This window comes from Paramisgurnus dabryanus, chromosome 6 (assembly GCF_030506205.2).
Source record: "Paramisgurnus dabryanus chromosome 6, PD_genome_1.1, whole genome shotgun sequence".
Classification (NCBI taxonomy): domain Eukaryota; kingdom Metazoa; phylum Chordata; class Actinopteri; order Cypriniformes; family Cobitidae; genus Paramisgurnus; species Paramisgurnus dabryanus.
This window is the reverse complement of record NC_133342.1, coordinates 31,085,978-31,139,162: the sequence shown is the minus strand read 5'-3', so window position 1 is coordinate 31,139,162 and position 53,185 is coordinate 31,085,978. Positions and strand designations below refer to the sequence as shown.

At 35.9% G+C, this 53,185-nt stretch overlaps 1 protein-coding gene across 4 annotated transcripts; it reads right to left on the bottom strand.

Moving 5' to 3' along the window:
• Nucleotides 1–20,248: 20,248 nt before the first annotated feature.
• On the bottom strand, nt 20,249–36,205 carry kif2c (kinesin family member 2C). 4 transcript variants are annotated; one of them, XM_065276592.2, is made up of 23 exons: nt 35,822–36,205; nt 35,297–35,391; nt 35,070–35,192; nt 34,580–34,637; nt 34,446–34,475; nt 32,013–32,141; nt 31,817–31,921; nt 30,990–31,046; nt 29,901–29,992; nt 29,565–29,660; nt 29,427–29,481; nt 29,187–29,349; nt 29,020–29,110; nt 28,883–28,946; nt 28,700–28,791; nt 28,392–28,534; nt 27,928–28,132; nt 26,155–26,265; nt 24,917–24,984; nt 24,629–24,722; nt 24,399–24,473; nt 23,302–23,395; nt 20,249–20,496 (listed from the first exon to the last, which is right to left on the bottom strand). In XM_065276592.2, the coding sequence occupies exons 1-23, from the start codon at nt 35,880–35,882 to the stop codon at nt 20,432–20,434; spliced, it is 2,166 nt and encodes a 721-aa protein (XP_065132664.1). In that variant the 5' UTR covers nt 35,883–36,205; the 3' UTR covers nt 20,249–20,431. The 4 variants fall into 4 exon arrangements, with proteins under 4 accessions (XP_065132664.1, XP_065132666.1, XP_065132665.1 ...); XM_065276594.2 differs by lacking the exon at nt 30,990–31,046 and having other exon boundaries at nt 20,250–20,496; nt 35,822–36,203; XM_065276593.2 differs by lacking the exon at nt 34,446–34,475 and having other exon boundaries at nt 20,250–20,496; nt 35,822–36,203.
• Between the last annotated feature and the right edge of the window lie 16,980 nt (nt 36,206–53,185).

Sequence of the window (53,185 nt, the reverse complement as noted above, 5' to 3'; positions counted from 1 at the left end):
GCCCGCTCCCAGCCAACTCTCTCTGTTAGATACTGACAATGCCACTGACACACTTTGTTCCACTCTTACATCCTGCTTAGACACATTATGCCCTCTGACATCTGGACCGGCCCGGGTCACACCTTCTGCTCCTTGGCTAACTGAGGTTCTCCGTGAGCATCGCTCCACACTCAGGGCTACAGAGAGGAAGTGGCGCAGATCGAATGATCCTTCTGATCTCTGCCTCTATCAGTCTCTTCTTGCCTCCTTTTCCAAGGATGTCTCCTCTGCAAAGACCCTATACTACCATTCAAAGATTAACAACTCACCTGACTCTCACACTCTCTTCAAGACCTTCTCTACCCTTCTTTGTCCCCCTGCCCCTCCACCTTCATCCGACCTAACGGCTGATGATTTTGCTTCCTTCTTTGTGAAGAAAACGAAAACTATTAGCAGTCAGTTCTCCGAGCCGCCGCTTCTTGCGCATTCTCAAATCCCTGAGACATGCTCCCTTCCCTCCTTCTCTCTCCTATCCGAAGCAGATGTTTCCAAGGTCTTGGCTTCTAATCATCCGACTACCTGCCCGCTAGATCCCATACCCACCCATCTCCTCCAGGCCATCTCTCCGTCTGTTATCCCTGCTCTCACTCACATTATCAATTCATCCCTTTCCACTGGCACCTTCCCTGTAGCATTTAAAGAGGCCCGGATAACCCCGTTGCTGAAGAAACCCACTCTCAATCCTGCTATGCTAGAGAACTACAGACCCGTTTCTCTTCTTCCCTTCATTTCCAAGACTCTTGAACGCATTGTGTTCAACCAGCTCTCCACTTTCTTCACACAAAATAACCTCCTGGATAGCAATCAGTCTGGATTCAAAAGTGGTCACTCCACTGAGACTGCGCTGCTATCAGTCATTGAGGCCCTAAGGCAGGCAAGGGCAGCCTCCAAATCATCTGTGCTGATCTTACTGGATCTATCTGCAGCTTTTGACACCGTCAATCACCGCATCCTCCTGTCGACTCTCATGTCTATGGGTGTCACTGACACAGCGCTTTTATGGTTCAAGTCGTACCTCTCAGCTAGGTCATTTCGGGTATCCTGGAGAGGTGACGTCTCCGAACCCCAACGTCTAGATACCGGGGTCCCTCAAGGCTCTGTGCTTGGACCGCTGCTCTTTTCGATATACATGACATCCCTGGGCTCTGTCATTCGGAAACATGGCCTTTCCTACCACTGCTATGCAGACGACACTCAACTCCACTTGTCGTTCCACCCTGATGATCCTACGGTTTCTGCCCGCATCTCGGCATGCCTGAGGGACATCTCACTCTGGATGAAGGATCACCATCTCCAGCTTAACCTTGCGAAGACAGAACTGCTTGTCATATCATCCGAACCAAAGATTCAGCACAACTTTTCCATTCAGCTAGGTTCCTCGACCATCACGCCTTCCAAGACGGCCAAAAACCTGGGAGTGGTCATTGATGATCGGCTTAGCTTCACGGAGCATGTTGCCAGCACCGCTCGCTCTTGTAGATTCATCCTCTACAATATTAGGAAAATTAGACCTTTCCTAGATGAGCATGCTACGCAGGTCCTGGTCCAAGCTCTTGTCCTGTCCAGGCTGGACTACTGCAATGCGCTACTGGCAGGACTTCCAGCCTGCACGACCAAACCCTTACAGATGATTCAGAACGCAGCGGCAAGAGTGGTCTTCAATGAGCCAAAGAGGGCGCACGTCACTCCTCTCTTTGTCAAGTTACACTGGCTTCCTATAGCAGCCCGCATCAAATTTAAGGCTCTGCTCCTGGCCTTTAAAACCACCACTGGGTCAGCACCCCCTTACCTTCGCTTGCTTATAGAGCCTTATGTACCCTCTCGATCACTGCGCTCTGCCACCGAGCGACGACTTGTGGTACCATCTCAAAAAGCGAAGAAAACACTAACGCGTACCTTCTCAGGAACTGTCCCACAACTGTGGAATGATCTGCCGGTCGTGACACGATCAGCTGACACTGTAGCTGTCTTTAAGACTCGGCTAAAAACCCATCTCTTCCACCATTACCTAACTTCCTAATTACAGATTTACTATCTTTATTTAGTTACCCTTCTCTTTATCTCTTTCTCTACTCTATCTACCTTCCTCTTTATCTAAAAAAAAAAAAAAAAACTACTAACATACCCTTGGCTATGTATATTGTGTTGGACTTGATGAGACTATTTCCAGTGCACTTATGTATTGCTGTCCTATGTTGCCATAATTGCTTCTATTGTTTACCTCACTTGTAAGTCGCTTTGGACAAAAGCGTCTGCTAAATGACTAAATGTAAATGTAAATTTATACCAAATGTATACATATATGTACCCAAAAGTGTACTTTTTTAACTATTTTTTTCATATGGCGGTCATAATAATTATTTATGTTAAAACATCTTCAAAGATGATTACTTTATCCCAATAACAAGTAACATACAGTTTAATTTTTGTAAAAAAAAATACTCAAAAAAAAGAAAGATTAATTATATGTAAAGAAACATTTTTACTTTTTTTATGATTCATACATTTTATTTCCTTAAATATGCAAACAACATACTCAATTTGCAAATAATAAAATGTTTTGTAAACTCTTTCCCCTAACCCACGCAAACAACATGTAAGGTACAGATATTTGTAGATTACTATTATTGATCTAACAAAACCACCTAAATACAAACAAAAAGAAAGCACACAATACAACAAAATAAGTCATTTACATTCTTACAAAGTGGCTCAGGACTTTAGAGATCCTCAAGAAATGCCAAATATCTGCCAAACCTTAACAACCTTAACAAATTGTATGAAATTTTTTCGCATCCTGCCACCATTCCCAATTCTGCAACCCATTTTTGAAATGATGGTGAACCTGCTAACCCCCATCCCCTCATAATAATTTGTCTCCCTAACATAATGCTTATTTGAATCCAATCGGTCATCTCAATATCAGCACTTAATAAAAGAGGGTCACCTAAGATGTAAGAAAATGAAAAGCAGCATCCTGATATCTTAATAAAGTGACACTCCACTTTTGGAGGGAATTTGCTGCCGTAACATGGCTGCAGGAGGCGCAATGATATTATGCAGCAGCCGAAAATAGTCCCTTAGTATCTTTCAATGGCAGGGGACTGTTTTCGGGCAGTGCGTAATATCATTGCACCTCCTGCAGTCATGTTACAGCAGCAAAGTCATTTGATTATTACGCCAGAATGAGAGTATAGTTCCTACGCATATCTGCCTAGAAAATCGCAACTTTTAATTTTCCGTCAGTCTTAGTACACGGTGTAACTACAGAAGAGGAAATTTTAAATAGGAAAAATATCTAAACTTTATCTTTTTTTAGACGCGATGCTAATGGACTAATTAGATTCTATGGATTGTGCTAAGCTATGCTAAAAGTGTTAGCGCCAGACCCGGAGAACAGCTGAATGGATTCAAAAACGGTAAAACTCTAAGGGAGCTGCAAAATGAGAATATTTTCAAAAAAAAGTGGATTGTCCCTTTAAACAGATATAAATGTTTGAGGTGGAAATACAATTAATCACATCATTTTTAATAAACATTGAGTTTATTAAAGGGATAGTTCACCTTGAAATGAAAATTCTGTCATCATTTACTCATCCTTATGTTGTTCTAAACACAAAAGAAGATATTTTGAAAAATTATGGTAAACACACAGCATATATAGTGTCCATTGACTTCCATAGTACGAATAAATAATATGATGGAATTTAATGGGTACCGTCAACTGTGTGCTTACCATCATTTATTAAAATATTTCCTTCATCTTTTATCACAATACTTCCAAAATATTTTTTTCCCTACTATGGAAGTCAATGGTCACTATCTGCTGTGTGTTTACCATCATTTTTCAAAATATCTTCTTTTGTGTCAGGAAAAAGAAATTCATACAGGTTTTAGAACAACATGAGGATGAGTAAACAATTACAGAGTTTTCATTTTAAGGTGAACTATCATTTTAAGTGGGTCCCATAGACCTGAACAATACACAAGGGTTAAATTTAATGTTCCTGTAGCACAATTTGCACAAAGGTTGTTGGTTTGATTCCAAGGGGGAAAGATCAAATGTATAGCTTAAATTCACTTTGGATAAAAGCATCTCCTAAATGCATAAAAGTAAATCTGGCACATAACAAGTTATAATACAAAAAAACGAAAAATGAACCGAGGGTGCAAAGTGTCTATGACCACAAAAACTACTACAAACATCTCTGCCTCACTGGAGGTCCAGAATTTTCAACAGTTTCTAATGGGAAGCAATAAGATTAGAACAGCTGATGTAGTTCAGCTTGGTCTTCCTAAACAGCTCTGTGACGTACTAAACATGTTCAGCGGGAGGAAACAGGACACAGCGAGGGAAGAGAGCGAGCTGATCGCAGAAGTGATAAGACTGTCTCTCATTCATGTCTGGCTTTGGCTGCGTTTCATGAGCCGCAGGAGCCAAACGGCACTGGCACTGTGCGATACAAAATGTGGGGTCTGACTTTTTCCCTCCTACCCAATTCTATAAACTTTATCAGAGCTGATCGAAACTGAGATTTAAAGGGACAGGAACTCAACTGTCGGAGCAGTTCGGAGAGAGATCCCCCCCCCAAATAGTCTTTATAAAATATAGGGGCGAGATAACAGCTGACACGTTCAACGAGAGATAGCTGCGTTTGGATGGCAACAATCCGAGCAAGCAGTGTCTATATAGGGCAAGCAAAGAGGGGGAGGGAAAATTTTGGGTGAGAACAAAAGTAGGAACACATGATCTGCTGTGCTGCTTGGGTGGCCGGAGGATGAGCGCCCATTGTTGCTTGAATTGAATAGGGCTGATTAATTAGAAGTGTGTGTGCTTTACATTTATGGCGACTGGCAATGGTCTCTCCTTCACAGCATGACTGAAAATGGGTCAAAAGATTACATTTCTATTCGCTGTTTATCTCTTTTACCCCGTTGATGTGGCTGGAAAAGGGTGGTAAATAAGATGACGACATTATTATTATGTCCAAATATTTCTATTATTAAAACCATCGCAGGCTTTTTCAACACAAAACCTGATCTCTCCCTATAGGTCTTGTTTATCCTCATTATTTCACTGACCTCATTATACAGAGTGCAGATCAATATTTACAGAAACGGCTTCGAACTAACAAATGTGTTTGCAATTTCTAGGTCCCGATCCAGTGCAGGAACAATATGAATATTCGGGCAGGCCCCTGGAGTGTAAACATGTTTTAAATAAACAGGAACTAACGTAATGCTCTTTTAATTGATTCATTCTGGCCAATGATGTTTACAGAAGGGCCTAAATATGAACTTGTAATGCAAACCCAGTGTTTAGAAGTGGTTTGTTTGGTTAAAACATAAACAGTTTGAATGCCAGCCATGTCGGAGTTGTATTGTGTGCGTCAAGGGGCTCCGTTTAGGGATGTATATCTTTCTATGCTGCACTGTGTAGGGCCTTTTATATTATTACATTTCGCAGGGCAGAGCCGTCTGGGTTGGAAATAGCAGAAGCAATATTCATAAAGTTGGTGTGTGTGTGTGTGCCACATGCATGGCACTCTGGGTAAGAGACTGTCAGATTATAATTAAACGCACATGAGAGGTAGTAAAACATAATGAACGTAGTGAGGAGACTGGCAGAGCCATTTTATGTGGCCGGCACAACATGTGTAGCGCTAAAAACCGCACCATATGTGTCCTCGGATGCTCTGGGTTTAAATGTCTGTCCATACATGGTGTCCGTATACGAACTGTACATCGCTGACATATTAGTGGCTTTGTGGGTAGTGAAGAAGATGATCCCAAGAATCGAGTGTGCCAGTTTTTGTTGCATGTTTCAGTTGTGGTGTCTCTGCGGGCTGCCTTTCATTTCCATTCATTGTAGGTTATGTTTGCTATATTGCAGGGAGTTTGCAAAGTTGAAAAACATTACAGATGTACAAGGGTCTGGAGCTCGTGCTTGCTATCCCCGAGCAAGACGGACAGTTTTGATGAAACACTTGTGCGCTGACACAGCTGCTCTTTGTAGCTGCATACAGCCTGAGTCAAGACCAAGGGATTTAGTGAAATCAGAAAATAAACAACTTGATTCAAAAACAGGTTTTACCCCAAGCAGGAAACAGAATGAGTAACAGACTGACTATCAGTATTAAACCATTTCTCATTATTGTAGTGTGGTATTGCAGAATATTATACCTATTTGGTAAGATACAAAGTGCATACATTTGCACATGCTTTAAATTACAAATCTTCAGCTAGAAAGGTCTTTTATCACTAGATGGTGCTGTTGAGAGTCGTATCAATCTCAGCTTTTCTTGAAGTTTAGTTGTATGTGTATGTGATAAATACTTGACCCGTCTGTGAAATTCAGGCTAAAGTTTTATGAGATTAAGAACATCAAAGCATTGTTTTTACATTAATTTCAATCCTTGTCAATATTAAAGTATTAGTCTATTTCTTAAAAAAAATCCAGATAATTTACCCACCACCATGACATCCAAAATGTTGAGGTCTTTCTTTGTTGAGTCGAGAAGAAATTATGTTTTATGAGGAAAACATCCGAGGATTTTTTTCATTTTAATGGACTTTAATGGACCCCAACACTTAACAGTTTTAATGCAGTTTAAAATTACAGTTTCAAAGGACTCTAAACGATCTCAAACAAGGCATAAGGGTCTTATCTCTTACTCTATCGTGAAACGATTGTCATTTTTGGCAAGAAAAATATGCACTTTTAAACCACAACTTCTCGTCTTCCTCCGGTCCTGTGACATCGAAAGGTCACGTGTTACATATACGAAACGCACATTTGCGGACCATTTTAAACAATAAACTTAGAGAAAGACATTAATTAGTATCATTCAACATAAAACAACGTTGGAACGGTCCTCTTTCTCCACACTTGTAAACACTGGGGCGTAGTTTCGCATGCGTCATCCGTGACCTCTTGACGTGATGACGTGAGGTCGCGCTGGCACGTCACAGGACCAGAGGAAGATGAGAAGTTGTGGTTTAAAAGTGCATATTTTTTATTTTTCTTGCAAAAAATGACAATCGTTTCACTAGATAAGACCCTTATGCCTCGTTTGGGATCGTTTAGAGCAGTGGTTCTCAAACTGGGGTCCGGGGCCCCCAGGGGGGCCGTGAGATGGTGCCAGGGGGGCCCCAGTTTGATGACATTTTATAAATTAAATTAATTTATCATGATTTCTGTGTAATTAAACCTAAAAAAAATAAGCCAACTAACCAACAGCACTAGGTATAATTGAATGTTTTGTTTAATTAAAATGTTGCATTTTAGAACAGTTTTTGTTCTAAATTTTTATTTCGGGGGGCCACGAAGGTATGCACCTTACACAAGGGGAGCCGCACGCTGAAAAAGTTTGAGAACCACTGGTTTAGAGTCCTTTGAAACTGCAATTTTAAACTGCATTAAAACTGTTAAGTGTTGGGGTCCATTAAAATGAGAAAAATCCTGGAATGTTTTCCTCAAAAAACATAATTTTTCTCGACTGAACAAAGAAAGACATCAACATTTTGAATGACATGGTGGTAAGGAAATTATCTGGATTTTTTAAGAAAATGAATTAATCCTTTAAGGTTATATTTTCACTGAATGTTCTTTATCTTATGTACTACTTTCGTGGGGTCACAAATACCACGTGGTTTCATATCATCATAATCATCAACATCTTGTAAAAAAATTACAGCATAAATCCATATGTATTTTGTTATATAATTATGCTTGTTTTCAGTAGCGGCTGGTGACTTCTTTTTTCGAGGGCGCTCGATGCAAAGTTTGTCACAACATGTATGTAGCCCGTCATGTGTGTGGTTCCTTTTTCAAAATATGTGCCCTGCGCATCGAGTGATCCTATGTGTATCATGTGTTTTGTCAAAATAAGTGCCTGCTGCAGACGCGTCTAAAGGGTTTATGTTAAAAGAGACGCTCGCGTTTGCCAAATACTCGCATAATCTCATGCGTAATCAGAGTTTAATGTTAAGGTAGTGTCTTGCGTGTATTTTGTGAACGTGAGCATTTCTTTTATCATAAACGGTTTTGACGCGTGTGCAGCAGGCACTTATTTTGGTAAAACACGTGATGCACATGGTTCACATGATGCAACAAACACATATTTTGAAAACGCAAGCAACACATATGACACTCCGAACACTTATTTTGAATTAGCGCCCCCTCAGATGAGCAGTCACGAGCCGCCACTGCTTGTTTTTAAAGTGCAAGTTTGAATCTTATTGTGCCCCTTAGGTTGTATATTGATACACATTGAAGTAAAAAAAAATGAATGTCTGCATGAGTTTTAATAATACACCCTCTTTGTTAGTCACTGTGGTTTGCACACCTGTGTTGACGGGCACCTTGTCCTCTAACCACATGGAAATGGAAGCATAAACAAGCAAAGGCAGCTGGGGAAACCCAGACTCACCGCAGGCCTGCAGACACCGTCTGTATCTTTTCATTCAGAACACCACACAGACACGTTTCATCATTCCAACTCTGAAAAAGAATAGCAAAATGAGCTCAAAAGATGTCGGAAAGATTTTCAAGGAGAGCGTCGATGGGAAATGACCACGTAGGCTAAACTATTCACAACAATCCCAAGATACACAGTGAGGCATTCATGTACAAAATCAAACATTAAAACACCTCTGTGAATACATTAATCTCAGGCATCCAGTGTTGGTGCCAATGATCATGCCAAGTGATGCCAAACTGCACGAAAAGCAAGCAAGAACCAATGTGCCTGATTCAAACTTTTCGGATAGAGCCAGATGTTATGCCGGGAACTTCCTAGAGTGTAACGTTTTGATTTTTAAACTAGTAAACATACTAAAGCAAACGAAAAATATGCTGATGAGTTCCCCAGGGCTTTTTTAACTCCAGGTGATTTAAATTTTAATGCATTATACACATCACACATAGATTATTAAAAGCGGCCTTTTTGCACAGTTAGACTGCCCTCTATTGGTGCCAACATTTCAATGGCAACAGAAAATCTGCCTCTTGGATAGGTCAAGTAGTATTGACATACTACACATAAGCTGCTCTTTTAATGTAGAGAGGAAATATAATATAACAATAACAAAAATACATTTGCTGTTTATCATCCCGATTAAAGACCTGAATACAGATTATAGTGTGTCTTTATTTAAAACATTGCATGACTGACTGGTCTTTACAGAACACCAGATTTTATCATTTGAATGTTTTCTCCCTTTCAACTGGGATACTATGTACTGAGCAAGCAGTCATATGCTTTTATCCGACTGTAGCTTGCTTTATTTCATTAAACAGTGTTTCATTAAATAAAATGTGCTTCTTGTTCCCGGCATCTTGCCACATTCTCTAAGTTGTATTGCTTGGTTGACACAATGTAGTGCATAAAGTCAGCATTGCATATCTTTACTAGGCGATACCCTAACCTAATTTGATATATATGTTTAATACCATCGGACATTTGATGGCTTATTTTCCGGTGACGTGCTTAAAGACGTCACCACTGATATTTATAAGCAACACGCAGAAACGACATCTCTCTGAATGGTATTTTTTAAACTGGTTAAATAACAATATAAAAACACCTTAAATATTCTGCATCATGTACAGACAAGAACAAAGTCTAATAAAAAGACTAGTACAGTGTTCAAATTAAACAGAAAATCTATTTAGTATATTAATATATAGGTAATGGAATTTATTCAATGCATTATTTGATTTGTATTGTACTGTGTTTTTTTGCTTACCTAAAAGCAAGGGTGAAAGAGTAAGGGAGGAGATGGATGACAGAATTTTGAATAAAATGCTATTTAGATTTTATAATAAATAATAATGAAATGTTTAATAAATGTTTATAAATAAAGATGACATAGTGACATAGTTAATCATGTTATTTTCATTCTTTTTTTGGCTAGTAGAAGTTTTGAAGATACATTTAAAAACTTTTATGCACCAAATCTCAAAATTAGATTATGAGACTAGCCTGAATTTCACATTTATACTACACCAGTGGTCATCAGGTTGCCCGCACAGAGTCTGTGAGTAGCCCGCCAAAGCACATTCTATTTATAGCCTTAATATTAATATTTATTTATTACACTTTTTTATATTTGTTTGGCTTCTTTTATGTATGGTTACATTTTACACAATGATAAAACATATCTACAAGTAAAATACATTAAAATCAAGTAAAACAATGCAAGTTTTGAGTAGACTATATAAAGTAGTAGCCCTTCATATGGTTTTATCCATTGCCCTTGATCCCGAAAAGGTTGGAGACCCCTGACCTATACCATAATATGCAAATTGTTGAGGGCTGCTATGCTTCTCTGACTGGTTGCCAGTGTCACAATAGTATAGCCTGTTTGTAGTTTATGTTTAAATTACACTGATTATCTTTTACTTGCACTTTTGTGCTTAAAATTGGTATTGTGTCCTCTACTGCTATAGGGAGATGCTTCTGATCACTTAAGGTGCTTAGTTAATGACAGCAAAGGTCTTGTGAGTTTCTTTTTTTTCATAAATAAATAGCTTTTATGAAACCGTATGAAAGTATATTGTTTTTAAAGGTTTTATTTTCATTTTATGATCATAATTTTTAAGTATGTTACAGCACTGATGGTGGTTGTGCAAGTTAATCTAAAAAAATTAAAACCTGACATCCCCTCTAAAATGTTGATCTTCTCTTATGACGTCACTTTTACAGTTTGAGCAGAATATCTGTAAGCTTTCAATCTTCTGACAGCTCCATTTCTGAACGAAACAACTACTTTTCATCTCTAATCAAATATGTGGAAAAAATACTAGCCACATCTCACATCTATTTTTCTCATTCAATCCATAAATCCACTATATGATTCGCTGCATTCTTGCATGGGTAATGCTCAGGTGAGGAATACCAAGTTCAGCCTTTTCAATGGTAAAATGAACATATCCTACTGTGTGTACATTTTAATGCAATAGGACACTCCCACATTAGTTGATAGCGCGTCAATATTACGGTTTCAGCGACAACAACATAAACATAAACAAAACGGCTTTTGTGGATCAAACTTAACTTCGGTAGACCCGCATAGATTCAATAACAACAGAGTCCCTCATTAGATTATTAACAAGTAAAAAAATATAACAAGTAAATCAAATCATAGCTAAAGCATAACAATTAAAGTTAACGTTAAAGTGTAAAAATAATGTAGGCTATAAACTATAAAGATCCTTAAATTCTTGCCTGGCTGCCAAATCCACACAGCGGTGATCCAAGTGTTTAACCTCGTCTTTAAACTGAAACGTTTTTATTTTCCCCAAGGAATTTGATCCAGAAATCAGTTTAGTCACTGTCCAGACAAACAAGCACAGACCGGAAGTTAACTTCTTGTCAGGCGCGTAACGTAACCACGGCAACGCGTGTGCGTCAAATTAACAAATCTTTCACTGCGTCCGAAACCGCATACTTCCATACTATATAGTAGGCGAAAAGCACGTACTCTTTGCCTACTATATAGTATGGAAGTAGGCGGTTTGGGACCCAGCGTTTTTCTCACACAAAAGCTGATTAGTTCACCGGTGCTGCAAGTGATTAATCGAAAAGTTTCAGGTTTCATGATTTGTGAAATGATTTTTTTTTTGTGGACAAAACTGAATTTTTTTCATGGAGCCATCAAAAATGCTGTGGTTCACTTGTCAAATAAGTATGCAATGTCTAACATGTCTGAAAAAGATAATGCTCTTAAAACCATAGGATAAATCTTTATTTGAAAACCAGGCCCACCTTAGATGATAAGAAATGAATTTACCAAAAGAAATAAAACAATTAATTTGTTTTTTTAAATATTTGTAACATATTAGGCCTATACCTATGAATATTTTACATTTGATAACTATAGAAATGTCATATTACAGTAGCAACATAAGATGAAATTATTCCAGTTTTTAATGTTAAATAACTAGTAAATGGTGGGTAAATAACAAACAATATAATTTCAAGATAAAAATAACAACCTAAAAATGCAGTTTCAAGGGAAGGTTCTTGGTATGTGATGTTGGTTTGTTATATTTCTGAAATCTTTTATTCCTTAATAAACAATTTTATTTTATTTTAGCACCTGAATAACCAGTTACAGTATTCACGCAGGGAGCGTGTCAGCTTAGATATGTGCTGGCATAAAGAAAATTCACTTCATGAATGTATATGCAGCCAGAAGTAATCCATAATCCATAAAAGTATGTGTGATACCATATATCACGTCTTTATTATGTTGATGTTATAATTAAATAAGTAAACAAACCATTTGTGGCATGTGTTTAGGAAAAAAATCTCCTCCAAGCACCAAAACATATTAACGCTGGGTTAAAGCGATGCTGGCATTGATGGACACTGTCCCATCCAGATCCATTCACAGATGATGCAAAGCCAGAGAATGATAGAGTAAAGCCAATGAAAGGGCTTAGGAGGGACAAAAAAGCAGAGGTCGTTCTGCTCCTCTGATGGCCTTGCTGGGTGGTTTGTCTGTTTATTTAGTCTGTGGAGGTGATGGGAACTGAGCGACGGACACTGCCAATTTTCTCCACACTGAGAAAATATTCATGTGGACAGCTGGAATCCAAAGAGGACAGTCAAACAGACTCAAGGCCAACAGATACAAGACTCCGTAACACATTTGCAAATCAAAATTCCCTGCAAATGTTCCTTAAAATGGTGAATTGAAAGGTAAAGGTCTGTAACAGATCCACAATAACTGTTCTAAGCTAAATATTCATGACAGAGATTATGTTGGCTAGATATTTAACACAACAATAATAAAATCACAATACAAAGACTATAATCAGTTATATTGACTCTCAAGATCTCAGGAAGTTAATCTTTTCCTGTGGTAAATTTCCAAGTCCCTAATAACATTTTCAAACGTGCCGGGTTAGAAAAGATTTACTTAACAAGAGACACAACTTAATTTAATCACCACAGCATGAATATGGGCTGTTAATGCATCATACATTTTCTATAAAACCTATTTAACAACACATGCACATAACAAAATAGAAAAATTAATCAATTAAAAATGGTATCAAGCTGTCACTGGCGTAGTACCCTTTATATTATAATGTCTTAATATATACCATTAAGGTACAGATATGTATACATTTGGTACCAATATGTACCTATGAGGAACTAATATGACCTCTTTAGGTACAAAGGAGTACTCTAAAAAAGGGTACCACCGCAGTGACCGCTGCGGACCATTTCAGGACTATATGTGACCTAGCCTGACTACGTCAGACTTCGTACCTCTAAATTTCATTACGCGACTGTCTATGAAGCGAAGCAAAATAGCAGAGGATGGTATTACCAGGCTATATGTGACCCTGCCTGTCATTTTTGTGATTTACTGTTTTCTACATAAAATCATCCTACATAATGTAAAAAACATTTAGTGAAAATATAACCTTGGTATCTTTAAAATCATGTCAAAGATTAAAATGAATGAGTAAAAATCAACAAACTTTGCTCCTAATCTCAAAATTGCATTGTAAGACTTCAACCTGGATTTTACAGACCGGGTCACACATGCAGACTTATTTTAGACTTTTAGTAATAAACAACTGATAAAAACAAAGTTTGTAAAAGGGCCCTAAAAGTAGCTAATTTTTTCTTCATAATACACAGTTTAAGTTATATGGCAGCAGCTTGATGAGTTCATTTACCACTGCTATGTGCATTTTGGGTGGGGGAAGAGGAGGGTGTAAATGCCACCCAAAGAGCTTAGAGGAAGCAGTTGAGCTGCTAGGCCTCACATGAAGATGTGGGACCACCCACTCACAGGCCGAGTTCGTTTATTTTCATCCTTTGGGGTAAACTGTTCAGTGTGAGCTGTTTATTAGACCTTTGATTTGTCATGTGTTAGCTTGGACGTGCAGGGTAAATGTATACACTGACTGTGGCTTGTATATAGTGAAGGTTTGGAGGTCAAGGCTGTTTGGGGCATTGGGGATGATGAGAAGGATGTGTGGTATGAGGCGCTCATGATGTCCAACTCTGGCATCATCAACATAAAAGAGTTCAAAGGTGGAGATGTGAAAAGGAGAGAAATGTAAAGAAAAGTGAATGCAGATGAATCAAATACAAAAGATTCATTGAGATATATGGTACAAACATACAGCATACAAGAACAATGGGAAGTTGAATAGTTTGATATAGATTTTATTCTTGTTTTCAGCTAAATCTCATCCCTGTAGAGTGAATGAATAAATTATTGAATGAAGGAGCTACTCAAGCACTGCCTCCGTAATTTTCATGTTGAAAACAAAAATGTTATAAGGACATGTAAAAGGAAATAAATGAATATATATGTGGGAATCTTTAAAGGGGACCTAATATTACCTTTTTTACAAGATGTAATATAAGTCTTCAGGTGTACCCCCCACACAATTTATAACAGCATGTCCAAATTGAACCTTTTTTGGTGGGAGCAAAAAACGCTTTTAATGTCTTTACCTTTAAAGGAAAACACCATTGTTTTTTAATATTTTACTAGGTTCTTACCTTAACTATAAGATTAATAAATATCTTTTTTCAATGTGTGCACTTAATCTTTGTACAGCACTTCATGAATGTGTTAGCATTTAGCCTAACCAACATTTATTCCTTAGGATCCAAACAGGGATGAATTTAGAAGCCACCAAACACTTCCATGTTTTCCCTATTTAAAGACTGCATTACTTATTTTTAAAGAAAGCATTACTTTAGTAAGCAATGTGTCAACAATGAGCCTGAATACACCTAGTTTTCAGACCAGAATGTCCATGGGCGCAAATGCATTTGCTATTGAAACAATGTGGCGCTGAATGTGAAAATGATAACTGCCCTGGGCTTAAACTAGCAAAGACACTTGCATCACGCATTGCGCTGGGCGTATGATAGGGCCCATTATGCCCACTTTAACACCTTGTAAAAGTGGATTTTGTATAATAGGTGCCCTTTAAATGTGAAAATAAATACATACTATATATGGGTTATAGTTAAAAATAAAAACAGAAAATAATAAAGGAATATTAAGACTACAAATTTTTATTTATATATATATATATATATATATATATATAGTGCTAGGCATAGATTAATCTAATACAAAATAAAAGTATTTTTTGCATAATACAGACCTGCCAACCTTGGAAATTTTTTTTGAGTACAGTTGCATCGGCCGAAAGGACAGAACACGGGTTTTTAACATATAATTTAACACATGCACGCACACATGCACGCACACACACCTCTTGGTAACTTTCAAAGTAACATGCACTCACTTTTTCCCCATCCTGCCATAATCTGCTTTAAAAATTATTATAAATGTGAATAAAATCATGTTAACCAAATTTGCCATACATGGTGATTAATAACATTATTAATGTTAAATTCTGTATGCTCCAAAGTTTAACATGTCTGCACAAACACTGTTAAAAGTGATATTACTGTTAAATAGTGGGAGATGGTTAACCCACAAATGACATTCTGTTATCATTTACTCAACCTCATATTGTGTCTAACCTTCATGATTTCTTTCTTGAGTGAAACACACACAAAAAAATTGAGAAAAAAAATTGAGACAAAAATTTTTGTTTTTCCCTGACTAGCAAAAAATATAATGGAGTGGGGACCAGACACTGTGGTTATCAACACTCTTTAAAATAACTTGTGTATCACACAATAAAGAAACTCATAAATATTTAGATGGGTCTGTTCTGTTATGTAAACTCTGACTGAATTACATGTTTTAAGTTAACTATACCTTTAAGTCAGTATTTTAGAGTTAATACTGCTTTAAATTCAACCATAACTGTGACAGTAGTGCTGTTAACTGTATGTCTGTCTGTCTGTAATTTATTGTAGCTTTGTTTACATTGCAGTACAGTACGGCATAGGCACCTATCACGTGGGCGCTCGAGACACGAGATATTCTCCATTTATAAAACTTTATTTGATGTGGTTTGTATATGACGTTTTATTTTATTGACAATTATCAAGAGCGCGTTATTTCAGAAGGCATTTAATCCGCTTCACTCGGATGTCAGGTGAATTCCCTTCACTGAGAGTGAACTTTCCGTTTTTATATGACTAAAACTGGATGCTCTCCCCATGGTAAAATCATTGTACTTTTTCGTAAGCGCTCAATTATAAATGATGCTCATTTACAAATCAGAAGTAATGTTAGCGCATCTTGCGGTCAAGTGCACGTTATGAAACGGAGCCCGCGCGACCGTCGACGTCAAAGGATTAAGCTAATGCATTATTTCATTATTTGCACATCCACCCTGACCAGTTTACCTTAGCGGGTCAGACGTCTTGACTCTCCGTTGAAAAAGATGGTCAGAAACTGCGGGTGGAGGAAGGAGATCACGCTGGATTTTGTGATTCCATCGATAGCAGACTCTTACTGATTGGCCATACGACTTGTCAATCATCCACACTTTCTATGTGGTGGATGAGCCCAGTGCTATGATTGGACATATTTTTATTTTTTCTGTTGCTTCTTTTGAGTACTTCGCGCGGCAAATGGCGTCATCAGGTTTTTGCGTAGTTTAGAGTGACAAATCGTACCACCGTACTTTGAGGTCAAAATGAGTACCTGCTACGCAAAATGCGTACAGGTTGGCAGGTCTGCATAATATATGGGTTTGTGCTGTGTGTAAATATTATGTATATTTAAACACACACACACACACACATACAAATATATACATTTAAGAAATGTTTGATTTATATATCATTTTTTTGTTTATATATAATATAGAATATATACAATTATAAATAAATATATATACACATGCAAATGTTTCTTAAATACATACATGAATGTGTGTGTGTGTATTTATATATACATAATAATAACACACAGCACAAACTCATATATTAGGAAAAAAATACTTTTATTTTGTATGAGATTAATCTATGCCCTGCACTAATATAAAGTCATTTATTCCTTTTTTTAATTTTCCTATTATTACAATATTTTTATTATCTTTGAATTATTGCAGGTTTGTTCCACATACCCAACCAAGTTGTTACATAAAATCAGTCATTGTAGAAGGGCGGCGATTTTATGTAACCTTACTGTAACACTAACTGCATATAATTTTAAAGGCATTTACACCGTCAGAAATAACGGTACAAAACAGTACCTTTTCTGTCACTGGGGCTGTACCCTTTCAAAAAGTACAGCTTTGCACCTAAGGATTTCATTTTAGTACCTCAGAAGGACATGCTGGGACAAAAGAGAGCTTATTAGTACCTCAAAAATACATATTAGTATCTAGTAAATATTGGTACTAAATGTTTACACATCTACCTTATGGTCCATACAATTACCTTTTTAAAGGGTGCTGCCCACTGACAGCTAGGGTACATATTTTGACTTTTTTCTAACAATGTAAGTCCTAAAGGTACGGTAATCTACCCAAAATTGTATTCTGTTTTGTATTCCTGTAAATGTCCAAACGGAAACTTAGGGTACAGCCCCAGTGACAGAAAAGGTACAGTTTTGTACCTTTTTTTCTGACAGTGTACTTATTCAACCATATGTCTCAGTGGCTGTATAACTTCAGAAAAGCAAGCAACACAATATGAATACTTTTGAATGTGACCTTCTTATACATGAAGGATGCAGAAAGTACACGGGTACACATTCCATCAAAACAAAAGCTAGGACTCCTGTAACCTACACTATATCCAAGTATATCAGGCATATTTAATTGAAACATAATATAACAACGACATGTTTTAATTCTACTACACTATAATAATTACAATAGGCCTCATATTAAGTTAAGATTTTGCATGTTTGCACCATTCTCAACTGAACGTCACTTGGACACTCCATTCAGTTTTTTCACCCTGCAGCAAAAAAAAATGACTGTAACACCTAATCAAACCACCAGAGGGCCTCACCAGCTAACCAAAACCAAAGCCTGCAGAAAGCCATCTGCATATCCATCTGCATTTTAATAAAAGCACAAAATCTAAGTTCATATCAGAAAGACTATGTTACGATACATGGCAGTTTAAAGCCTGAATGACTTTTGTGTGTTTGCATGTCTTTTCTTAAAGGGGACATATTATGAAAATCTGACTTTTTCCATGTTTAACTGCTATAATTGTGTCCCCAGTGCTTCTATCAACCTAGAAAATGTTAAAAAGATCAACCCAATAACTTAGTTTTGGTAAACCATTTTCTGCAAGCATGTGAAAAATAGGTCATTGTAATTTGGCCCTTATTGTGATGTCAGAATAAGGTAATACCGCCCCCTTTATCTGCACTATCCAACCACAGCACTGCCATTTAGTATGGAGAGAAAGAGAGAGATAAAATAATTCACAGCACAATTGAGTTTCAATTACAACAAACCACCATCATTGTGATCAGTGGTTGCACTTCATCCGCTCATTTGCATTTTAAATGACACACCCAAAACGGCACACTTTTGCTCAGACCTATTTTAGACTTAGTTTTCATCTTTAAAAAAATCTCATAATATGTCCCCTTTAACAAATATTCATCCTTTAAAATGGCATAAAAACATTATTTCATGTGTGTTTTATAAATTAAAGGGACAACAGCAGAGATACATGTATGGTTAAGCAGTGGTTCCCAAACCGGAGGGCACAATATGGTGCCAAGTGGGCCCTAGCTTTATAAAAGTTTAATAAATACATTATATAAATTCCATCTAATCAAATCTCAGAAAAATATAGCTACCAACAAACAGCAATACATTGTATTATTTATTATGCTTTGTTTAATTCAGATTTTAAGTTTGACATTGTTTTGTGCCATGAATTTTCTTTGGGGGGGGGCTGCGTCCTACACAAAGGGGGGCACACTCCAAAAAGTTTGGGAATGAATGGGTTAAGGAAAGATTGTGTTGTTTTTAATACAGAAACAGTTTTTAGAATGCCCATTTTTATCCTTCAATCACATGCGGCCACATCTTTGTGATTTTTTTTTCCCTCTGTGTTTTATTCTCAGTCTTCACCTGCCCTCCTCTTTATCCCTTTCTGTTTGATTATTACACTGCTAAAACGGTTCACAAGGAGGTCTTAGCTCGAAAATAAAAGTACACTTCAGAATTTTGCTTTGATTTCGGCAAACTGCTGAAAGGATGATGACGCATACTAACAACAGGAGATCCTTTTTGCTTACGCATTGTAAATTGCCTGAAGACTGCAGAAATGCTTTTCTTTGGATCCATAATAGCGAACTATGAAAGAAGAGACTCCTTGTTTCCACAGAAAATCTTCTAACAATTGATCAATCAGGACCCAATCGCTCTTCACGTCATCAAAAGCACGGCTTTTGAATATGATTTTCAAAATGTTTGTCTTCTTTAAACTAGTTTTCCTGAAGATGTCCTGTTCATGTATGTAGGACCAGAATGAGCTTTTAATCGTCTCAATACCGAAAAATTATTAAAATAGACTATGGAGAGTTCCCAATATTCTCTTTGAAAATGCTTTAAAAAAAAGAAAATCTCAATAAAATGCAGCTCTACAAATACTTTTGGTTCTTATTCTGACTGTTAGAGCTAATGTTACGTAAATCTTTTAGATTAATTTGAGCAGTTCTGGTCTTGGTCTCAGTTTAGGTGGTCTTGACTACTAACACATTAGTGGGACCACCCACTTACAGGCCAAGCTTGTTCATACTTTGAGGTAAACTTTTAAGTGCAAGTTGTTTATGAGACTTGATTTGTAATGTGGTCGCATGGGTTTGCGGGGTCAATGTATACACTGGCTGGCGTGAACAGTGGTTTTGGGCCGTTGAACAAGGATGAGTAACATGAGGCAACCCTTCAAACCCCACACCTGCACCTCTTGGTGCCCACTTTGGCACAATTAACAAAGAAACAAGTTCCAAGAAGTCTGAACGCACATCAATGAAGACCAAGAGATTCATCAAGATGGCCTTGAAAATTAGGACACTTCATTATATATTTTCTATTTAAATATGTATGTATAATATGTATATATACATTGTGTATTTTTTTTATTTCAGTTATTTATTATTTCTGACACTTATAATTGAACAAGTTGTGTTTGTTAATGTTTCCCTGTTTATGAAAAGCCAAAAAAAAATAAAAAATAAATAAATGACAAAAACAAAAAACCCAATAAAGATCAATAGCACATGAAAAAAAAAAAAAATAATTAGGGCACTTCAAAATGTGATTTACAAGATTCAAAAGGAGGGAACCTTTATTTAGTAGACAAAGAAGATTAAAACGAACAAACACAAATATGAAACTAGCTACACGACAGATAAGATTACTAAAATGTCAAATTGAAATAACATTAATATATTTATTAGTTGTTGTTGTTTTTCACCGCTGAACCTTATATTGTATTTATTTGGGTGACATCCTGACTCTCTGTTCTGCTTCAATGGCTGATCTCAAAGCCTGGTATGATTCTACAAAAGAAAAAAAAAACAATTTTAGTGCTCAGCAGGAAATAGCAGGCTGTTTTCATTGCCTTTTCAAATCATACAAGTTTGACAGTTTATTATGCATTGAAGCCCAGCCAAGTTATTACATAACCTCAGGGGTGGCGGTTTGATGTAACCTCTAGATCCATCTCATTTAAAAGGCTGCGCACTCCCGAGGTTAAGTGTTGGATGCTTACGTCATAGAGATGGTCTAGCATAGAAAAGCAAGCACCACTATACAAATATAACCTTTAAGAAACTTAGAGGACGCTGAAGGTCAATCCTGCATTGATACACAGCCCACAATTCTTTGCATTGCTGCGAACATGCATAATTTATTTGAAAATGGTACAAAATACACTCCCACATTCAAAACACATGTGGTGTTTACATGCAAGCAAGTTAACTTACACATGTGCATAATAGGGCTTAGTTTTGGTAATATATTGCCATTTTTTTCCAGCGGGATACGGCATGAGACAATAAGGTCTAGATCAGGGGTTTTCAAACTTTTTGTGCCACTATTTGTAATCAAGAATTTTCACGGACCACCTCATAATACTCAGAAAATATGTCTACACAAAGTCCTGAATTAATCTGCACCTGTAAATAGGCTTACTAGCACTAAAACTGGTCATCACATCAGTACAACAGGTTTGTTAACAGAAAGTTTACTGCACAAAACGGCTGCCACATTTTTTTTTACTCAAGCGCCCGAGGGCATGGTTCATTTGAACAACGGGCTTATTTTTCATAGAAATGGAGTAGTATAAAATCCATACAGTAACAAGAAGATTTGGATATAGTCAACATATCAAAACCTTTGGCAATTTTAGGGGATTATAAATCTATAGAGTTTTACAAGTCCACTTAACAGCACATCCGCAAGACATTTCAAAAATGCGAGATCGAGAAACGAACGGGAAATTAAAATAACAACAGGCCTTATTCATTATTTATTCCATTTATAAACATTTCGTTTCATATAAAGTGCCTATAAAGGCTATGACTGAATGAATGAAATGTAAAGTATTTAATTTAAAATTTATATCAATATTCTTTATATACATATTCTTTAAAAATATATTTAATATTTATATTTTGACTTTACACGGACCTGCAGTACCCTCACTGACCAGTAGTGGTCCGCGGACCACAGTTTGGGAATGGCCGTCAAGATAGATATGGTCTAATAGACCAATTTCGTGTTTGCAAACAGAGATGACGTTTTTGTGGGCGGAGCCAAACTGGTTGCAGAAAGTGACTGCTCCGCAGTAGGACTGTGATTTTTATGGATCCGGTATTCTGTCGAAGTCTGATTCCCCTGTGTGTACCTTTAGTGCAATGTTTCTTATAGCGTTTGAATCATGTTACGTTTATTTTTTAGATAAATGAAAAGTTTAAATGGCTTGGCTACTGATATGCATGTATGTAATGTATATGTATTGTTCTTTTTTGCTAAATCAATTATTTTTACAGTCTGAATTGCTAAAGTACATATAAAACCAATACTATCATGTATTATATATAATAACGTTTATTAAATATTTCATAATTTTCCTGTTTTCTATTATTTCTTCCTTATATTTATCTTACGTGTTTGTTCTAAAACTATTATAAAAGTATTATGTTTAAACATACATTAAAAAGGCCTGTTTATATATTAATAACACTTTACATCATGTGTGTGTGTGTGTGTGTGTGCTATATTTATATATTTATTAAGTACGTAAACATAATAATTTTAGAACAAACAGGAAGACATAAGCTAAGATATAAGGAAATAAAAAGAAATAATAGAAAACAAAAAAATTATGAAATATAAAAAAAATGTGTGATATTATTGCTTTTTCAGTATAAAAAAAACATTTATTCTGAATAAATAATAATTGTAACGTGATAAAAACGCTATAAGAAACACATAGAGTAACAGACTTCGACAGAACACCGGACATCTTCTCTACTTATTTTCTATTCTAATTATTAAAATATTTCCAGATGATTTCCTCGCTCCATTCTGTCCGTTTAAGGGCTTATTGTAATCATAAACACCTACGTTTATCTTCAAATGATGTCTTTGACGATGGTATTATATAAAAATGAAAGCCATCTTTTTTGGCATTCTTATTCTGACTCTTAACAGCACAACAGGACATTTTCTAGTGAGTTATCTTGCTCTTTTCACTCGTGTCTAATTCATTTCCAATGTTTTTCTGCAACCGCATTGCGCGCGCAGCTTGCAGGGACGTAACTGTGACATCTACTTGAAATTGGTCTATACAACCTCTCTTTTGCAACAGCAGCTCGTGTAGCTGTGTGTTTGCAAACAGGGAGGAAAACCCTGTGTCTTTGAATAATATTTGATTATAGGAATTATATTTTATTATATGCCATTTTAATAAAGATGATGGTAACATCTAATGAATTGGACTTGTATGCACATATTTATAACATTTTGCAAGATATTTATCAAACATCAACTCCAATATAGCCAAAAATGCACTCTTTTGGATGTACGTACCATTCCAACTATCCTAAAATGTATTTTAGAGAAAGGTGCGAGTGTGAATACTTTAAACTTTTAAAATGATCAGCAACTGAACTGTTTGTACCAATCATATGATTCATCCATCGACTAATAGAACAAGAATGCTGTAATGAGTTACTAGGTGTGGTATAGACTTGATTGATTGTGAGCTTTATACAAAGTGAGCTTTAACTAATATTAACTAAAAAGTCATTTTCAGGAATCAAGAGAATACATGTACACGTCTGAATGAAATAAATTACCTTGTATTTTCCTCATGAATGTATCAATCTGTGGTAAATTCACTACAATATCAAATGAGGGACATTCCATAGACGAGGCAATCTCGTTGCATCCCTGGAAATAAACAGTTAATAATGGATATCAAACAAAAGGTCTTTAAGCAGTTTTTAAAAAGGATATTATGCCTTTAGTAATGCATTCAAAACATAACATAAGTCTATTGAGCTTTAAAACAAAACCCCACACAGACCAACAGTGCCTCTCCCATCAGTTCCCCAAGTAGTGAATCAGTATTTCATGTACATGGGCTCTGGGGCGAGTAAGGACACTAGCACACTTTACTTTGGGACACTTGATGACATTTCTAAAGTATTGGTTAAAGTACAGTATGAAAAACACTTTGTTTTGTTTCATGTAGTACAGGCAAGTACAAAGTGCAGTATAATAGATAGTGCTGTAGTAAAGCTTTAAAATGTAATGTATATTTATATACCAAATAAATTTTCTAAGATAAGAAATTTATCTTTTACCTCCGCCAAAACAATAACAACCAATATGAGACTTAATATGAATAAAAAAATAAAAAAAGAGAACAATGCCACAAAAGACTGTTGGTTAGATATAGCAAAACAAATCTTATTTTTGACCATCAGATACAGATACATCACAGGCAGTGGCAAATCATATAAGTGGTCACTAATTCAGAAATGCGAGTTCCAGGCACGACCAGCGAGGTGGTCTGTGTTGTTTACACTGCTGAGCACAGCTTCATCTTGACCACTCATATGATTTGCCACTGCCTTTGATGTATCTGATCATCAAAAATTTGATTTAATTTGTTTCAGCTATTTTGTAATAAACGCAATCTTTACTAATTGACTGCAGAGCTGGGAAAAAAGAGAGGGCATCTATATTCCCTGGCTTTTGCATTATGGAAATTTTTAGGGAACGGATGTTTCAGTGCATTGGAAGGATTTTGCGAATGAGACAGCACTTAAAATGTCCGACTCGCAAACCAGTTCCCCTGCTACTGAACAAGGGAGCTGATTGAGACGCATATCAGGTGTGTACATGAAAGATCCAAAATATTTTTTTTTTTTTTCAGAAAGTTGCATACCTTCAGTTCCTCATAAAACCTCTCTTCCAGATCAGCCACCTGAGAAACAGCCTCAAATGCAGGAAGAACAGACTCCTGAAACAAGGCATTTTTAAAGTTCTAGTTATCCTGAGATGGACTAATTAATTTCAAACACTGGATTAGACATATGAAATGAAACACACTCATAATATTTAATATTTTAATGCCAAACTATGATCAGGCTATGTGGATATGGATTATTCACTCACGTCCTCTGAAGATTCTTCTTCCTCTCCAGAAAGCTCTAGGTTTGAACCATTCCCTACTGATGGTACCTTGGACACTCCATTAAGTTCTTTCACCCTATCAGAAGCACAGAAATCTGACTGTAACACCTAACCAAACCACCAGAGGGCCTTCTCAGTTAACCAAAAGCAAATCCTGCAGGAAGCAAAAGGATCTGCATGTTTCCTCCTGCATCTGCAGTTTCATAAAATCTCAAAATCTGAACAAAACGCATTTTAGAATGGAATGATTAAAAAAAAGTGTGTTCGCACCTGTTTGCATAACGTAGTGTGTTCAGAGTGTATTCACAAGAGCCCATTCCCGGCGAGATCATTGCAATCTGAAAAATAAAGCACAAATGAATTTATGTTACAAGACAAGATAGTAAAAGGGATACAGCAGTCAAATATCAAAATTACCCCAAAATAACTTTCCATGATTCACAAGACAGTTTTAGCGTAGTGAGCATTGGTTGCCATAGGTACGCTTCGCAGGGACTCTCGAAAGCTATTAAAAATAAATCCGTTTCTCCTTTTGAGCTTTAATTAATTAATTTGTTTACATAATCCAAGGTTTCATTGATAAAAAATATTTGAAAGTGGGAAAAAAAAAATAATAGCATTTTTCTCAAATAGACATTGGCAACAATAATATGGGCCCCCTTTAATTTAATCCTCTGTGCTACCTCCATTTGCAAGGATACCAGCTGTGAGTCTTCTCTTGTAATGTCTAATAAGGTTGAAGAGTTCATGTCAAGTGATCTTAGATTATTCCCCCATACAGAATTTCTCTAGAGCCTTCAAATGTGGGTGCTGCCTCCTCTTCAGTCATTTTCTGTATGGTTCAGGTCAGGGAACTATGATGGCTGTGGCAGAACATTGATTGTGTACTTAGTGACCCATTTTTGGTTGATTTTGAACAAATATCTTGATGGAACCCCAAACACAAAATAAGATTTCTAGCAGAGCAAGTCTTTTTTTACCTGTTGGTATTTGATATAATTCATGGCGCATTGTGTTTGAATGAGATGTCTGGGAACTCTGGTATACAAGTAGGTTCACAACAATGAAGGTCCGGCAGAATATATAATTGTAGCAATGTTTGTGGTAAGCATGATATAAGCAAAATAAGTTACTACTGTCCTTTGAATTATTTGAAAATAATGCACACCTGCGGAGTAACGGACCTTGGGTGTGCATTATTTTCTTATAATTCAACAGCCTGTCGTCAATTATTCCTTACTTATTTGTATATTTTTTTAATAATGTAATTTTCCTCCCAAGTTCAATTATTTTTTATTAAAGTTCAAAAGGGGAAAGATTAGAGATTTATTTTCACAGCTTCTTTGCACATATTTACCAAGGGTGCCAATATTTTTTCCACAACTGTATCTCGAGTTGATTGAGGGTGAGTGAATCATGGGGTAATTTTGTAATTTGGCTGGAGTATTACTTTTATAAAGGGAAAACAAATAAAATACTATTTGGCACAATCTAATAGCCACTCATACCATACAGGTCCTGGAGTTTTCTCCAATGAAGGAATCCCGAAGCACCTGGGTGAGTTTGCTCATCCTAAATGGGATGTGTTCACTGTTCTGACCCAAAGACCGGATACATTCCTGATGAGTAAGGAAAGGAACAAGGTAAAGATACGAGAACATCTGCACAAATCTTATTAAAAGATAATGGTGATAAAATGTGATATTTCATAAAGTTTAAGTCTGGCTCAGTTTGGTGGAGCAAACTTTAAGTGCTTAAAGTATACTTGAAAAAAAAAAGATTACGTTCAAAAATCAAACATAAAAAAAATATATCAACAATCTTAAGAAAGTATGAATCATAATTTTACAGTTTTTCTAAGATTAAGCAACATATAGGCAAGAAACTAAAATTTGCAAAAGTGGGTAATTTCTCCTCTTGCACAATAACACAAGGTAATGCTTGCTAGAAACAATACTATTTGTAGATGTTAACAATCTTGTGAAATTAATAAATAACTACAATCCACTGAATTTAAGTTGGCAGTTGTACGTGTTTCCAAGAACAGTGAACAAGTTACTGTAGGCACAAGCAATATATTTGTGCAGTAAATAAGAAGTTGGCATCCCCTCTCAGACCTGGGCCGGGTTTCCCAAAAGCATCGTAAGGCTAAGTAGATCGTAAAAACGATCGTACGAATCATCTTAGAATTACGGGCTGTTTCCCAAAAGCTTCGTAACTTAAGTTGCACTTGAAAATCATCGTAGATCTACGAGTGCTCTGGAGTAATCGTTCATTCATAAGTGCATCGTAAGACAACAGAGTTACAAGGTCACCTACAGGACAACCAGCAAATTGCACTCCTGCAATGACGATAATGTAATGTTTTCAATGTAGGCTATATTTATTTATTGGGTTCTTCTTTGTTTATTTTATATTAAATATATAATATATTTAAAATTCAAATGAGAAATCAAATTTAAATGGCTAAACATAAATTTATAAAGAAGGAAAACGTATTTTGTACAAGTTGGTAAAGGTTTTTTGGTAAAAGTTGGTTTAGCAAATTGATAAATGGTTCATACCGATTGCTGCTATAATTAATCTAAACATTGTTTTGAAGGGAAATGGTATCTAATTAAAGAAACCAAATAAATATTTACGGTAAAATGCAATAATCCATAATAATAAATAAACATAGATAATAAAAAAACAAATAATAATAATAATAATAATAATAATAATAATAATTAATAAAACACTCGCAGTGGGACGAGTCCTAACTAAATACGGAAAAGAATATTAAATCAATTATTAAAACATTTAAAAAGTCATTAAACAATAATGAAAAATATTATAAAAAATATTACTGCACATCGGCTGAAGATCATTAGCCTAAACAAGCTTCAGCTACAAATTCAAGTCATTCTATTGGTGACATTTCAGCACTTGACAAATGGATAGCGACTCGTAAGTAGCACTTAAAACCCAGCTGCGAGCGATTGTTTAACGTGCATCTTTGGGAAACGCACGTAAATGAACAACGAATGTTCGTTAAGTAGCTCGTAGAAAGCGCTCTTAAGTGCTAAGTTCAATCGTTATCGGGAAATCCGGCCCAGAACACTTAAAGTGTTTGAAAGCAATAAAGATAAAAAGTAACTTTGATATCAAAACTATACTTTCCAACTCAAAGACTTTACTATATCTACAATGTTGTGAATATTTTTATTCATTAAATGAATATATGGATGCCTCACAAACAGTCTGCCTGTCTGCAGTGGGCAGGCTTTACAGTACATCACCTTCAAAGCCAGTAGGCTGCGGTTGATCTCTGCGGTCTCCACTATGGTGTGCCGGTCGTTGTTGCTGACATCAGTACCACGCTCATTTCCGGCAAGGTCCACCAGAGAAAACTTCCCGTGAAGGATATTCCGCCGCCTCAGGATTACCTGCAACACCGCATGTGAACGTGAAGAGCTGGAGTTGGCAAACGTCTGGCCAGACGTTCTGGAATAGAGTTACAAAAACTAGTCAGATATAATAACAAAAACCGACAGAGTGATGCTTTCTTTTCTTAGTTGGTTAAACAGTTTGCAAATTTATTTGATCATATTAAAAACGTAAGAATAATCTTAATGCGCATTACTGTGGGCATCACATTTTCTTCAATATTGTGCAGTCTTATAGAGCACAGAATGCAATACCACGTCGCACAAAGCTTGAAAACATTCCCCTAAAAGTAAGACTAACACATTTCTTTGCCTACCTGCATGCACTTCCCCGCTCAATCATCTTAATGACATCTTCAACAGATAACACAGGCACTTCCTGCAGGCCAACGACATTGACCTGCTGTTTATCATCCTCCAGAACACGTAGCTTTGCTTTCTTATTCAGCAAATCGAACACCTGCACACCACACACAAACATTTTACCACCATTTCTGAGCAAGTACTTGACACATACAACCATTACCATTCAAAATTTATTTGCTCTAAAACTACAAACAAACGAAAAAAAAAAAAAGAAAAAAAAAATCATTTATTGTGGAAACGTGGAACATAATGTGCAAACCTTTCCGTTGTAGATCTCAAAAAAGGTCACATACGGGCAAAGGTCCATATCGGCATATCGCTTTTGCCTCAGGAGGGCAAACACATCCTGTGCTGTGAGATAGGCAGACAGATTTATGAGCAAAGAAGGGTAAACAAACAACAGGCCACAGTATGGAAATGTACTTTCGATAGTCACAGTTACCTGCCAGGGCGTAGATCCCTTTAGAGCTGTTCTGACTCTTTCCAGAAAAGTCTCCACCCATTGTCTGCAAGCAAATTGTCTATGTAAAAAAACATTCAGATTTTTTTAGGAAGGAAAAGTAACAGAAAATGACTTACATGGGTCTTTCCACTGCCTGTTTGACCATATGCAAAGCACGTTGCCATACCACCTTCAAAAACAGTCTTAACCAGAGGTTTAGCAGTGAACCTAAAAGTCCCAATTAAAATGATTAAAAATTGGATTTAAGCATTGTTAATAAAAAATCCCTGCGACCTGCAGCTACCTGTACACCAAGTCATTGGTGGCGTCTTCATCGAATGAGTAATCGAAATGAAAAGTCTGATTCTCTAGGTACTTGGTCAGGTCCACTTTCTGCTTGGGTTCATGTAACAGCATGACTCCATTACCAGGGATGGTGATCACATCAATCTCTTTCTTGGCCAGCTCTGAACACAAACACTCAGTGAAACAAGATGCACAAAGAAACAATTCAATTCAATCAAGAAACGACCGAGGTGCCTACCTTTTTTATTCAGAGGGCGTTTGCGAACGCAGACACATATTCTTTGAGGTTTCACCTAACAGATGCATCTTGGGTTAGAATAGGATTCCTTTTTGTAGATTCCTTGGCAGTTGCAGAAATGTATGCTCATTAACTCACCGGATCAGACAAAGACATGGGCACTTTCACCAGGTTCTCTCTGTATTCCTCAATCATCTGGTAAAACTGCTTGTTAGGCCGACATGCATCTCCAAACTGGCAACAAGACAGCAATGATATATATATATAAAAAAGACTTAGACCGAAGGAGTACAGTCTAAAGGGCCTTTCACACTATGGTTGATAACAATAACAGAGAACAAGTTAACATTGCATTAATGGTGCTAAAGAATGCATTGATACAATAAAATCAAGTTATCCGGTGGTGTGGACACCAATATAGTTAATGTTATGGTGAACGGCTGGCACGTGTGGTATCTGGATCAATCACCTTACCTTTCCTTTTTTCTGTGGCTCAGGGTGTCTTGCAATTGACAGCCGTTTGTTTGCCACTTTGTTCGTCTCCGACATTTGAGACACACGACGGCCTAAAAACAAAACACAAATGAACAGATTTGACTTGTGATCATTTATTACATGAGAGAGAGAGAGGTCACATGGATCACATCAATAAGATTATATGTACTATATAGGTAGTGGTTCAATCAAGAATAGCAGAAAGTCCGCATAGGAATGGGACTGTGTAATAAACTGATTAAGCATTTTCTTTTTCTGATACCTTTATGACACTTAGAAAACTGAATTATAATCCATTGACCGTTTAGACATTCCCTACAGTATGTTATTGTATGGCTTTAAAAAACTTGGAACATAGCATACAGGTACTGGATCCTTGTATGTGTTGTAGTAAAACTTGACAGTAATGACAAGCCACAACATAATTAAACATGACAACCACATAATTAAAAAGCTCAGTATTGGTGTCTGAAATGAATCCAGGGATCGGATTCAGTGAACCCTGCAATGATACACTTCACATCACATTTAAGAAGGCACATTATAGAATAGATTATTACAATACAATGCATCTCCTGGTCTACATACTACATTCTCCTGTAGGTGCGTGCGGGAAGTACGCATACAATGTACACGGTATTTAAAAAAAATCCAGGGATGTGCGTCCAGCATGTGTGTACTCTTCTGAGGACAAAATTGCATCATGCACACTGTAAAAGTCTCCACTCCACGTAAAAAGTGGACCATTCTTCAACCTTTACAGGCCATTTACACCATGCTGTGTATGAGAAAGCACAGAGGGTCATGAGTGATTCCAGTACCTCAAGCCACTGACTGGCCTTATTGATGCTACAGGTCAGAGGAGAATGGGCCGACTGATTCAAGCTGATAGAAGAGCAACTTTGACTGACATAACCACTCGTTACAACCGAGGTATGCAGCAAAGCATTTGTGAAGCCACAACATGCACAACCTTGAGGCAGATGGGCTACAACAGCAGAAGACCCCACCGGCTACCACTTATCTCCACTACAAATAGGAAAGAGGCTAGAATTTGCACGAGCTCACCAAAATTGGACCTTTGAAGACTGGAAAAATGTTGCCTGGTCTGAGGAGTCTCGATTTCTGTTGAGACATTCAGATGGTAGAGTCAGAATTTGCCGTAAAAAGAATGAGAACATGGATCCATCATGCCTTGTTACCACTGTGCAGGCTGGTGGTGGTGTAATGGTGTGGGGGAAGTTTTCTTGGCACACTTTAGGCCCCTTAGTGCCAATTGGGCATCATTTAAATCCCACGGCCTACCTGAGCATTGTTTCTGACCATGTCCCATGGCTACTTCCAGCAGGATAATGCACCATGTCACAAGCTTGAATCATTTCAAATTGGTTTCTTGAACATGACAATGAGTTCACTGTACTAAAATGGCCCCCACAGTCACCAGATCTTAACCCAATAGAGCATCTTTGGGATGTGGTGGAACAGGCGCTTCGTGCCCCGGATCCCACAAATCTCCATCAACTGCAAGATGCTATCCTATCAATATGGGCAAACATTTCTAAAAATTGCTTTCAGAACCTTGTTGAATCAATGCCAAGTAGAATTAAGGCAGTTCTGAAGGTGAAAGGGGGTCAAACACAGTATTAGTATGGTGTTCCTAATAATCCTTTAAGTGAGTTTATATTATGTATATTGTAATTGCACAGTCAGTCAGTAATTGTATTCTGCAGTGCATGGATATGAAGTCACCAATGCACATGTAGTGGTGATGAAGCAACAAAAAATGAATTTGATTTAATTATTATGTTTGCAAGTGTTGCAAATGACGTTATCACCTCTTAAATGATTTTAAAAAAAGAATTCATAACTTTGACCAAATTCAAAACAGTACATACTTGGTGGACCCATGGGAGCACATTTGGATGCCTCACTCTCACATATAGCCTCAGCTGCTGGTAGCAGAGGAGACGCTGGTTTGGAAAGAAGTCGCCTCTGGTAGCCTGCAAATTCATCAACATTGATTTTATGGCAATGCAACCCAATCTAATAACCGATCTCTGAATACGTCACAGATGTGATTTAAAGGCAAACCTAAAGGTTTGGGGACTGTAGATAAGGGAAGATCTTGAGAGAGACGTTCCTCTGATGCTGTTGGGATTGCAGGTGGGAGGGCAGGGTGACGGAATGAACATGTCTGACGTGTGGTCATCCTTCTGGTGGCTGAAATGAGTCAGGTTAGGATTCGGCATTCATGTGGTTAAAGCAGTCTGAAGTAGGAATGAAGCAACACGGTTTTGTTTTGGCAGATACCAATACAAATATTTGTTGCTTGCTTATTTAAACTTTGATTAAAACAAATCATTGTTTTGATTGCAATTAAAAATTAGCAAAGATCAAAAACTTGCATTGTGGTTTATTAACTAGTTTGTCACTGCACCAGCAAATCAATTTCATGTTAAATGGATGGGATCTATTTAACATTCAGCAGAACAACAGCTGAAGAAAGGCACAAATAATACAAATAAAATTATATGACAACATCAGACCTGCCAACCTTGGAAATTTTTTTTGAGTACAGTTGCATCTGCTGAAAGGACAGAACACGGGTTTTTAACATATAATTTAACACATGCACGCACACATGCACGCACACACACCTCTTGGTAACTTTCAAGGTAACATGCACTCACTTTTTCCCCATCCTGCCATAATCTGCTTTAAAAATAATTATAAATGTGAATAAAATCATGTTTAACTAAATTTGCCATACATGGTGATTAATAACATTATTAATGTTAAATTCTGTATGCTCCAAAGTTTAGCATGTCTGCACAAACACTGTTAAAAGTGATATTACTGTTAAATAGTGGGAGATGGTTAACCCACAAATGACATTCTGTTATCATTTACTCAACCTCATATTGTGTCTAACCTTCATGATTTCTTTCTTGAGTGAAACACACACAAAAAAAATTGAGAAAAAAAATTGAGACAAACATTGTTGTTTTTCCCTGACTAGCAAAAAATATAATGGAGTGGGGACCAGACACTGTGGTTATCAACACTCTTTAAAATAACTTGTGTATCACACAATAAAGAAACTCATAAATATTTAGATGGGTCTGTTCTGTTATGTAAACTCTGACTGAATTACATGTTTTAAGTTAACTATCCCTTTAAGACAGTATTTTAGAGTTAACACTGCTTTAAATTCAACCATAACTGTGACAGTAGTGCTGTTAACTGTATGTCTGTCTGTAATTTATTGTAGCTTTGTTTACAGTGCAGTACAGTACGGCATAGGCACCTATCACGTGGGCGCTCGAGACACGAGATATTCTCCATTTATAAAACTTTATTTGATGTGGTTTGTATATGACGTTTTATTTTATTGACAATTATCAAGAGCGCGTTATTTCAGAACGCATTTAATCCGCTTCACTCGGATGTCAGGTGAATTCCCTTCACTGAGAGTGAACTTTCCGTTTTTATTTGACTAAAACTGGATGCTCTCCCCATGGTAAAATCATTGTACTTTTTCGTAAGCGCTCAATTATAAATGATGCTCATTTACAAATCAGAAGTAATGTTAGCGCATCTTGCGGTCAAGTGCACGTTATGAAACGGAGCCTGCGCGACCGTCGACGTCAAAGGATTAAGCTAATGCATTATTTCATTATTTGCACATCCACCCTGACCAGTTTACCTTAGCGGGTCAGACGTCTTGACTCTCCGTTGAAAAAGATGGTCAGAAACTGCGGGTGGAGGAAGGAGATCACGCTGGATTTTGTGGTTCCATCGATAGCAGACTCTTGTTACTGATTGGCCATACGACTTGTCAATCATCCACACTTTCTATGTGGTGGATGAGCCCAGTGCTATGATTGGACATATTTTTCTTTTTTCTGTTGCTTCTTTTGAGTACTTCGCGCGGCAAAGGGCGTCATCAAGTTTTTGCGTAGTTTAGAGTGACAAATCGTACCACCGTACTTTGAGGTCAAAATGAGTACCTGCTACGCAAAATGCGTACAGGTTGGCAGGTCTGCAACATCAAAGATGTCTTAGCAGAATCAACTAATTTATTATAAACAACATATTTCTTCAACAAATTAACAAAAAATATTAAGCTTTTAATATTGGGTATAAATATTTTCCCTACTAAAGTGAACAATCAAATTTCAACTTGTTATTTCAGCCTTTTTATGCTAGTTTTAAATATATAAAAATATATAAAAAATTAATAAATACTGTCAATACTAATCACTAATCTGAAGCATTTTTCATCCTTAGCCACATAAAGTTGCATATCTATGCAAGGGCTTTCCACTATCATGACCATTGAAGGGATAGTTCAGCCATAAGTTAAAGTAAATTCTGGGAATACTGTTGTAAGAGAATAAATATCAAGAGAAATTTGTGAAAGTGAAAAGAAATACCCCGATTAATCCTTGTGATCCCAGTTATAGTCCTTTAACCATTAGTGATTGTGTAAGAACATAACAAAAGCATGCAATTCATGCAAACCTGGCTCTTCAGATGATAAATCCTGAGTAACTTTAAATGGGAGAGACATTGTGAGATCACTGTACGAAACCAACAATTCCTACTGGGAATTTCTTTGTTAGTAGTGGGAATACAGATGAATGCTTTGAACTTACCTTCTGATGCTGCAGGTATTCTTGATGACTTCAGAGGAAGTTCTGATGCTCTGGTACTCTGAAATAAACATAATAAACATTAATATGTGGTTTAATCATGTGTAAAATCTGATTTCCAGCATGCATTACAGGCCATAAATAACAAAAAATCCTGAACAAACGAGTGATCTTAAACACATGCATGAAAAACACAGTAATGCCCCTATGTACACATCATGTGATGTTATGATAGACATCAAAAGCTATTGACAGACACAAACATGTCTATGAAAAGCATATATTTAAGTCTTAATCTAATTCTTAGATAAGGAGCAATTTCACATTCATTTCAATCTTTGACATGATCTTACTCAGTCAATATTAAAGATACCAAGGTTATATTGTCACAAAACATTATCTAGGAATTATTTTTATGCAGTAAATCATAAAAACATGACATCGGTTGGGTTTTCACAGGCTGGGGTGCATATGTGCATTACAAATAACTTACTCTTGTAATTTTCATCACAGGTGCAGTATTTGGGCCAGATACAGGCTCTTCTTGATGACATGGTTGAAGTTGCCTAAGTTGTGTGAGGTCAGAATTGAGTTGCTCAAGTTCATTTAGTTCAACCTAGGGGACGATCGACTTATTAACCCGGAGTACATTTCTGGTCATACAATACTAAAAACATCATAGCATTGATCTGTTATAGAATAGTGAGATTTAATTCAAACCTCTTTTCCTTTGGTCATTCCACCTTCAAACCATTCCACATTCACTGCGGATTTAGTGACATCGACAGTTTTCACTGTGGCACTGTGTATTCTCCCTTTATTAAAAGGAAACAGCAAGATTAATACAAAATAATTTATACAATGATGACCAAACAACTACTGCCAACTAGAAAGAGGGTCCTGATGTTGTGACTACACTATCTTCTGGTCAAGAAAAGTGACCAAGTATGGTGGGCTGTCTATTTCTATTAAAACTATGTTTACATAAGTTAACAGAGACATGTCAGGTTGTTAGAAATATTATATATAGTTTTAAGCTTTTCTCGTTGATTTGATTTTTGTGTGAATTTCCTGTTTGTATTTAAATGCTTTTTAACATATTTCAATGGCAGAGATTTCTGTTGCATGTTAAATTGTTTCCCATTTAAGCATGTAGCATACGTTATATTTACTGAATTGTTGACACAGTCTGTACTTTATCATCAGGCAAAAGGAAAAGATTAGCTTAGCAAACATGCTTCTTACCATTACTGCGACATATACTGACAGTACGTCCAATGAGCAGTTTCGCAAACGCAGGATCCATGTCAAGCGGTAGTTTGATGAGAATAGCTTTTGAAAGAAATGAAATGTGTTATATTTTAACAAACTTTGATCCTGGCTGTGTGCCGTAAATCGCAATAAAAGCAACCGCCTTACATTCAAAAATCGTCAGCGGAAGTTATTGGATTATTTAAGGAGGAGGTGCTTCGTCTAGACCAATCGCAGTACTTGTGGAGGCGGGGCTATCCGAAAGACTTGCGAAAATGACTGACAATTTGATTCACCAATCAGAGATTAAAGACGACCGTCGTCATACATTGTGGCGCCACAAAGGATCAAGCTGGGACAAACTTCACGTGCTGGTAAACTTGAGCAAAGTTTATTAAAAAATTACTTACAACAAACGGGTTAGAACACTAAGTTACTGTTGTAAGGATTAAATTGTGTCATCAAAATAATACAAGCGTTCAAATTCGAGCTAATCATTAAATTAATACAAAATACCGTACCAGTGTTCTGTTCAGTCAACTTGGCAATATATTAAAATCTAGAAATAGTTAAAGTATGTTTTAAGGAATTGCACTGACCAACCACAAATCAGTTTAAAGTAATGACATGTTTATTTTCAGTAATACTCCAAACCCTCATAAAAACGTGTCACTCTCTCTGTACTGTATTCTATTCCAGGGACACTTGTTTAATAAATATTAACATTTTGTAATGAAAATAACCATCTAAACCACAAGAAGATGTTTGTTTGTTTTTCTATCTATCTTGTATGTTATATATCTTTTAAATAAATAAATAAAAATAGCATAATTAATTTATTTCTAGCTGTGTTTCCACAGAGGTGAACTATTATATTTCCCTTTACAGAAGTTATGCAAAAGTACTGTTGCCAAGCAACAACGGGCTGTTTAAATAGTTTGTGTCAATTATTATTTACTTTCATCACGATTTGCTGTTCACATGCTTTCAAGCTAAAAGGAAATTTGTGATTTTGCTTACATGAGTTGCTTTAAATCGCAGCTGAATCACTTAAATTGTGAATTAATGCAAATGAAATGTAAAACATTTTGATTAAACACAGCACACGATGCATTAATTTATCTGTTTTACCTCATACAGGTGAGGGGTGTGACTGAATGGAGGACATGGTTTCATATCAGAGTTTGTTTTTGAGTGAGTATTTTTGTAACAATTTTCTTACATTGCCTTATGTATTTAGCTGTTATTCTTGTTTCTTTTATATAATTGCTTTTTGACTGGTTGTTTTCATCTTAGGCTAAAAGTAGATTTGTACAATCTTTTACTTTTTTTATGACTGTTGGCATTCACAAAAGAATTTCTGCCTCACAAAGTAGCAAAATACTGCATGAGCAAACATAGATTGTGCCAGAAGCGTTTAAAAGGTGGATACGTATTCACTCAGATGAAAAGAAATTGTTCAAACTAAATCTTTATCTATTGTGCCATGTCCTCGTTTCATAGTACATTTGATCTCCTGACTATTAAACTTCTATAGCTGATCTATAAAAGGGAAGGAATAGATTTTTGACCTCTTGTTTGCATGACAGTTTTAATAAATATTAGAATCAGAAGACATTTATTGCCATTGACATTTACTTTTTTTGTTTATAGAAGCTTCTGGCACACACATTCAAGGCAATGACAAAACAATAAATAAAAGACAAATGTACAGAAATGGGAATAATATAAAATATAAGAGGCATATATATATATATATATATATATATATATATATATATATATATATATAGCAGATTTTCAAGGGGACCTCAAGATGACTTAAAAGTATTGGACAAAATCAACATTAAAATAAGCTAAAACAAGCAAAAGTCAAGATGGTTCTTTTTTGGTCATTTTAGTAGGGAATACACATCTGTCTACTCATTCCAAGCTCTAGTTTATTTTATATGAAAAAACCAGCCCAGTCTCACGAAATTTCGTTATATAGTCACGTATTTTTTTGATTCTTTTTTCGTGCTATTATCACGAAATTTCGTGTTTTTTCGTGATCGTATAACGAATTCCTGTTTTCGTGTGATTATCACGTATTGGTTACTCAACTGTTTTGTCCTATTTTCTTACCATTGTCGCTTCGGTTTAGGGTTAGATTTACATAAAATGACATCCCTAACCAAACCCAACTCTAACCCCAACGCCAGGCGACATATAAAAAAATAAATCAGAAAAAATAGTATAAACCAATATATAAAGTGACTTTCTAATGCAAGCACCAAATCTAACCCTAAACCGAAGCGACAATGGTTTAAAAATAGGAAAAAGCAGTTGAGTAACCAATACGTGATAATCACACGAAAACAGGAATTCGTTATACGATCACGAAAAAACACGAAATTTCGTGATAATAGCACGAAAAAAGAATCAAAAAAATACGTGACTATATCACGAAACTTTGTGAGACTGGGTAGCAAAAAACTGAGTAAGTTGGGGGTGCCTTCAAATATTGTTGTGGGCAACTAGGGGGCCTTAAATTGAAAAAGGTTGGGAACCACTGGTGTACAATGGGAGTAGAAGTAAACTGTGGGATATTGCACTTGTGGAACAGTTAACTGTTTAGGAGGGAGATGGCCTAGGGGAATGCTTTATCTGTGTCTAGATGTCCTTCTATTTAGAGCTCCGAATCATTAGGAGGCAAGTTTTGTGTAGGGCAACATTTTCTGCCTTTGAGTCTTGCAATTGCTTGCCAGAAAATTGCTAGCAAATATTAATAAAATAAAATATTTTATTAAAAAGAAATTGAACAGTATAACATTAAACAGAAAGGACATTTAAGCATAAATATTTATGTATTGTATTTCAGTATGAAATGAATTATAATAAAATTAAAGGCGCTCTAAGCGAATTGAAGCGTTTTAGACCATAAAACATTTTTTTGTTACATACCGGAAACATCTCCTCACTATCTGCTTGCTGCCTGTCCGCTGATCAAACTGTAAAAAAACGCGATCTCTGTAGACAGCCCAGGCTTCACAAACGTCAATATCAACAAGTGGCCAAACCTAGCATCACAAAACAAAACAAAGTATTCCAGCCAATAAACGACAAAAGGGGTGGGGGTTGGGCGCGTTCATGAAAGCACGGAAGAGAGGGGGAGGGGGAGGAGTTAGCTACGCTCCGTCTGTTTGAAAACAGTTTCAAACGTCAACAATAACTAACGTCTCGCAGATTCGCTCAGAGAGCCTTTAATAAAAAAAAATTATGCATTCATTTATTTTGTCAGTTTTTGACAGATTAGAGCCAATATAATGCACATTTTTTATATGTATTTTTTTTAGTCTATTAACATATTTTAAATCGAACTATTTAATACATTTAGAGTAAATAATATAAATTCTGATCACTTAACTTCTTTTTGGATTTAAAGCTAAATTAAACAGTGAAGTGTGATAAGTCGAGTGCGTGATTTCAAGTGTAGTTCAGGTGGCTGGGTGGGGTTTTATTTACAGTATTTTCATGCTGGAGTTCAACAGGCTTACAGGAAAACACTGTTCCACTTTGTGGTGGCCTAATAAATAAATAAAAAAGACTTTATCTTTTTTACAATTTCAAAAAAAGATATATATTTTTAATAAATAATTTTATATGCCCTGTAATTTTTCCTGGCCTAATTTTTTGTTGTTAAATCAACTCCGATAAGTCATTTCAACTTACTAATTTTTATCTTGACTAGAATAGAGATGAGTTGTTATAACTACATATGAGTTGTTATAACTTATAAAATAAAGTTGAAAAAAAGTCAACTTTAATTTATAAGTTGTAGCAACTCATCTCTTGTCAAGATAAATAATAAATAAGTTATGTTAAATAGTAGGTTGAATTGACCTGCAAACTTTGCTGCATTTTTACAGTGTGTGCAGATTTGGCAGCCAGGTAAAAATTCAAGGATACCTAATATTGTAAACCTTAACACTTTACAATAAGGTTCATTAGTTAACATTAGTTAATGTATTAACTAACGTAAACAAACCATGAGCAGTACATTTGTTACGGTATTTATTCATCTTTGTTAATGTTAGTTAATAGAAATAAAACTTTTAATGGTTTGTTCATGTTCGCTCACAGTAACTAACATGAACACACACTTTAACAAGATTTTAATAAAGTATTAGTAATTGTTGAAATAAACATTAAGAAAGATTAATACATTTTGTATAAATGCAGTTCATTATTAGTTCATGTAAACTAATGTAGTTAACTAATGTTAACCAATGAACCTTATTGTAAAGTGTCACCCATTAATTTTACAAAGTATCGTTGGCTCATTGTAATGGTTGATACACTTTCGATTAGATTTTAGCTAAGGTAAGTTACTTGTTATTAAGTTTTGCTTGTTATCAGAAATAATCTATTCTAGAGGGACTGTTGTTATTGATTCAATGAGAATGTCTACCAAAAATTATGTTTGGGCCACAAAAGATGTTTGTTAATGGTGTTCAAACCATCTTTAAATAATAATATTTTATAATAAAAAAAAATATTGTATGCATCAAAAGATTATTTAAACACAAAAAAACATTTATGGGGCCAATGACTAATTTATTTCTAAAATAATGACCTGAGACCTGATCAAAAAAGTATAAAATATAGTTTTTGTAGTCATTGTGGTTACTATGGTTACTATAGTTGGGTTTAAAACAAAAATCCAACTTTAAAAATATGCTGTACCGAACATTAAACTAAACCTAAATGATTACATTGTGTATCCTTTAAGTTAATAGTATTTTTATGCGCACTGAATATATACTAGACAAACATTTGTCCTTTTGTTTCTCATAAAATGTAAAACATATGTACAAAAAAAACCTTTAAAAACAGTCTGTTGAGTTGGCCAGATTTTCATTTAACAACTAGTTGTATTCTCATATACTGTAACTATGTGACAAATAAAACTTGCATTTAAAAGAATTATTATTATTCTACTAGCATTGCTGACATTTCTTGTGTCAAATTTCAGAAATTTCTTTAAATTAAGTATTTAGGCATTTTGAGCTTTAAACCCCACAAAATATAAAAATGTTTTTTTTTTTAATTTAAAAGTAGAAAACGCAATTTTCACTTTTTTACGTATTTTAAAGCACTGCAAATTTTATAATCCTAATACCAGTAAATCCCACCAGAGGGACTGCTGAGCCAGTGAGACCAAACCACCTCTTCCCATTTCTGTACATCTTCACCGAAATTTCCAGGACATGAAGAGTAAACAGTGCAGAAACAAGAAGCCATAACTCCCAGATCTGGGGTGTATTCAGAATCCACCCCTGATGAGATCATGACAATCCTCAAAGTGATTAATATTTCCCATCTTTCTGACATCGGTCTTTCAAGCCTGCTCATGTTATATGTAACTGTAATAAAACCCGGCCATGCCCATGTGAATGATTGCACACCAGTGTGAAACTCAGGACTCAAACTCATAGAAGTTTACATCTAATACAATGACTGGTACTTGCACATGTCCTTTGCTTAGTTTAAAGACAAATACATTTGACATTATCCATGCAACATTCTTATCAAACAATTTTGGACTTTTATTATTTTCTCACGTAATTATTTCCCTTATCATTATAGGCAGTCATTTAAGTAACATTTGTTCTCACGTCATAAATATGCTTCCCCGTTGATTTGTCACTTTCATTGCACATCTGCTTGGAGAAGAATAATAGAAGTCAGCCGTTGACTATTAGGCAAGTTGTGTTCTTCCACGCCTGATGTTCATTCATCTTACATAAGCTACGTTATCTAGGCTGTTTCTCAATATGCGTTCTTCAGCGATCTTGCGTCCTTGTGTCCTCGCTCTATACGTCATCATTAACAGTCGAAGTTCAATTCCAATTCTCAAGAACGCAAGTACAGAGTACGCATGAAAATACCCGGATGAGTTCTTGATATCAAGGATGCATCGAGTGCAGACTTGCGCGCCGAAATCTGTTGAGGTCAGGTGACCAACAGGAAGATCACACACATCTCAATTCTCACAGGTGCGTTCTGTGTTCTCGCGACCTTCTGAGTTCGTTCTTCCAAGGTCGCCTGCAATACCACTCTCCACGAGAACGCAAGTCCGTTCTTTGCGTTCTTGGAATTGAGAAACAGCCATAATACTGGTCAAAGGTTTGGAAACACATTCTCATTTTGTATTTATATATTATCTTCCAAATTATAGAATAGCAGTCAAAATATGAAATTATGCTGTGCCTAAAAGCATCCAAAATAAATCAAAATGCATTTATATTTTGTCATCTGCAGTGTAGTGATCTTTTCCCTATAATTTGCAAAATCATACTCCTGTCATCTGAACATGAGATGCATTTTAAACGATATTGAAGGCGTTTACATCTATTCGCCGCTATTATTGGCTTGTATTCTTCTTCAATGTCAGTCATTCAGTCTAAGTCATTTCAATAGCTAAAAAAGTTTTCTTATGAAAGAACTGAATATGTTTGGCACAAATTTATATATTTTTTTTTTTATCAAAAAAGTTATTTCAAACATAAACATACCTTTAGATTAAAAGGGCTGTAAGATCATGGGGAACATTTTATGTGTTTCCAACTTTTGACCGGTAGCTTGCTACATGACTGCAAAAGGATCACTGTACAAAATAGTAGTTTTTATACCTATGCTCAATAGTTCAAGCATTGTTATCCATTGGATAGTTTAAAGCTCATTAAAATATATAATTGGGATATTCACTGCATTACAAAGCAGATTTATGTATATATACAATATATCTATATGCAGTCAAACATATGAAGTAAAAATTGCAGTATGATAATCATACTCTTATCAGCAAGCACATTTACTGTAGCTTCAGTCAGATTTCTTTTCATATTAAGTTACTGTTCGCTGCTATTGTAAGGCTACTGAAATATGATTCTACGAAAGGGTATTTAAATGGTTAAGCCAGAAGTTATAACCCCCAAAACCACTGAGTAGGGTTCTTACATCATGGCAGATATGTTTGACTGATGGCTTCTGTATTCATGCTCCACCATGCTTCTGGTAGACATTAGGGTGATCCCCAGTGACTGGCTCATGTAATATGTGCTTGAGACTTTATTTATTTAAAAAGAACTTCCAGTTCTCTAACTCACTCTGATTGATATTTGTCCAAGGGCACTTCGCATTAGGTCAACAAGTGGAAATAAAACACTCCACTGAGTTTGTAGTGTTTTTATGAGCTGTTGTATGAAATCTCATTCAAATGCTAAATCATGTCCATGGGATTTGAGTCATGTTATTTATAACTTAAAAAACACAGTAATGAAATGAACAGATGCTAAATTTAGTGTTAAATTATGTTACACTATAAAACAAATTATAGGTCTAGTTAATATGAATTTCTTTGAATAGCAGTTTAATTATTGTGCCTGTGTCACATGCAATATCTGTCAAAGAAAACACACATTACATGATAATAAGAATTAAAGCGCAATGTATTTTGCAGCCAAATTGAATAAAAGCAAGCATCCTCAGAATAGGTATTTGCGAATGAAAAACAGATGAATAGTCTGTGTCATTTGCAAGTAAAGAAGGTGATTGTAATAAAGATACCAGACAGACAGTTGGAGTCATAGAATAAAGGCCTTGATGTAATAACACCAATGTAGCGTAACTATCTTGAAATCAAAGATGATGCGTTGCATGCCAGTTGCCAACGTGAGCCTGGCCATGAATTTCCATTTATGGGGAGGCCAGTTATAGGAGCATATGCTGCATATTATATGAGGACGGTGGTACAGGACAAGAAGTTCTGGGCCCCTGTGGGGATTGCATGTGAACACTGATGAAAAGAGAACAGACGCTCATGAAAAACAAAAAGAATGCATAAATTCCCACACAGATTGATGCATTTTAATATCGCCATAGCAAAAGCCTTTGAAGTCCTTTCCGTACTTTTACCATATATAAAAATTGTAATAATTGGCTTATTTTTTTTATTTGTAATTTTTAGAAGAATCTCTTGACAGAAATACAATATAATATACATAACTATATTATCAGTGGTGTATAAAGACCTTACATAATGAACTGTATTGTTTTTATTACCGTAGAATGAGCCGTTTTTTCTTCATACACTGCGGGTCTCCATACATGGAAGTCGCCATCATGTTTCTACAGCAGCCCTAAACGGACAAACTGTTCCACAGAGTGTGTTTCATTCCTACTTTTCTGAGACGGCGGCTACCATACAGGTATGTGTTTTGAAACTGAGGTGTGAGCTGTTGGTTGCAATTCGTAATCTCACCACTAGATGAAGAAAACATTTACACACAGCACCTTTAAGAGATGCTTATGACTAAAACATCTGTACATATTTAGTATATATCGCCAGGGCCGGAGTGGAGCCACTTTTCAGCCCGGGAGTTTCAGGCCCAAGACCGGCCCACTTTTTCCATGGTGGAATTCCAAATGAGCACTTTTTCCAAATTGGATAAATGAAGCAACAGTTCTTACAATTGTGTAGTTTTTATTAATATCATGGTTCAACAAATATTAAATAATAATTCACTTATTCACTACAAAAATAATTAGTAATTAAAATAAAATAATAATAAAAAGTAATTTTACTGCATACACAGATCAAGCTTGAGTTTTGTTATGAATATTAAACTGCATAATATTTGCAAAGTATATGAATCGCCAAGAATTGGGTGATACACAAAAGGCTAATATTTTGATTATTTTATACTTTGCTTGTGAATAGGTTGACAACGGTAATAGCCAAATAATTACGTTGCTAATGCTAATCATTACTAGGCATATCTCTCTTTACCTGTCGCCACTTGTGTTTGTCCTCTTGAAAATAAATCGTTAAGCTTGGCACTTTTGGCAGCATCCTCCTATAAAGCCTTTCTTTTATTTTCTTCAACCTGGCTTTATAGCCCTTCCTCCCAACTATCCTCCCTAACGCATATTGTTAAGGCAGGGCCGGCCCAGCTATCAGTAGGCGCCAGCAGTAGCCTATGAGATGAAAAGTTTTGGTAGAGACGAGACGCGCTATGGACCGAACCAACTCTATGGGAGGGGAGGGGGGATCTCACTCACATGGTACAACCCATGCAGAGGCTGCGTGCTGCGGTGTCGAAATGAGGAACATGTGTAGTGTTATTTAAGAGAAGATAAACTCACTAATGTGACAAATCAAAAAAAAAAAAAACCTTGACCGTCCCAAAAGTGAAGCGGCCCACCAGGAATTCTCCCGGTTCTCCCGATTATCCACCCCGGGCCTGTAGCTCCGCAGGTAGATTGTGTCACAGGTTTGAATTCCAGGTTATGACTAAAGCTTACAGATAGACAAGCTTACTGATGGATACCTGAAATAAAATGTCTTGATAATGATTTTCATGTGATTGCTATTTATTCTGTGGACTCATAAATCCCTCTCATATCCAGCATAGAAAAACATGCATGTAGCAAGCTTGCAAAACGGTTCATCTTCTGTTAAAAATCAGCGTGTTGCTATGGTTCCACCTCTGTGTTTGCCCATCTGCTTGTCTGTTTTGAGATGACAATGAAGTAATTTAAAACGTACTGTAGTAATACCTCTTGATTACAAGGCAACATCTTAGCTGTCGCAACCTTTTTTACCACAAAATGCGTGCATAACACATAATTACCCTTCACACTGTGTGTTGATAGAAACACACACAGCTCAGGATGTGCTGGTTTTCATTATGACTTCTTCCTCTTATTAAGAAGTCTAACTCAATGGCAAAGTGAATCACAGAAAATCACAGAAAAGTGTCATCACAGAAACTTCTAAGGTTTTATATATTTGATTAAAGGCTGTCGAGCATGAGATCGATAATGGAGGTGGACATTAAGAGTTTATTTATCAAGTAAAGGTTTCTTCTGCTAATTAGCTCGATTTGGATAAAAGCATCTAAAAGCCTTGATGTTGTGAAAAGAACAAATAATAGTCTTGTCAGAGTGGTCATATTTATTTCATATTTTAGTTTTAAGAGATGCTGTGTTTATAAACCATTTATAGTCTCCAGTCAATAATTTTATCACTTAAAACTCATCTTTGAGCATCATATGTAAAAGTTTTTCCTGTTTTAGTATTACTTCATACTATAAAACAGCTTGAATGTAACTCTACACCCTTTCCAAATTTAGTATATGTGGCCAGCACTGGAAAAAATAAAACTATGCATCAACTTTAAAAAAATTGCTGTATACTATGGATCAACTTAAAAAAAATTCTGTAATTTGTTACAGCTAAATTTATTTGTTTTTCCCAAACTATATTTTGGATTTGGTTGAAACTTTTTAATTTAATATCAATCAAAATAGTTCTTCAGCCCAAGATAAAAAAACATTACATTAGAAGTTAAAATATTGTTTTTAATGGAGACCATTATTTTTACTTGGGTAAAAATGTTCCTGTCTCTAATTTCTTATAGACTGTTTCTTTTTTTGGAAAAAGTAATAATAAAATGATGAAGAAAGTCATAATATTTAATGCAATAGATAAATGAACACTGCCATGTGTATATATGACTCCATCTTACAGTTTTAAAAAGAGTTAAAAGCTGCAATCTTTCACTTTTGCCTCTCTATCAGCATCTCTGTTTGAAAACTAAAATAACAACTTGCTTGCAGAGTTACAGGGATGATAACTTCTAAAAAACGGCTGTAAATCTGGTTAATAAAGTTAGTCACCACTGTGTCGATTAGTGTTTCCTTTAGTTGGGCACTTGAAGTTTGGCATTGTCTTCTTCTGTTATTTATGACAGTGTGTTTCTAAAGCACATAAATCTTATCTGTGGTGTTTATCTGACACACTGAGACATCAACAATCAGACTATGAAATGCAACAATGGTGACAATCAACAACAAAGCATCATCCCGCAATGCATGCTGGGTACCAGGATTGTAGAAAACTCATTTATAACTCCCATAATGCATTTTGCCATGATAAAATTGTGCAACTTTCTTACCATTTACAGTCACTATTGTTGAGATTTGTATCAAAAGTGTTGATGTCTTTCTGTTGCAAAAAAAAAAAAAAAACCTAAAGTGTTGCAACAGTCTTTTTCGAAACTGTGTCATTACCATGGAGCATGATTTTTTATACTTTCACATTTTTATTTTAGGCAGCCTTATATGTCATGATATATTTTCCCTTTACATCAAACAATGAACAAGTAGGGTTAATAAAACACTGTTAAAATTGCTAAAAGAGGAGAGTTAGTTCAATGAAAGTCAAAGGACAAATGCCTAAAGGAAACACTAATCACAATAATGGTGACTTCAAATGAATCTAAAATAAATGCAAACTGGAGATTTGATGTAATAATTTTGTGGTAAATATCACGTCAGAAAGAAGATTTGTTTACTAAAACACGTGTGTGGATGCTGGAATAGTTGAACACTTGAATCTTGTTCTGACAGCAGTTGTTTAGAAGTTAAACATCATCCATGTTTAGAAAAGAACTCTGCAAGCAAGTTGTAATTTTAGTAAAAAAGTAAAAATAATGATTTTGGTCTCCATGAAAAACAATATTTTAACTTTGTTTCAATGTAACTTTTTTATCTTGGGCTGAATAACTATTTTGATTGATATTAAATTAAAATTTTTAATTTTCAACCAAATCAAATATATAGTTTGGAAAAACTAATAAATTTAGCTGTAACAAATTACAGCAATTTTTTTAAGTTGATCCAAAGTTTCATTTTTTTCAGTGAAGAACCAATAATTATACTAACCAAATATTTTTTTTCTTTTAACATGAAGCAGTGTAATTGTCCATGTTTGTGTACAGCCTACCTGAGCATTGTTTTGACCATGTCCAGCAGGATAATCCACCATGTCACAAAGCTCGAATCATTTCAAATTGTTTTCTTGAACATGAAAATTAGTTCACTGTACTAAAATGGCCCCCACAGTCACCAGATCTCAAACCAATAGAGCATCTTTGGGATGTGGTGGAACGGGAGCTTCGTGCCCTGGATGTGCATCCCACAAATCTCCATCAACTGCAAGATGTTATCCTATCAATATGGGCCAACATTTCTAAAGAATGCTTTCAGCACCTTGTTGAATCAATGCCACGTAGAAATAAAGCAGTTTTGAAGGTGAAAGGGGGTCAAACACATATTAGTATGGTGTTACATAAAAATAAAGTCTATATCCTACTTTGTGCCTTTTTTATAATGTAAATAGATCCAATGTATGTTCAGTGAAAATGCAGCAATAAACCACCAAATCTTAAAGCATTTAAAAGTAAAAACTAAAGTGACAAATTTCAAAATCGGTCAATAGCTGTTTGTTAAAATTTATAATGGCCAAAATTAAAAAATTAAAATATCTAAAATAAAATTCATTCGTCAGAGGCTTAATGTACTTAATATCTAAAAAGTGACGTCATTAGCATATAAAAATGCATTGTTGTTTAGCTGGTGGCCAGCTGGTGGTCATATGGTATGGCAGTGATTATTTTTTGTGTAATCAAGCATCATAAGATGATATGGCCATCTCCTCCACCCCATCATCAGTCTAAGTTCAGTGAAAATCACTGGGGCTTGATGTGGAGCTGCTCAGCAGACGCAGACTTAAACAGAGAAAAACTTTACTTAACTGATGGGGTGAATCTGGTGATGTAATGCGTCTTAATCTCATCTTAGTCTCTTTCTGTAATCATGAAAGACCACATTTGTTCTTCTATTTTACTGAAAAACAAGAGCCACGCTGACAGATGAAGCAAAGGGTCTGTGTGATTTTAGTGGGCATACGGCCCACACAACATCTAGGAGGAGAGCAAACAGAGAGTGGCTTTTAAAGTGGCGGACCCCTGCTATTTGGGGTCTGAACTTAAAAAAAACAGTGTGCAGTTTTAAAACTGCATGTCTTCGCTGTCACCAAAATGTCTGTTAGTGTTGACTGAAGTATTGAAAAGAGAAATGTGGGTGGGTGGAGGAGAGGAGAGAAAGTTGGCAAAGAATGGACCTGTATGACTGTTGAAAGAGTAGTTTTTGCCTCGCCATTGTTGTTTGAAACAGTTTGAAAAAAAACTTTTTATGTGGTTTAAAGTCAAATAGCCTAAAGTCACACTAATATCACACACTAAAATGTACCCTACAGCTCAAAGTATAAATCATTATTATAAGCTTACCATTGGGAATCAGGGTAAGAAAACGCAACAGTTTTTAAACAGATTTTTTTTCGTGATCACATTTTTCAAACTTTAGTCTGTGTGTAAGGTTGCTGTTAGAGTGTAAATAATGCCTGCAAAATTATAAAGCTCGCTTTTTAAGGACTACAGAGAATGGCCGGTTTGAACAACAGCCCTCTACTTCCCATGACATCAGAAATAACAATGCTAACTTAAGTTTTCCACTTACATTCAGTGTTGTAGGGCAGTGAGAAAGTTTGATGTTTGGCTTTGGCCAGGGTTAAATAGTCCAGCCTAATTGCATATGACACCCATCCCCAAAACCACCTGAAAATGTCATTTGATGAAGTAATGAAAATGAAAAATGTAGTTTAAAGATCTTAAAATTCTACACTCTCACATGTTTAAAAACTAGAGATGCACAGATATAAAAAAATTTCACCGATACCATTTGCTGATTATTCAAACTGATGTCTGCCAATACCGACAGTTTGGTGATTATATTAACTTGCATTAACCAAATGCTGAAGATTAAATTTTCTAAATGTTATTCATTCATTATAATGACCATTAATATTGAACATTAAACGAGTAACGTTCTTTACATTTTCTATACACAGAGCTCAGATTCTTTGAATTTTCCTGTTTTTTTTTTTATTAACAGCATATATCGACCATGACTATCCTTTGTTTTTAAACTATCGGCTGATAAGTGTGAAAATGTGCTTTTATCGACCCATACCGATTATTGACCGATATATCTGGGGCTGTTTACACTTGGTATTAAGATGTGTTTTCATCGATCGGATCACAAGTGGACGAGAGAGACACATTACGTTTACACCTGGTATTTAAATCCGTCTCTTTTGTCCACTTTCGACCACTTCTGTCCTGAATACTGTGAGGGGGTGGTCCGTGAGACGGTGGGCGAGTCTCTCTGCTGTCATTCAAACACGAGTGGGAGTAATTATGAGTTTATATGGACGCAAACTAATACTATGTCGGAGTACACTGCTGTTTAGCAAGTAAACATGCTGCACAGAGTTTTGTACGTTTATATATTGGAGCTTTCTCTGAATTTTCAGCGCAATTGATGAAATAGGATCGGCCAACTTTCACACGCTTTCAAAACTAAACTACGGAGAACACCCGCGGTAGTTTTATCAATGAAAGGCTAAAAATAGCGATGTTCACCCTATATTCACGCCAGAAGTAAAAAAAAGACGTAAAACTTGTGTTTAATACCTCAGATAGATAAATGGGCGGAGAGAAGGCGGTCGCGTGTGGCTGTCGAATACATTCAACCACATTTGCGTTCCGCAACTCCAAAGCGATCCGATCGAAAGTGGTTTCGACTACCTCTGGATGTGGTTGAAAGTGGTCGAAAGTGGACGCGTTCAAAACGTTTTGAACACCGTTTACACCTGGCATTAACGTCGTCCACTTGTGATCCGATCGACGAAAACGCATGTTAATGCCAAGTGTAAACAGCCTCTCTGTGCATCTCTAATAATGAAATCCTGGAATGAAAATCCTCGTTTGTCATTTTTCCAATCTGTGTCTAATGTATGTAGGTAGCAACAGTTTACAAAGATAATTTTTTATCTCACCAAAAAAAGCAAAGATTTTGCCTTGATAATTGAAATCCAAGAACTGAAAGTAACTCATTATCTAAAAGGTTATTTTGACATATTGACATAACATTTTGCCCTTGTTTTGTCAAGATGTTTCCTTTGGTCCTCTTTTATACTTTTCCATTAAATTGCACTAAATCACAGTAACGCTTTCCTCATTTTCACATTCAGGTTATGAAAAAACAATCATATCCTGACAATTGAACAATTTTAAGTGTTTTGAAAGTCACAAAAGGCTGGCAAAACTGACAAGAACAGCAGCAGTACATTTGGGTGATACCTTTTATGTGCTGCTTACCATTTATGATTGACTGACTGGATATTTTGACTATATACATTCAGAAATATGTCTTATGTCTGTATATTCATATAGTCCTGTTTACCACAGTCACTTATTCATGTGTGAAATGTTTAAATGTTTCGAATTTTGGATTGGCCTTTTTGGAAAAGATATGGTCTTGAATCATGTTTGTAAGATTTGGAATTATAGGAAGAAATTGACTGCCGCACCATACAGCTTCATTTAATTTTGTACTTTATATCTCATATCATACAGAGCATAGAAAATTATTCAGCTTTATTTCTTTCATCACAATTTACACTATGAGAATTTCACTTTGTTATTGCTAATAAATTATAAAGGACCTCTGGTTTATTGTTTTTTACATTATTCATGCAGACACCAGCCACATAATCTCATGGCTAATAAAACATCAGCTGTTTGTGGGGGTAAGTCCACTTTAAATAAACACCCTTCTCAAACAGACCAATGAGATGCATACCTGCTTTTGAGCTTTTCTATGTAAATGTTACATGTGTGTATATACAGTAAGTTAAGTCAAATATACACACTGACTGAATGAGATGGCAAGTTTGAGTTTGAGTCATTTAGTGACTGAATGCAATAATAATAAAAATGATGTTTTTTAATTGCACTTTACTGAAATGCATCTTGCATTTTGGAATAATTGTAGGTTAAATTATTAAATCTCTATTATATGTAACCAAATAATACCATTATGACAAATGAGCAATGTCACATCTTGAATGTTAAGCTACAACAAGTACACTGTCAGAAAAAAGATACAAAAGCTGTGATTCCTAATATGTAACCTTAGGTACCAATATGTACTCTGAGGTACCAGTATGTACCTTTTAGGTAGGAATGCACCCTTAAAATATACTTTTTGATAGGGTACTGCCACAGTAACACCTTCTGTACCTTTTTACTGAGACTGTACAGTAGTGTAACCATTGAAGCAAATAACACATTAGTATGAGTCTGTTAAAACAGAAAACGGCATCGTAAAATTCCTTTTAATTGAAAACAGTACGATTTGTTTTCCTCACTAGAAGGGGATACGCAAAGCATTTAGCTATTTATAATCCTCAATCCCTTTGAAAGCAGTTTAAACAGCTTCAGTCACAAAACACAGCCATGTGTAATTAAATTACCGCTTCACAGTAAATATAAAACATTTGTTCAATCAGTTTTGTCATACAAAATGTAAACTTACCAGCTAAGGATGCACAGAAAATATGCAAATATATTGCATATAATTTGATCCCGACATTTGAAACTACATCATTAAACTGCGAAAGAGATTTTCAAGACTATAAATATTTATATTTATTATGTTCTCTTATGTTTACATGCACATACTCATAACTCTGATCTGTGACCAACCTGTCACCCAATGATGAGATAAAAAAGCCCTTAGTTATCACAATATTTTTTTTCTCACATTTTACACATGCATATGTTATATACAAATGTTTTTGGGATAACAAACAACCATGAATCGAGTTCAGATTTTACATTTACTTATTTATTTATGAAGCACATTTAAATACGTACATTCCATAAAACAGCATATAATTTACCTCTCTCTTTTTGAGTTAACACTTGAGATCTTATTTATTTTATGCAAAAATGTAGTATTTTTGATTGTTTTTCTTTTTGCTTAAACATAAAACCATTTTCAGTCAGTCTGTCTATCTCAGTCCGCTTTCATCAAATTGCACAGCACACATACTCTAGCGTAACCTACTCGCCTCAACAGCCGGCTAATTGACTTCAGACCGGTGAGGCGCTTAGAGCGGGGAAAAAGCAACTAATAGATTTACATTTCAGGGTTCAGCTAGGAATAGTTGTGACAGTCTTCCACCTCTTCTTGACAGAAAGTTTGGCTTAACCTCACAATCCATATATCTCTAACAAAGATCCAGCTGTCGCTGCGCCCCGAGCGTGAGAGGATCGAGACAAGATGACACGCAAGCCGCCTAAACGCTTATTATATAACTGTGGAGGATCCACACAGCTGCAGTGAATCTGTGCTGTGAAAACCTGAAATGAAAGGTTTCCTTAATGGCGGGGCAAATTCTGAAAGGTTTCTTTTGCATGAATTTGCACAAAACAAAACTTAAAAAGCCAGTTAAAAATGTTATTTTATTATTTGTGGTTTTCGTGATGCTCTCATTGTGAACTCTGTTGTGGAGATAAAAGAGTAATTTGCTGAATTATTACATTTCGCTTGGCATAAATG

Excerpts from the sequence above, each read along its gene's own strand:
- kif2c (XM_065276592.2), bottom strand. The coding sequence starts at position 35,882 with ATGGATCCTGCGTTTGCGAAACTGCTCATTGGACGTACTGTCAGTATA. Across the intron at positions 35,392-35,821 it reads CAGTATATGTCGCAGTAATG|GGAGAATACACAGTGCCACA; the intron begins GTAAGAAGCATG and ends CTTTTAATAAAG. Across the intron at positions 29,350-29,426 it reads ACGCCCTCTGAATAAAAAAG|AGCTGGCCAAGAAAGAGATT; the intron begins GTAGGCACCTCG and ends GTTTGTGTTCAG.